General features: G+C 52.3%; 1 protein-coding gene across 2 annotated transcripts; it reads right to left on the minus strand.

Annotated features, from left to right (window-relative positions):
- Positions 1-2,446: 2,446 nt before the first annotated feature.
- On the minus strand, positions 2,447-37,754 carry CSNK2A2 (casein kinase 2 alpha 2). 2 transcript variants are annotated; one of them, XM_063945846.1, is made up of 12 exons: positions 37,486-37,754; positions 22,186-22,297; positions 21,359-21,460; positions 20,485-20,535; positions 10,284-10,340; positions 7,787-7,870; positions 7,237-7,347; positions 7,067-7,168; positions 5,449-5,549; positions 5,224-5,372; positions 3,564-3,653; positions 2,447-3,482 (listed from the first exon to the last, which is right to left on the minus strand). In XM_063945846.1, the coding sequence occupies exons 1-11, from the start codon at positions 37,587-37,589 to the stop codon at positions 3,580-3,582; spliced, it is 1,047 nt and encodes a 348-aa protein (XP_063801916.1). In that variant the 5' UTR covers positions 37,590-37,754; the 3' UTR covers positions 2,447-3,482; positions 3,564-3,579. The 2 variants fall into 2 exon arrangements, with proteins under 2 accessions (XP_063801916.1, XP_063801915.1); XM_063945845.1 differs by having other exon boundaries at positions 10,284-10,343; positions 37,486-37,753.
- Positions 37,755-72,089: the final 34,335 nt, after the last annotated feature.

The following is a 72,089-nucleotide window of genomic DNA, read 5'->3' on the forward strand; positions in this document are numbered from 1 at the left end:
GAGGCAGGGAGAGGGAAATGAGCTTCATATCCATTGACTCCCAGGTAGGGGCCCAGTGAATTTGTATTTATTTAATAGCTGTGGGAGTCACTGTGTGGAAATACTGTGGGTGTGCAATGTGTGGAAATACTGTGGGGGCCAATGTGGGATATTACTGTGGGGGGCAATGTGTGGAATTACTGCAGAGGTCAACGCATTTGTTTAATTACTGGGGGGGCCACTGTGTGTGTGTGTGCTTTCCCCTCAATGTGTGTGTGGGATTTTTTTTTTTGTGGTGGGGGAGGGGGGGGATACTGATGGTGTGCCTTGGCAATTTAAAAAATTTGGTCGGTGTGCCGCGACTTAAAAAAGGTTGAAAATCACTGCCCTAGAGAGTGACATCACCATTACAGGCAATTGCTCCGCCTCCTCACCAACATCGTCCTCATACATGTCGACACACACGTACCGACACACAGCACACACACAGGGAATGCTCTGATAGAGGACAGGACCCACTAGCCCTTTGGAGAGACAGAGGGAGAGTTTGCCAGCACACACCAAAAAACGCTATAATTATATAGGGACAACCTTATATAAGTGTTTTCCCTTATAGCATCTTTTTATATATTTCTAACGCCAAATTAGTGCCCCCCCTCTCTGTTTTAACCCTGTTTCTGTAGTGCAGTGCAGGGGAGAGCCTGGGAGCCTTCCCTCCAGCCTTTCTGTGAGGGAAAATGGCGCTGTGTGCTGAGGAGATAGGCCCCGCCCCTTTTTCGGCGGGCTCGTCTCCCGCTCTTCAACGGATTCTGGCAGGGGTTAAATATCTCCATATAGCCCCCGGAGGCTATATGTGAGGTATTTTTTGCCAAAAAATAGGTTTACATTGCCTCCCAGGGCGCCCCTCTCCCAGCGCCCTGCACCCTCAGTGACTGCCGTGTGAAGTGTGCTGAGAGCAATGGCGCACAGCTGCAGTGCTGTGCGCTACCTTAAGAAGACTGAGGAGTCTTCTGCCGCCGATTCTGGACCTTCTTCTCTTTTCAGCATCTGCAAGGGGGCCGGCGGCGAGGCTCCGGTGACCATCCAGGCTGTACCTGTGATCGTCCCTCTGGAGCTAATGTCCAGTAGCCAAAGAAGCCAATCCATCCTGCACGCAGGTGAGTTCACTTCTTCTCCCCTAAGTCCCTCGTTGCAGTGATCCGGTTGCCAGCAGGACTCACTGTAAAATAAAAAACCTAAGCTAAATTTTTCTAAGCAGCTCTTTAGGAGAGCCACCTAGATTGCACCCTTCTCGGCCGGGCACAAAAATCTAACTGAGGCTTGGAGGAGGGTCATAGGGGGAGGAGCCAGTGCACACCACCTGATCCTAAAGCTTTACTTTTTGTGCCCTGTCTCCTGCGGAGCCGCTATTCCCCATGGTCCTTTCAGGAACCCCAGCATCCACTAGGACGATAGAGAAAGTAAGATGACCCCTGCGCTCAGCACCGTACACACTGACCGGGTAATAGTAAGATGACCCCCGAGTTCAGCACCGTACACACTGACCGGGTAATAGTAAGATGACCCCCGAGTTCAGCACCGTACACACTGACCGGGTAATAGTAAGATGACCCCCGAGTTCAGCACCGTACACACTGACCAGGCACACAGACCGGGTAATAGTAAGATGACCCCTGCGCTCAGCACTGTACACACTGACCGGGTACTAGTAAGATGACCCCTGCGCTCAGCACTGTACACACTGACCGGGTACTAGTAAGATGACCCCTGCGCTCAGCACTGTACACAATGACCGCGTAATAGTAAGATGCCCCCTGCGCTCAGCACTGTACACACAGACCGGGTAATAGTAAGATGCCCCCTGCGCTCAGCACTGTACACACAGACCGGGTAATAGTAAGATGCCCCCTGCGCTCAGCACTGTACACACTGACCAGGCACACAGACCGGGTAATAGTAAGATGCCCCCTGCGCTCTGCACTGTACACACTGACCAGACACACTGACCGGGTAATAGTAAGATGCCCCCTGCGCTCAGCACTGTACACACTGACCAGACACACTGACCGGGTAATAGTAAGATGCCCCCTGCGCTCTGCACCGTACACACTGACCAGGCACACAGAAAACATAGATAAGAAAAGAAGGGGAGCCCAGAGTGCTGAACAGAGGTATTTATAGATTGGATTTGGGTAGGTGGGAGAGCACTCAGCCCAGCGTGTACCCATCATGCCCACATGGACCCTTCACAGCTGTCGGGCGCTGGATGATCAATCCCATCTGGGAGAAGTAGGAGAACACAGAGGTTACAGCTGAGGGTCTGTCATTTGTGCAATATCCCACATATACACTCAGAGGTCACATGACGAGTGATCACCCACAATGCTGCAGAACGCCATATCTGCACGTCACATAGAGAATAACACTGTAATCAGAGGGTTAGCAGTGAGAGCCGCCAGCACAGATGCAATGTGACCCATGTTTGCTTATTTTAATGTAACAAAAAAACACTTTTTCCACCCAGAGAATTGTATTTAGTAACTTGCATTGCACAGGCAGCACATCTGAATGTACGTACTCCAGGACCTGGTCTCCGAGGTAGCTTTAGAACACGTGCTAAGAGCGGGGTGAAACCAGACTGGGCGAGAGAGGGACATCACAAACCATCAACCAACCGTTCAGGGGTTAGGCGATGTCTTGCATCCCTCCAAGCAATGGAACTGGAAGGGGTTAATGTGACGCCAGAAACTCGCCCCTGCAAACCCTAAACCTCCTCTCCGGTGGTCTTGTTCAGCGTGAGGAGGGTACCGGCAAACCCCAGAGTTCCCCCCCCCCCAATAGAAAGCCCCTCCACTTTCAGTGACATAACTGTAGACGCCGAGTCGTATTACTCAGGAAACACAAAAGTAAGACTGGTAACAGCCCAGAACGCTGACTCTTGGCATTATCATAACTTAAAACGTCCCTGGAAATTGGTCATAAAAAACAAACAAAAGAAAAGCAATGGTGACGGGGGGTATTGCTGCTTCAAGAGAGGGGGGTGTACTGTATCCGGCGCATACCCTGTTACATAGCTCTCCGTCATCTCATCCACCCGGGGACCCCTAAACGCCATTCTTATCTACAGCTGGGCTCCGCGCACCTCAGTTACACCGGACAACCCTACACGGAAGCTCTGTCCAAAAGGCAAAGGGTTAAATCAAGGTACACAGAAACTTCCTGTCCTCGGGTATAGCAAGGGGAGGGGGGGGGGGGGGGGGCTGAGGGTTGTGCCCCCAGGTGTCAACCAATGGCTGTTTCGGCCTTGTGGGGGCTGTGTCGGGGACAGCCAGTCCTTCGCAGTGTCTCCGTAAAATAAGGGGTACTGGGTTCTGGAGCCGCTGGGATCAGCAACATAAACTGTCCTTGTACTGTCCACATCCACTGCGGCCGATGCCAGGAGGTGCTCCAGTGCGTACGCCTGGTTCTGCTCACAGACACAAGGTGAAAACAGCAGCGGCGTCCTGCAGAGGGGGAGAAGGGCAGAGTGTCACCTCTATAGCACACACATAGATACACCATCATCATGATGACCAGATACTTACCCACAATCCCCAGTCCTCATCGAGCTGTCGACAGGCTTCCCGGGAGCAGATTGCCGTCTGTCTGAGTCTGCTGCTCCTTTACTACTGGATCTGCGGAAGCACAAAGGGATGTAATCAGGGTACAGCAGTGATCACACTGGCAGCTCCCAGGAGAGCGTGCATACTGTCAGGGACAGATCATTCTCTATGTGACAAAAAACGCATAACCAGCACTTGCCCAGACTGTGATCCCTGCACAGATACAGACAGGAGGAGGCCCATGACACGTCCCCACCCACAGGAGGCTGCCCCTGACCAGACCCCACCTGCCCCCTCCCAGGGGTGGAGGTCCCTGATCAATCCCCACACACATCCTCCATCCTCTCCCAGGGGAGGAGGTCCCCGACCACTCGCCACCCACCCTCTCCCAGGGGAGGAGGTGCCTGACCAATCTCCACCCACCCTCCCCCAGGGGTAGAGGTCCCTGACCAATCCCCGCACACCCTCTCCTAGGGTGGTGGGGAGGGGAGGTCCCTGATCAATCCCTGCACACCCTCTCCCAGGGTAGGAGGTCCCGGAGCAATCCCCGCACACCCTCTCCTAGGGGAGGAGGTCCCTGACCAATCCCGCACACCCTCTCCCAGGAGAGGAGGTCCCTGACCAATCCTCGCAAACCCTCTACCAGGGGAGGAGGTCCCTGATCAATCCCCACACACGCTCTCCCAGGGGAGGAGGTCCCTAACCAATCCCCACACACTCTCTCCCAGGGGAGGAGGTCCCCGACCACTCGCCACCCATCCTCTCCCAGGGGAGAAGGTCCCTGACCACTCGCCACCCATCCTCTCCCAGGGGAGAAGGTCCCTGACCACTCGCCACCCACCCTCTCCCAGGGGAGGAGGTGCCTGACCAACTCCCGCACCACCTCTCCCAGTGGAGGAGGTGCCTGACCAATCTCCACCCACCCTCCCCCAGGGGGAGAGGTCCCTGACCAATACCCGCACACCCTCTCCTAGGGGGGGGGGTCCCAGATTAATCCCTGCACACCCTCTCCCAGGGTAGGAGGTCCCTGAGCAATCCCCGCACACCCTCTCCCAGGGGAGGAGGTCCCTGAGCAATCCCCGCACACCCTCTCCCAGGGGAGGAGGTCCCTGAGCAATCCCCACACACCCTCTCCCAGGGGAGGAGGTCCCTAACCAATCCCCACTCACTCTTTCCCAGGGGAGGAGGTCCCCGACCACTCGCCACCCATCCTCTCCCAGGGGAGAAGGTCCCTGAACACTCGCCACCCACCCTCTCCCAGGGGAGGAGGTGCCTGACCAACTCCCGCACCACCTCTCCCAGGGGAGGAGGTGCCTGACCAATCTCCACCCACCCTCCCCCAGGGGGGAGGGGGGGGGGTGGTCCATGACCAATCCCGGCACACCCTCTCCTAGGGGGGTCCCTGATCAATCCCTGCACACCCTCTCCCAGGGTAGGAGGTCCCTGAGCAATCCCCGCCCACCCTCTCCCAAGTGAGGAGGTCCATGACCAATCTCCACCCACCCTCTCCAAGGGAAGGAGGTCCATGACCACTCACCACCCACCCCCTCTCACAAAGTAGATTGTGGACCATGCTACTGGGGGTGGGCACGTGACAAGAATGTCCATAGGTAAAAGTACACATGGGGTCAGAGGCACTCACAGAAGTATGGATGCTCCATGGCTTCGCGTGCCGTGAGCCTCTGCTGATGGTCATAGCGCAGTAACTTGTCCAGCATGTCCAGAGCCTCCGCGCTCACCAGATGGCGGTTTTCACTGTGCAGGAAATTCTCCCAACGTTTCCGAGAGTGTCTGAGGATCAGAGGGCCCTTAGTGATGTCAATGGTGGTGGAGGGAGGGGGGTAGGTGGTCACATATTACGACTTACTGTCCCAGGATGTCATTGAAATGAGGATCCAGCTCTATGTGATACTTCTTCAAGTACCCAAACAGGTCATCAGTGCCCAAAACCTTGGCGATGCGCACCAGCTGCAGAGACAACAATACCCCAAGTAAGTCCCAGCTGCACAAAGACAATCCACCACCTCACCCCAGCCACACCTGCAGGACACTACACCCCCTCCCCGACGGGCCCCAGCTGCAGGACACTACACCCCCTCCCTGACGGGCCCCAGCTGCATGACACTACCCCTCCCCCCCCCGATGGGCCCCAGCTGCAGCACACTACACCCCCTCCCCGACGGGCCCCAACTGCAGCGCATTACATCCCCTCCCCGATGGGCCCCAGCTGCATGACACTACACCCCCCCCACTTGCCACCACCACCCCGATGGGCCCCAGCTGCAGCACACTACGCCCCCTCCCCGACGGGCCCCAACTGCAGCGCATTACACCGCCTCCCCGATGGGCCCCAGCAGCAGCGCACCGCATCCCCTCCCCGACGGTCCCCAGCTGCAGGACACTACACCCCCCTCCTCGACGGGCCCCAGCTGCAGGACACTACACCCCCCCTCCCCGACGGACCCCAGCTGCAGCACACTACACCCCCTCCCCGATGGGCCCCAGCTGCAGCGCACTACACCCCCTCCCCGATGGGCCCCAGTTGCAGCACACTACACCCCCTTCCTGATGGGCCCCAGCTGCAGCGCACTACACCCCCTCCCCGATGGGCCCCAGCTGCAGCGCACTACACCCCCTCCCCGATGGGCCCCAGTTGCAGCGCACTACACCCCCTTCCCGATGGGCCCCAGCTGCAGCGCACTACACCCCCCTCCCCGATGGGCCCCAGCTGCAGCGCACTACACCCCCTCCCCGATGGGCCCCAGTTGCAGCGCACTACACCCCCTTCCTGATGGGCCCCAGCTGCAGCGCACTACACCCCCTCCCCGATGGGCCACAGCTGCAGGACACTACACCCCCTCCCTGATGGGCCCCAGCTGCAGCGCACTACACCCCCTCCCCGATGGGCCCCAGCTGCAGGACACTACACCCCCTTCCTGATGGGCCCCAGCTGCAGGACACTACACCCCCTCCCTGATGGGCCCCAGCTGCAGGACACTACACCCCCTCCCCGATGGGCCCCAGCTGCAGCGCACTACACCCCCTCCCCGATGGGCCCCAGCTGCAGGACACTACACCCCCTTCCTGATGGGCCCCAGCTGCAGCACACTACACCCCCTCCCCGATGGGCCCCAGCTGCAGGACACTACACCCCCTTCCTGATGGGCCCCAGCTGCAGGACACTACACCCCCTTCCTGATGGGCCCCAGCTGCAAGACACTACACCCCCTCCCTGATGGGCCCCACATGTGGTATAGGTTCGCTGCCCACATTTCATCCAGTCACACATTACACCGTGTCTGCCTGTGTACGCCACAGCTCCGTGTGCCGCAGCTGCAATAGTCATCACTGGCGCCTGGATCTGCCTCCAGCTATGCCGGCTTACACGCCCAATCACGCATTTACCCATATGACGGGAAGGGTGGTCCTGCTGGTGGATAGAGCAATCCGTACACACACGTGCATGTCCTATCTGTGGCACACACCTGATCGTAGTTGTCCTGGCCGTGGAAAAAGGGCTCCTTGCGGAAGATCATACTGGCCAGCATACAGCCGAGGCTCCACATGTCCAGGCTGTAGTCATACATCTGCGGAGGACAGCACAGTGAGGCAGGCCCGCAGAGGGAGGCCGGGCGCTCCTGCCGCTTACACTTACCTGGTAATCAACCAACAATTCAGGACCCTTAAAGTATCGAGAGGCAACACGCACATTGTACTCCTGCGCCGGATGGTAGAACTCCGCCAGACCCCAGTCTATCAAGCGTAGCTGGAACACAGGAATAGGAGAAAGGGAACAGGCTCAGGTCATCATATGGTGTTCTAGCAACTGCATGTGCCCTATATGTCCTCCCGAGCTGCACACATTATGGGGCTTATACGCAGAACCAGGAGAGAGCCACAAACCACCATACAGGACACCACCACCAGGAGGACAAGAGACAGGAACCGGGACAGGAGACAGGAACCGGGACAGGGGACAGGAGACCGGGACAGGAGCCGGGACAGGAGACAGGAACCGGGACAGGAGACAGGAACCGGGACAGGAGACAGGAACCGGGACAGGAGACAGGAACAGGAGACAGGAGACAGGAACAGGAGACAGGAGACAGGAACAGGAGACAGGAACCGGGACAGGAGACAGGAACCGGGACAGGAGACAGGAACCGGGACAGAGACAGGAACCCCCCCCCACCCCCGTCCAGTACCTTCTTCTGCTGATGATCAATCATGACGTTATGGGGCTTCACATCCCGATGCATCACTCCCTGACTGTGACAGTAATCCAGCGCCTGCCGCGGAGACAGAGGAGACGTTATATCAGCGCAGGGTCACACCGGCAATATCACCGTACAGAGCACAGGGTCACACCGGCACCGTCAGCGTACAGTACAGAGCACAGGGTCACACCGGCACCGTCAGCGTACAGTACAGAACACAGGGTCACACCGGCAATATCACTGTTCAGTACAGAGCACAGTGTCACATCGGCGATATCACCGTACAGTACAGAGCACAGGGTCACACCAGCAATGTCAGTGTATAGTACAGAGCACACGGTCACACCGGCAATGTCAGTGTACAGTACAGAGCACAGGGTCACACCGGCACAGTCAGCGTACAGTACAGAGCACAGGGCCGCTCAGGGTCACACCGGCACTGTCAGTGTACAGTACAGAGCACAGGGTCACACCGGCACCGTCAACGTACAGTACAGAGCACAGGGCCGCTCAGGGTCACACCGGCACTGTCACCGTACAGTACAGAGCACAGGGTCACACCGGCAATGTCAGCGTATAGTATAGAGCGCAGGGTCACACCGGCAATGTCAGCGTATAGTACAGAGCGCAGGGTCACACCGGCAATGTCAGCGTACAGTACAGAGCGCAGGGTCACACCGGCAATGTCAGCGTACAGTACAGAGCACAGGGCCGCTCAGGGTCACACCGGCAATGTCAGCGTACAGTACAGAGCACAGGGTCACACCGGCAATGTCAGCGTATAGGACAGAGCACAGGGCCGCTCAGGGTCACACCGGCAATGTCAGCGTACAGTACAGAGCGCAGGGTCACACCGGCAATATCACTGTACAGTACAGAGCACAGGGTCACACCGGCAATGTCAGCGTATAGTACAGAGCACAGGGCCGCTCAGAGTCACACCGGCCGTGTCAGCGTATAGTATAGAGCACAGGGTCACACCGGCACTATCACCGTACAGTACAGAGCGCAGGGTCACACCAGCAATGTCAGCGTACAGTACAGAGCGCAGGGTCACACCGGCAATGTCAGCGTACAGTACAGAGCGCAGGGTCACACCGGCACTGTCAGCGTATAGTACAGAGCGCAGGGTCACACCAGCAATGTCAGCGTACAGTACAGAGCGCAGGGTCACACCGGCACTGTCAGCGTATAGTACAGAGCGCAGGGTCACACCGGCACTGTCAGCGTATAGTACAGAGCGCAGGGTCACACCAGCAATGTCAGCGTACAGTACAGAGCGCAGGGTCACACCGGCAATATCACCGTACAGTACAGAGCACAGGGTCACACCGGCAATATCACTGTACAGTACAGAGCACAGGGTCACACCGGCAATGTCAGCGTATAGTATAGAGCACAGGGGCACACCGGCAATATCACTGTACAGTACAGAGCACTGGGTCACACCGGCACTGTCAGCGTATAGTATAGAGCACAGGGTCACACCGGCACTATCACCGTACAGTACAGAGCGCAGGGTCACACTAGCAATGTCAGCGTATAGTATAGAGCGCAAAGTCACACCGACAATGTCAGCGTACAGTACAGAGCGCAGGGTCACACCAGCAATGTCAGCGTATAGTATAGAGCGCAAAGTCACACCGACAATGTCAGTGTACAGTACAGAGAGCAGGGTCACATCAGCACTGTCAGCGTACAGTACAGAGCGCAGGGTCACACCGGCAATGTCAGCGTACAGTACAGAGCGCAGGGTCACACCAGCAATGTCAGCGTATAGTATAGAGCGCAAAGTCACACCGACAATGTCAGTGTACAGTACAGAGAGCAGGGTCACACCAGCACTGTCAGCGTACAGTACAGAGCACAGGGTCACACCGGCGCTGTCAGCGTATAGTATAGAGTGCAGGGTCACACCGGCACTGTCAGCGTATAGTATAGAGTGCAGGGTCACACCGGCACTGTCAGCGTACAGTACAGAGCACAGGGCCGCTCAGGGTCACACAGGCAATGTCAGTGTACAGTACAGAGCACTGGATCACACCGGCACGGTCAGTGTACAGTACAGAGCACAGGGTCACACCGGCACTGTCAGTGTACAGTACAGAGCGCAGGGTCACACCGGCACTGTCAGTGTACAGTACAGAGCGCAGGGTCACACCAGCAATGTCAGTGTACAGTACAGAGCACAGGGCCGCTCAGGGTCACACCGGCACTGTCAGTGTACAGTACAGAGCGCAGGGTCACACCGGCACGGTCAGTGTACAGTACAGAGCGCAGGGTCACACCGGCAGTGTACAGTACAGAGCGCAGGGTCACACCGGCAGTGTACAGTACAGAGCGCAGGGTCACACCGGCAGTGTACAGTACAGAGCGCAGGGTCACACCAGCAATGTCAGCGTACAGTACAGAGCACAGGGCCGGAAGAGACTACTGACACATGACTAGATTGTGTTCTATATAAAGATCAGGCGGAGGAACTCACCTTCAGCAGCTCATACATGTAAAAACGGATATCGTAGTCCGTCAGGATCTGATACAGCTGCTGCACAAATAGAGACAACACGTTAATTAGAACAACAGCTGTTCAACAAGCCCTAAAGTTCTTCACACATATGTAGATCAAACAAGATCCAGCCATCCAGGGCCAAGTGGCCGGACAAGGCCCACCTTACTCTGGGACTGATCAGGGAAATCGGACCGTGAACTAAAGCCCACCTCCCACTGCCCAACATTTCCGGACACTAGTACCCACCGCTCAACATTTCCACATACACTAGTACCCACTTCCCAGTGACGAGACACAGACACTAGTACCCACATCACAGTGCCCAACATATCCACAGACACTAGTACCCACCTCCCAGTGCCCAACATTTCCACAGACACTACTACCCACCTCCCAGTGACGATAGACACTAGCACCTACCTTGCAGTGCCCGACACGCACACAGAAACTACTACCCACCTCTCAGTGCCTGACATTTCCACATAAACTAGTACCCACCTCCCAACACTAGTACCCACCTGCCAGTGCCCAACATTTCCACAGACACTAGTACCCACGTCCCAGTGCCCAACATTTCCAGACACTACTACCTATTTCCTAGTGCCAAACACTCACACAGAAAATAAGAATTTACTTACCGATAATTCTATTTCTCATAGTCCGTAGTGGATGCTGGGGACTCCGAAAGGACCATGGGGATAGCGGCTCCGCAGGAGACTGGGCACAAAAGTAAAAAGCTTTAGGACTACCTGGTGTGCACTGGCTCCTCCCCCCATGACCCTCCTCCAAGCCTCAGTTAGGATACTGTGCCCGGACGAGCGTACACAATAAGAAAGGATTTTGAATCACGGGTAAGACTCATACCAGCCACACCAATCACACCGTACAACTTGTGATATGAAACCCAGTTAACAGCATGATAACTGAAGGAGCCTCTGAAAAGATGGCTCACAACAACAATAACCCGATTTTTGTAACAATAACTATGTACAAGTAATGCAGACAATCCGCACTTGGGATGGGCGCCCAGCATCCACTACGGACTATGAGAAATAGAATTATCGGTAAGTAAATTCTTATTTTCTCTAACGTCCTAGTGGATGCTGGGGACTCCGAAAGGACCATGGGGATTATACCAAAGCTCCCAAACGGGCGGGAGAGTGCGGATGACTCTGCAGCACCGAATGAGAGAACTCCAGGTCCTCCTCAGCCAGGGTATCAAATTTGTAGAATTTAGCAAACGTGTTTGCCCCTGACCAAGTAGCTGCTCGGCAAAGTTGTAAAGCCGAGACCCCTCGGGCAGCCGCCCAAGATGAGCCCACTTTCCTTGTGGAATGGGCTTTTACAGATTTTGGCTGTGGCAGGCCTGCCACAGAATGTGCAAGCTGAATTGTACTACAAATCCAACGAGCAATCGTCTGCTTAGAATCAGGAGCACCCAGCTTGTTGGGTGCATACAGGATAAACAGCGAGTCAGATTTTCTGACTCCAGCCGTCCTGGAAACATATATTTTCAGGGCCCTGACTACGTCCAGTAACTTGGAATCCTCCAAGTCCCTAGTAGCCGCAGGCACCACAATAGGCTGGTTTAAGTGAAATGCTGAAACCACCTTAGGGAGAAATTGAGGACGAGTCCTCAATTCTGCCCTGTCCGTATGAAAAATTAGGTAAGGGCTTTTATAGGATAAAGCCGCCAATTCTGAAACACGCCTGGCTGAAGCCAGGGCTAACAGCATTACCACTTTCCATGTGAGATATTTTAAGTCCACAGTGGTGAGTGGTTCAAACCAATGTGATTTTAGGAACCCCAAAACAACATTGAGATCCCAAGGTGCCACTGGAGGCACAAAAGGAGGCTGTATATGCAGTACTCCCTTGACAAACGTCTGAACTTCAGGACAGAAGCTAGTTCTTTTTGGAAGAATATTGACAGGGCCGAAATTTGAACCTTAATGGACCCTAATTTTAGGCCCATAGACAGTCCTGTTTGCAGGAAATGCAGGAATCGACCCAGTTGAAATTCCTCTTAGGGGCCTTCCTGGCCTCGCACCACGCAACATATTTTCGCCAAATACGGTGATAATGTTGTACGGTCACATCCTTCCTGGCTTTGATCAGGGTAGGGATGACTTCATCCGGAATGCCTTTTTCCTTCAGGATCCGGCGTTCAACCGCCATGCCGTCAAACGCAGCCGCGGTAAGTCTTGGAACAGACATGGTCCCTGCTGGAGCAGGTCCTTTCTTAGAGGTAGAGGCCACGGGTCTTCCGTGAGCATCTCTTGAATTTCCGGGTACCAAGTCCTTCTTGGCCAATCCGGAGCCACGAGTATAGTCTTTACTCCTCTCCTTCTTATGATTCTCAGTACTTTTGGTATGAGAGGAAGAGGAGGGAACACATACACTGACTGGTACACCCACGGTGTTACCAGAGCGTCCACAGCTATTGCCTGAGGGTCCCTTGACCTGGCGCAATATCTGTCCAGTTTTTTGTTGAGGCGGGACGCCATCATGTCCACCTTTGGTTTTTCCCAACGGTTCACAATCATGTGGAAGACTTCTGGGTGAAGTCCCCACTCCCCCGGGTGAAGATCGTGTCTGCTGAGGAAGTCTGCTTCCCAGTTGTCCACTCCCGGAATGAACACTGCTGACAGTGCTATCACATGATTTTCCGCCCAGCGAAGAATCCTTGCCACTTCCGTCATTGCCCTCCTGCTTCTTGTGCCGCCCTGTCTGTTTACGTGGGCGACTACCGTGATGTTGTCCGACTGGATCAACACCGGCTGACCCTGAAGCAGAGGTCTTGCCTGACTTAGGGCATTGTAAATGGCCCTGAGTTCCAGGATATTTATGTGAAGTGACGTTTCCATGCTTGACCACAAGCCCTGGAAATTTCTTCCCTGTGTGACTGCTCCCCAGCCCCTCAGGCTGGCATCCGTGGTCACCAGGACCCAATCCTGAATGCCGAATCTGCGGCCCTCTAGGAGATGAGCACTCTGTAACCACCACAGGAGAGACACCCTTGTCCTTGGAGACAGGGTTATCCGCTGATGCATTTGAAGATGCGATCCGGACCATTTGTCCAGCAGATCCCACTGAAAAGTTCTTGCGTGGAATCTGCCGAATGGAATCGCTTCGTAAGAAGCCACCATCTTTCCCAGGACCCTTGTGCATTGATGTACTGACACTTGGCCTGGTCTTAGGAGGTTCCTGACTAGGTCGGATAACTCCCTGGCTTTCTCTTCCGGGAGAAACACCTTTTTCTGTACTGTGCCCAGAATCATTCCTAGGAACAGCAGACGTGTCGTCGGAATCAGCTGCGATTTTGGAATATTTAGAATCCATCCGTGCTGTCGTAGTACTACTTGAGATAGTGCTACTCCGACCTCTAACTGTTCTCTGGACCTTGCCCTTATCAGGAGATCGTCCAAGTAAGGGATAATTAAGACGCCTTTTCTTCGAAGAAGAATCATCATTTCGGCCATTACCTTGGTAAAGACCCGGGGTGCCGTGGACAATCCAAACGGCAGCGTCTGAAACTGATAGTGACAGTTCTGTACCACAAACCTGAGGTACCCTTGGTGAGAAGGGCAAATTGGGACATGGAGGTAAGCATCCTTGATGTCCAGAGACACCATATAGTCCCCTTCTTCCAGGTTCGCTATCACTGCTCTGAGTGACTCCATCTTGAACTTGAACCTTTTTATGTAAGTGTTCAAGGATTTCAGATTTAAAATGGGTCTCACCGAGCCGTCCGGCTTCGGTACCACAAACAGGGTGGAATAATACCCCTTTCCCTGTTGTAGGAGGGGTACCTTGATTATCACTTGCTGGGAATACAGCTTGTGAATGGCTTCCAATACCGCCTCCCTGTCGGGGGGAGACGTTGGTAAAGCAGACTTCAGGAACCGGCGAGGGGGAGACGTCTCGAATTCCAATTTGTACCCCTGAGATACTACCTGCAGGATCCAGGGGTCCACTTGCGAGTGAGCCCACTGCGCGCTGAAATTCTTGAGACGGGCCCCCACCGTCTTGCCTGAGTCCGCTTGTAAGGCCCCAGCGTCATGCTGAGGACTTGGCAGAAGCGGGAGAGGGCTTCTGTTCGTGGGAAGAGGCTGTCTGCTGCAGTCTTTTTCCCCTTCCTCTGCCCCGGGGCAGATATGAGTGGCCTTTTGCCCGCTTGCCCTTATGGGGACGAAAGGACTGAGCCTGAAAAGACGGTATCTTTTTCTGCTGTGAGGTGACTTGGGGTAAAAAGGTGGATTTCCCAGCCGTTGCCGTGGCCACCAGGTCCGATAGACCGACCCCAAATAACTCCTCCCCTTTATACAGCAATACTTCCATATGCCGTTTGGAATCCGCATCACCTGACCACTGTCGCGTCCATAACCCTCTTCTGGCAGAAATGGACATCGCACTTACTCTTGATGCCAGAGTGCAAATATCCCTCTGTGCATCACGCATATATAGAAATGCATCCTTTAAATGCTCTATAGTCAATAATATATTGTCCCTGTCCAGGGTATCAATATTTTCAGTCAGGGAATCCGACCAAGCCACCCCAGCACTGCACATCCAGGCTGAGGCGATTGCTGGTCGCAGTATAATACCAGTATGTGTGTATATACTTTTTAGGATATTTTCCAGCTTCCTATCAGCTGGTTCCTTGAGGGCGGCCGTATCAGGAGACGGTAACGCCACTTGTTTTGATAAGCGTGTGAGCGCCTTATCCACTCTAGGGGGTGTTTCCCAACGCGCCCTAACCTCTGGCGGGAAAGGGTATAATGCCAATAATTTTTTAGAAATTAGCAGTTTTTTATCGGGGGAAACCCACGCTTCATCACACACCTCATTTAATTCATCTGATTCAGGAAAAACTACGGGTAGTTTTTTCACACCCCACATAATACCCTTTTTTGTGGTACTTGTAGTATCAGAAATGTTCAAAACCTCCTTCATTGCCGTGATCATGTAACGTGTGGCCCTACTGGAAAATACGTTTGTTTCCTCACCGTCGACACTGGAGTCAGTGTCCGTGTCAGTGTCTGTATCGACCTGAGGTAACGGGCGTTTTATAGCCCCTGACGGTGTTTGAGATGCCTGTACAGGTATTAACTGATTTGCCGGCTGTCTCATGTCGTCAACAGTCTTTTGTAAAGTGCCGACACCATCACGTAATTCTTTCCATAAGACCATCCAGTCAGGTGTCGACTCCCTAGGGGGTGACATCACTAACACAGGCAATTGCTCCGCCTCCACACCATTTTCCTCCTCATACATGTCGACACAGCGTACCGACACACAGCACACACACACAGGGAATGCTCTGATAGAGGACAGGACCCCACTAGCCCTTTGGGGAGACAGAGGGAGAGTTTGCCAGCACACACCAGAGCGCTATATATATACAGGGATAACCTTATATAAGTGTTTTTCCCTAATATAGCTGCTGTATATATTAATATGCCAATTTAGTGCCCCCCCTCTCTTGTTTTACCCTGTTTCTGTAGTGCAGGACTGCAGGGGAGAGTCAGGGAGCCTTCCTCCAACGGAGCTGTGAGGAAAAAATGGCGCCAGTGTGCTGAGGAGATAGGCTCCGCCCCCTTCACGGCGACCTTTCTCCCGCTTTTTAATGGAAAAATTGGCAGGGGTTAAATGCATCCATATAGCCCAGGAGCTATATGTGATGTATTTTTTGCCAAAAAAAGGTTTTTTATTGCGTCTCAGGGCGCCCCCCCCCCAGCGCCCTGCACCCTCAGTGACCGGAGTGTGAAGTGTGCTGAGAGCAATGGCGCACAGCTGCAGTGCTGTGCGCTACCTTATTGAAGACAGGACGTCTTCTGCCACCGATTTTCCGGACCTCTTCACTCTTCTGGCTCTGTAAGGGGGCCGGCGGCGCGGCTCCGGGACCCATCCATGGCTGGGCCTGTGATCGTCCCTCTGGAGCTAATGTCCAGTAGCCTAAGAAGCCCAATCCACTCTGCACGCAGGTGAGTTCGCTTCTTCTCCCCTTAGTCCCTCGGTGCAGTGAGCCTGTTGCCAGCAGGTCTCACTGAAAATAAAAAACCTACTTTAAACTTTTACACTAAGCAGCTCAGGAGAGCCCCTTAGCCTGCACCCGTCTCGTTCGGGCACAAAAATCTAACAGAGGGTCATGGGGGGAGGAGCCAGTGCACACCAGGTAGTCCTAAAGCTTTTTACTTTTGTGCCCAGTCTCCTGCGGAGCCGCTATCCCCATGGTCCTTTCGGAGTCCCCAGCATCCACTAGGACGTTAGAGAAACTATTATCCACCTCCCAGTGCCTGACATTTCCACCCAACACACAGACACTAGTACCCACCTCACAGTGACGAGACAGACACTAGTACCCACATCACAGTGCCCAACATATCCACAGACACTAGTACCCACCTCCCAGTGCCCAACATTTCCACAGACACTACTACCCACCTCCCAGTGACGATAGACACTAGTACCTACCTCGCAATGCCCGACACTCACACAGAAACTACTACCCACCTCTCTCTGCCTGACATTTCCACAGAAACTAGTACCCACCTCCCAACACTAGTACCCACCTGCCAGTGCCCAACATTTCCACAGACACTAGTACCCACGTCCCAGTGCCCAACATTTCCAGACACTACTACCCATTTCCTAGTGCCAAACACTCACACAGAAACTATTATCCACCTCCCAGTGCCTCACATTTCCACCCAACACATAGACACTAGTACCCACCTCACAGTGACGAGACACAGACACTAGTACCCACCTCCCAGTGCCCAACATTTCCACAGACACTAGTACCCACCTCACAGTGCCCAACATTTCCAGACACTACTACCCACCTCCCAGTGACGATAGATACTAGCACCTACCTTGCAGTGCCCGACACTCACACAGAAACTACTACCCACCTCTCAGTGCCTGACATTTCCACAGAAACTAGTACCCACCTCCCAACACACAGACACTAGTACCCACCTGCCAGTGCCCAACATTTCCACAGACACTACCTACTTACTAGTGCCAGACAATCACACAGAAACTATTATCCACCTCCCAGTGCCTGACATTTCCACCCAAAACACTGACACTAGTACCCACCTCCCAATGCCCAACATTTCCACAGACACTAGTACCCACCACCCAGTGCCCAACATTCACAGATAATAGAACACACCTCCCAGTGCCCGACACTCACACAGACACTAGTACCCACCTCCCAGTGCCCAACATTTCCAGACACTAGTACTCACCTCCCAGTGCCAGACATTTCCACAGACACTAGTACCCACCTCCCAGTGCCCAAAATTTCCACAGACACTAGTACCCACCTCCCAGTGACGATAGACACTAGTACCTACCTCCCAGTGCCCGACACTCACAGAAACTACTACCCACCTCCCAGTGACGATAGACACTAGCACCTACCTCTCAGTGCCCGACACTCACACAGAAACTACTACCCACCTCTCAGTGCCTGACATTTCCACAGAAACTAGTACCGACCTGCCAGTGCCCAAAATTTCTAGACACAAGTACCCACGTCCCAGTGCCCAACATTTCCAGACACTACTACCCATTTCCTAGTGCCAAACACTCACACAGAAACTATTATCCACCTCCCAGTGCCTCACATTTCCACCCAACACACAGACACTAGTACCCACCTCACAGTGACGAGACACAGACACTAGTACCCACCTCCCAGTGCCCAACATTTCCACAGACACTAGTACCCACCTCACAGTGCCCAACATTTCCAGACACTACTACCCACCTCCCAGTGACGATAGATACTAGCACCTACCTTGCAGTGCCCGACACTCACACAGAAACTACTACCCACCTCTCAGTGCCTGACATTTCCACATAAACTAGTACCCACCTCCCAACACACAGACACTAGTACCCACCTGCCAGTGCCCAACATTTCCACAGACACTACCTACTTACTAGTGCCAGACAATCGCACAGAAACTATTATCCACCTCCCAGTGCCTGACATTTCCACCCAAAACACTGACACTAGTACCCACCTCCCAATGCCCAACATTTCCACAGACACTAGTACCCACCACCCAGTGCCCAACATTCACAGATAATAGAATACACCTCCCAGTGCCCGACACTCACACAGACACTAGTACCCACCTCCCAGTGCCCAACATTTCCAGACACTAGTACTCACCTCCCAGTGCCAGACATTTCCACAGACACTAGTACCCACCTCCCAGTGCCCAAAATTTCCACAGACACTAGTACCCACCTCCCAGTGACGATAGACACTAGTACCTACCTCCCAGTGCCCGACACTCACACAGAAACTACTACCCACCTCTCAGTGCCTGACATTTCCACAGAATCTAGTACCCACCTGCCAGTGCCCAAAATTTCTACAGACACAAGTACCCACGCCCCAGTGCCCAACATTTCCAGACACTACTACCTACTTCCTAGTGCCAAACTCTCACACAGAAACTATTATCCACCTCCCAGTGCCCAACATTTCCACCCAACACACAGACACTAGTACCCACCTCCCAGTGCCCAACATTTCCAGACACTAGTACCTACTTCCCAGTGCCAGACACTCACACAAACAATTATCCACCTCCCAGTGCCAGACATTTCCACCCAACACAGACACTAGTACCCATCTCCCAGTGCCCGACACACAGACACTAGTACCCACCTCCCAGTGCCCGACACATAGACACTAGTATCCACGCACAGACACTAATACCCACCTCCCAGTGCCCAACATTTGCACAGACAGTACCTACTTCCCAGTGCCAGATACTCACACAGAAACTATTATCCACCTCCCAGTGCCAGACATTTCCACAGACACTAGTACCCACCTCCCAGTGCCCGACACTCACAAACGCCCCACCCCCACCCCGTGGCAGACACACATACACTAGTAGCCACCTCCCAGTGCCCAACATTTCCAAAGACACTAATACCCACCTCGCAGTGCCCGACTGACACTAGTACCCACCTCCCAGTGCCCGACACACAGACACTAGTACCCACACACAGACACTTGGACCCACCTCCCAGCGACCGACACACAGACACTAGTACCCACCTCCTAGTGCCAGACATTTCCACAGACACTAGGACCCACCTCCCAGTGCCCGACACTCACAGACGCCCCACCTCCATCCCGTGGCAGACCCACAGACACTAGTACCCACCTCGCAGTGCTTGACTGACACTAGTACCCACCTCGCAGTGCCCGACACACAGACACTAGTACCCACCACCCAGTGCCCGACAGTCACACAGACACTAGTACCCACCTGCCTGACAGACACTTGTACCCACATCCCAGTGCCCGACACACAGACACTAGTACCCACCTCCAATGCCTGACACACAGACACTAGTACCCACACACAGACACTTGGACCCACCTCCCAGCGACCGACACACAGACACTAGTACCCACCTCCCAGTGCCCGACACACAGACACTAGTACCCACCTCCCAGTGCCCGACAGTCACACAGAAACTAGTACCCACCTGCCTGAAAGACACTTGTACCCATATCCAAGTGCCCGACACAGACTCTAGTACCCACCTTCCAAGGCCCGACACACAGACACTAGTACCCACCTCCCAGTGCCTGACACACAGACACTAGTACCCACCTCCCAGTGCCTGACACACAGACACTAGTACCCACCTCCCAGTGCCAGACATACAGACACTTGTGCCCACCTCCCAGCGCCCGACAGTCACAGACACTAGTACCCACCTGCCTGAGAGACACTTGTACCCACCTCCCAGTGCCCGACACACAGACACTAGTACCCACCTCCCAGTGCCCGACACACAGACACTAGTACCCACCTCCCAGTGCCTGACACACAGACACTAGTACCCACCTCCCAGTGCCCGACACACAGACACTAGTACCCACCTCCCAGTGCCCGACACACAGACACTAGTACCCACCTCCCAGTGCCCGACACACAGACACTAGTACCCACCTCCCAGTGCCTGACACACAGATACTAGTACCCACACACAGACACTTGTACCCACCTCCCAGTGCCTGACAGACACTAGTACCCACATCCCAGCGCACGACAGACACTTGTACCCACATCCCAGTGCCCGACACACAGATACTAGTACCCACCACCCAGACTCTCCGACTCACCTTGAAGTCTGTATTATTGATGTATTCGAACACTAGCGCTGGAGTCTTGGACTGTGGGAATGAAATGAATGTGACATTTACATTAAGCACAGACAAGGTGCAGGTAAATCTTTTCTACACTTCTGGTTGTCACATCTCTTCTTCCTTACCAAGCAGTTTAGTAGCGGAAGGCTGCCCCCACCTCTCACAGACCTATTCTACCATTTCTCCATTATCTTACCTGACACTGTACAGACGGCCGCTCAGTACATACCACAAATGTCCACGTTTCTGCCCACAGCCCAGACACATAGGAGGTGGTTAGGGGATGGAGTACTGACAGCCCTCTCTGATGTACGTTATAGACATAGTTGCATAGTTCCATATACTGCTGGGTGCTCAATCAAATCATCATACCGGAGTGAGAGGATTAACGCCCCTTGACTACCGTCTAAAGAAACCGCTATACGAGGACCACAACAGTTTTAACTTATTCCGTCTGGTCATCAGAAGCAGAACATTCCAGACCTCGACGATAAGCTAAGTCTAAACGTCCCTCTTCATTTCTCTCACCTTCACTACTTGAATCGGTAGCGCCATCTAGTCCACAAAACCACAGATCTATCTATTGCTTATTCCCTTTGGGATAGGGCTACCAGTGGACTTTGTAGGCAGCAACCGTTATACTAGAAGCGCCCCGAGGGACTTCTTCACACCGTTCTTTTGTGCCCCTCATTAGTACTTGCTCTGTCTATATAAGGGGAGCTCTCCACTACCCTGCTAAATCCACCCCATGGTGTATGAGCCAATGGTCTACCCCGAGCACTGGTCACTCATACCAGGAGAGCATAATGTCCGCCAGCCTGACCACTGAGGTCAGACCTACACAACTTACCACAGGGTCCTTAATAGTGTCCAGGAGCCGGATGATGTTTGTGCCGCCACGCAGGTTCTCTAAGATCTTCACCTCCCGCTTTATCTTCTTCTTCTTCACTGGCTACAAAAACATCAGATATTAAGCATTTCATTCTTTTGAGGAGACTCTGGGAGAGGTTGTCGAAAGAGCTTGGGAGGGGGCAGAAGGTGCGGGCGTCTGGGAAGGGGGCAGAAGGTGCGGGCGCCTGGGAAGGGGGCAGAAGGTGCGGGCGCCTGGGAAGGGGGCAGAAGGTGCGGAGCCTGGGAAGAGGGCAGAAGGTGCGGAGCCTGGGAAGGGGGCAGAAGGTGCGGCGCCTGGGAAGCAGGCAGAGCAAGAGCTGAGGAGGGGGCAGAAGATGTGGCGCCAGGGAGGAGGCAGAAGATGTGGCGCCAGGGAGGGGGAAGAAGACGCGTCGGCAGGGAGGGGGCAGAAGAAGCGGCTCCGGGGAGGGGGCAGAGAAGACAGAGCTGGGGAGCGGGCAGAAGGTGCGGCGCCTGGGAAGCGGGCAGAAGACACATCGCCAGGGAGGGGGCAGAAGACGCGGCGCTGGGGAGGGGGCAGAAAGGTGTAGCAGTGGAGAGGGGGCAGAGAAGACAGAGCTGGGGAGGGGGCAGAAGATGTAGCGCCAGGGAGGGGGAAGAAGACGCGTCGGCAGGAAGGGGGCAGAAGAAGCGGCTCCGGATAGGAGAAGACAGAGCTGGGGAGGGGACAGAAGGAGCAGCACCGAGCATGGGAGCAGAAGACGCGTGGCTTTGGCTGCAGAAAACGCGGCACTGGACAGGGGTAGAGGATGGGGAGCTGGTCACCTTAAGGATCTTAACCACGACTCTCTCATTGTTAGTGATGTTTATAGCTTCAAACACCTCGCTGTATTTACCACGTCCCAGCTTCCTCACCAGCTGATAGTCCTCCTGGTTCCTGTGAAGAAGACAGATCAACAGTCAGCCCAAACCATGTCTTCAGGGGTGACTAAAGGATTCCAGGCACCCTATACCGCATCCTGTGATGTCATCAGTGGAAACAAGTATATTAGCCTGGGTAGGGACTGATAGTTTATCTAGTTTGGCACAGTAATTGGCCTACATGAGATGTAACGCGGAGGTGCTCAGTACTCAGTGCAGGCAGAAGCTGGGGGGGGCGCACAGGGTTTCTTACACTCTTGATGACAGGATGACTCGAAACGGAGGCAATTCAGTAGTAACTGGGAAGGGATAGCTCATTCCTCAGCAGTAGCAGGGAAGGGATAGCTCATTCCTCAGCAGTAGCAGGGAAGGGATAGCTCATTCCTCAGTAGTAGCAGGGAAGGGATAGCTCATTCCTCAGTAGTAGCAGGGAAGGGATAGCTCATTCCTCAGCAGTAGCAGGGAAGGCATAGCTCCTTCCTCAGCAGTAGCAGGGAAGGCATAGCTCATTCCTCAGTAGTAGCAGGGAAGGCATAGCTCATTCCTCAGTAGTAGCAGGGAAGGGATAGCTCATTCCTCAGTAGTAGCAGGGAAGGGATAGCTCATTCCTTTGTAGTAGCAGGGAAGGGATAGCTCATTCCTCAGCAGTAGCAGGGAAGGGATAGCTCATTCCTCAGTAGTAGCAGGGAAGGGATAGCTCATTCCTCAGCAGTAGCAGGGAAGGGATAGCTCATTCCTCAGCAGTAGCAGGGAAGGGATAGCTCATTCCTCAGCAGTAGCAGGGAAGGGATAGCTCATTCCTCAGTAGTAGCAGGGAAGGGATAGCTCATTCCTCAGTAGTAGCAGGGAAGGGATAGCTCATTCCTCAGCAGTAGCAGGGAAGGCATAACTCATTCCTCAGTAGTAGCAGGGAAGGGATAGCTCATTCCTCAGCAGTAGCAGGGAAGGCATAGCTCATTCCTCAGTAGTAGCAGGGAAGGCATAGCTCATTCCTCAGTAGTAGCAGGGAAGGGATAGCTCATTCCTCAGTAGTAGCAGGGAAGGGATAGCTCATTCCTTTGTAGTAGCAGGGAAGGGATAGCTCATTCCTCAGCAGTAGCAGGGAAGGCATAACTCATTCCTCAGTAGTAGCAGGGAAGGGATAGCTCATTCCTCAGCAGTAGCAGGGAAGGCATAGCTCATTCCTCAGTAGTAGCAGGGAAGGCATAGCTCATTCCTCAGTAGTAGCAGGGAAGGGATAGCTCATTCCTCAGTAGTAGCAGGGAAGGGATAGCTCATTCCTTTGTAGTAGCAGGGAAGGGATAGCTCATTCCTCAGCAGTAGCAGGGAAGGGATAGCTCATTCCTCAGTAGTAGCAGGGAAGGGATAGCTCATCCCTCAGTAGTAGCAGGGAAGGGATAGCTCATTCCTCAGTAGTAGCAGGGAAGGGATAGCTCATTCCTTTGTAGTAGCAGGGAAGGGATAGCTCATTCCTCAGTAGTAGCAGGGAAGGGATAGCTCATCCCTCAGTAGTAGCAGGGAAGGGATAGCTCATCCCTCAGTAGTAGCAGGGATGGGATAGCTCATCCCTCAGTAGTAGCAGGGAAGGGATAGCTCATTCCTCAGTAGTAGCAGGGAAGGGATAGCTCATCCCTCAGTAGTAGCAGGGAAGGGATAGCTCATCCCTCAGTAGTAGCAGGGAAGGGATAGCTCATCCCTCAGTAGTAGCAGGGAAGGGATAGCTCATGGCTCACTCTGTCTGGGTACTGATACGCTCCCCTTCCCTCCCTATCTGGAAACACATACACTCCTCTCCCCTCTAACTCTCGGTACACATACATTCCCCCCTCCCATCTCTCACTGGGTACACATACCCTTCCCTCCCCCTCCCCTCTCTATATGGGTACACATACATCCCCCTCCACACTCTCTCTGGGTACACATACACCGCCCTACCCTCTCTCTATGGCTACACATACACCCCCCGCCACACTCTCTCTGGGTACACATACACCCCCCTCCACACTCTCTCTGGGTACACATACACCCCCCTCCACAAGCTCGCTCTCTCTGGGTACACGTGCACCCCCCCTCCTCTCTCTGGGTACACGTACACCCCACCCCCCTCCTTTCTCTGGGTACAACTATACCCCCCCCTTCCCTCTCTCTTGGTACACATACACCCCCCTCCCCTCTCTCTGGGTACACATACACCCCCCTCTAAACTCTCTCTCTGGGTACACATAACCCCCTCCTCTCTCTCTCTCTGGGTACACAAACACCCTCTCTCCTCTCTCTCTGGGTACACACACCTCCCTTCTCCTCTCTCTCTTTCTGGGTACACATACACCCCCCTCCACACTCTCTCTGGGTACACATACACCCCCCTCCACACACTCTCTGGGTACACATACACCCCCCTCCACACACTCTCTGAGTACACATACACCCCCCTCCACACACTCTCTGGGTACACATACACCGCCCTCCACACGCTCTCTCTCTCTCTCTGGGTACACGTACACCCTCCCCTCTCCCTTTCTCTCTGGGTACACGTACACCCCCCCACCTCCTCTCTCTGGGTACACGTACACCCCCCCACCTCCTCTCTCTGGGTACACGAACACCGCCCCTCCCCTCTTCTCTCTTGGTACACATACACCCCCACTCCCCTCTTCTCTCTTGGTACACATACACCCCCACTCCCCTCTCCCTGGGTACACATACACCCCCACTCCCCTCTCCCTGGGTACACATACACCCCCACTCCCCTCTCCCTGGGTACACATACACCCCCACTCACCTCTCCCTGGGTACACATACATCCCCACTCCCCTCTCTCTGGGTACACATACACACTCACTCCCCTCTCTCTGGGTACACATACACCCCCCCCCCCCCCTATTTCCTCTCTCTGGGTACACAAACACCCTCTCTTCTCTCTCTCTAGGTGCACACACCTCCCTTCTCCTCTCGCTCTCTTTCTGGGTACACATACACCCCCGCTCCCCTCTCTCTCTTTGGTTACACATAGACCTCCCCCCTCTCTCTCTGGGTACACATTACCCCCCCCCACCTCCCCTGTCCTTCAGGGTATGCACACACACCCCTCCCCTCTCTCTCCCCCCGAGTACGCATACACCCCCCTCCCTCTTCTGGGTACACATACACCCCCCTCCCCTCTCTCTCTCTCCCTGGGTACACATAGACCCCACTCCTCCCTCTTTGGGTACACACACACCCTCCCCTCTTTCTGGGTACACACACACACACACACACACACACACTCCCTACCCTACTTTCTGGTTACACATACACCCCCTCCCCTCTCTCTGGGTACACATACACCCCCTCCCCTCTCTCTGGGTACACATACACCCCCTCCCCTCTCTCTGGGTACACATACTCCACCTCTCCTCTCTCTGGGTACACATACACTCCCTCCCCTCTATCTGGTTACACATACACCCCCTTCCCTCCCTCTCTCTGGGTACACATACACCCCCTTCCCTCCCTCTCTCTGGGTACACATACACCCCCTTCCCTCTTTCTGGTTACACATACAACCCCTCCCCCCCCTCTTTCTGGTTACACATACACCCCCTTCCCTCCCTCCCTCTCTCTGGGTACACATACACCACCCTCCCCTCCCTCTCTCTGGGTACACATACACCACCCTCCCCTCCCTCTCTCTGGGTACACATACACCACCCTCCCCTCCCTCTCTCTGTGTACACATACACCACCCTCCCGTCCCTCTCTCTGGGTACACATACACCACCCTCCCCCCTCTCTTTCTCTCTGGGTGCACATACACCACCCTCCCCTTACTCTCTCTGTGTACATATAAGCCCCCCTCTCCCCAGGTACACCTACACCCCCTCCCCCCTCTCTCTGCGTATACATACACCCCCCTCACCCCTCTCGCTGGGTACACATACACCCCCCTCCCCTCTCTATGGATACACATACACCACCCTCCCCTCTCTATGGGTACACATACAACCGTCTTCCCCTCTCTATGGGTACACATACACCCCACTCCCCTCTCTCTCTAGGTACACCCCCCCCTCCCCTCTCTATGGGTACACCCCTCCCCTCTCTATGGGTACACACACACACCCCTCTCTGGGTACACATACACCCCTGCCCCTCTCTGGGTACACATACACCCCCTTCCCTCTTTCTCTGGGTACAAATACACCCCCCCCCCCCTTCCCTCTCTCTTGGTACACATACACCCCCCTCCCCTCTCTCTGGGTACACATACACCCCCTCCCCTCTCTCTGGGTACACATACTCCCCCTCCCCTCTCTCTGGGTACACCCCCTCCTCTCTCTCTGGGTACACATACACTCCCTCCCCTCTCTCTGGTTACACATACACCCCCCTCCCCTCTCTCTGGTTACACATACACCCCTTCCCTCCCTCTCTCTGGGTACACATACACCCCCTTCCCTCTTTCTGGTTACACATACAACCCCCCCCCCCCCTCTTATTGGTTACACATACACCCCCTTCCCTCCCTCCCTCTCTCTGGGTACACATACACCACCCTCCCCTCCCTCTCTCTGATTACACATACACCACCCTCCCCTCCCTCTCTCTCTGGTTACACATACACCACCCTCCCCTCCCTCTCTCTGGTTACACATACACCACCCTCCCCTCCCTCTCTCTGGTTACACATACACCACCCTCCCCTCCCTCTCAGTACACATACACCACCCTCCCCTCTCTCTCTCTCTGGGTACACATACACCACCCTCCCCTCTCTCTGGGTACACATACACCACCCTCCCCTCCCTCTCTCTGGGTACACATACACCACCCTCCCCTCCCTCTCTCTGGGTACACATACACCACCCTCCCCTCCCTCTCTCTGGGTACACACACCACCCTCCCCTCCCTCTCTCTGGGTACACACACACCACCCTCCCCTCTCTCTCTCTCTGGGTGCACATACACCACCCTCCCCTTACTCTCTCTGTGTACAAATAAGCCCCCCTCTCACCAGGTACACCTACACCTCCTCACCCCTCTCTCTGCGTATACATACACCCCCCTCACCCCTCTATCTGGGTACACATACACCCCCCTGCCCCCTCTCTATGGGTACACATACACCACCCTCCCCTCTCTATGGGTACACATACAACCCCCTTCCCCTCTCTATGGGTACACATACACCCCCCTCCCCTCTCTCTCTCTAGGTACACCCCCCTCCCCTCTCTATGGGTACACCCCTCCCCTCTCTATGGGTACACACACACACACACACACACACACACACACACACACACACACACACCTCTCTGGGTACACATACACCCCTACCCCTCTCTGAGTACACATACACCCCCTTCCCTCTTTCTCTCTAGGTACACATACCCCCCCCCCCCCCCTCCCATATCTCTCTGGGTACACATACACCCCCCCTCCCATCTCTCTCTGGGTACACATACACCCCACCTCCCATCTCTCTCTGGGTACACATACATTCCCCTCCTATCTCTCTATGGGTACACATACACCCCCCCCCCCTCCTCCATCTATGGGTACACATACATCCCCCCCCCTCCTCCATCTATGGGTACACATACAACCCCCCCCCCCCATCTCTCTATAGGTACACATACACCCCCCCCATCTCTCTATGGGTACACATACACACCCCTCCCCTCCCTCTGGGAACACACACACACAACCTCCCCCTGGGAACACACACACACACACACACACACACACACACCTCCATTCGGGAACACCCCCCCCCCCCCCCTCTCTGGGAACACCCCCCCCCTCCCTCTCTGGGAACACCCCCCCCCCCCTCCCTCTGGGAACACACACCCCCTCCCCTCCCTTTCTGGTAACACCCCCCCTCCCCCTCTCTCTGGGAACACCCCCCCCCCCTCCCTCTCTCTCTGGGAACACCCCCTCCCCTCCCTCTCTCTCTGGGAACCCCCCCCTCCCCTCCCTCCCTCTCCGGGAACACACACCCCCTCCTCTCCCTCATTCTCTGGGAGCACACACACCCCCTCCCCTCCCTCCCTGAGAACACACACACCCCCTCCCCTCTGGGTACACATACACACCCTCCCCTCCCTCTCTCTGGTTACACATACACCACCCTCCCCTCCCTCTCAGTACACATACACCACCCTCCCCTCTCTCTCTCTGGGTACACATACACCACCCTCCCCTCCCTCTCTCTGGGTACACATACACCACCCTCCCCTCCCTCTCTCTGGGTACACATACACCACCCTTCCCTCCCTCTCTCTGGGTACACATACACCACCCTCCCCTCCCTCTCTCTGGGTACACATACACCACCCTCCCCTCCCTCTCTCTGGGTACACATACACCACCCTCCCCTCCCTCTCTCTGGGTACACATACACCACCCTCCCCTCCCTCTCTCTGGGTACACACACACCACCCTCCCCTCTCTCTCTCTCTCTCTCTGGGTGCACATACACCACCCTCCCCTTACTCTCTCTGTGTACAAATAAGCCCCCCTCTCACCAGGTACACCTACACCTCCTCACCCCTCTCTCTGCGTATACATACACCCCCCTCACCCCTCTCTCTGGGTACACATACACCCCCCTCCCCTCTCTATGGGTACACATACACCACCCTCCCCTCTCTATGGGTACACATACACCACCCTCCCCTCTCTATGGGTACACATACAACCCCCTTCCCCTCTCTATGGGTACACATACATCCCCCTCCCCTCTCTCTCTAGGTACACCCCCATCCCCTCTCTATGGGTACACCCCTCCCCTCTCTATGGGTACACACACACACACACACACACACACACACACACACACACACACACACACACACACACCTCTCTGGGTACACATACACCCCTACCCCTCTCTGGGTACACATACACCCCCTTCCCTCTTTCTCTCTAGGTACACATACCCCCCCCCCCCTCCCATGTCTCTCTGGGTACACATACACCCCCCCTCCCATCTCTCTCTGGGTACACATACACCCCACCTCCCATCTCTCTCTGGGTACACATACATTCCCCTCCTATCTCTCTATGGGTACACATACACCCCCCCCCCCTCTCCTCCATCTATGGGTACACATACATCCCCCCCCTCCACCATCTATGGGTACACATACAAACCCCCCCCCCCCATCTCTCTATAGGTACACATACACCCCCCCATCTCTCTATGGGTACACACACACCCCTCCCCTCCCTCTGGGAACACACACACACAACCTCCCCCTGGGAACACACACACACACCTCCATTCGGGAACACCCCCCCCCCCTCTCTCTGGGAACACCCCCCCCTCCCTCCCTCTGGGAACACCCCCCCCCTCCCTCCCTTTCTGGTAACACCCCCCCTCCCCCTCTCTCTCTGGGAACACCCCCCCTCCCCTCCCTCTCTCTCTGGGAACACCCCCTCCACTCCCTCTCTCTCTGGGAACACCCCCTCCCCTCCCTCTCTGGGAACACCCCCCCCCCCCTCCCTCTCTGTGAACAACCCCCCACCCCCTCCCCTCCCCTCCCTCTCCGGGAACACACACCCCCTCCTCTCCCTCATTCTCTGGGAGCACACACCCCCCCTCCACTCCCTCCCTGAGAACACACACACCCCCTCCCCTCTGGGTACACATACACCCCCCCTCTCTCTCTGGGTACACATACACCCCCCCCCCCCTCCCTCCCTCTCTCTTTGGGTACACATAGACCCCCCCCCCCTTTATCTCTAGGTACACAAACACTCCCGCCCCTGTCTCTCTGTGTACACGTACACCCCCCCCCCCCTCCTCTCTCTCTGGGTACCACATACACCCCCTTTCCTCTTTCTCTCTAGGTACACATACAGCCCCCCTTCCCCTCTCTCTGGGTACACATACACCCCCCCTTCCCTTGTCTCTGGGTACACATACACCCCCCCTCTCTATGGGTACACATACATCCCCTCTCTCTATTTGGGTACAAATACGCCCCCTCTCTCTCTCTCTGGATACACATACACCACCCTCCCCTCTCTCTCTCTCTCTGGGTACACATACACCACCCTCCCCTCTCTCTCTAGGTACACATACACCACCCTCCCCTCTCTCTCTCTCTGGGTACACATACACCACCCTCCCCTCTCTCTCTCTGGGTACACATACACCACCCTCCCCTCTCTCTGGGTACACATACACCACCCTCCTCTCTCTCTCTCTGGGTACACATACACCCCCCTCCCCTCTCTCTGGGTACACATACACCCCCCTCCCCTCTCTCTGGATACACATACACCACCTTCCCCTCTCTCTCTCTGGGTACACATACACCACCTTCCCCTCTCTCTCTCTCTCTGGGTACACATAAACCTCCCTCTCCCTCTGGGTACACATACACCCCCTCCCCTCTCTGGGTACACATACACCCCCCTCCCCTCTCTCTGGGAACACATACACCCCCCTCCCCTCTCTCTGGGAACACATACACCCCCCTCCCCTCTCTCTGGGTACACATACACCCCCCTCCCTCTCTCTCCGGGAACACACACCCCCTCGACTCCCTCTCTGCTGGAAACACACACACACACACCCCCTCCCTGAGAACACCCCCCCCCCCCCTCCCCTCTGGGTACACATACACCCCCCCTCTCTCTCTCTGGGTACACATACACACCCCCCCCTCTCTCTTTGGGTACACATAGAACCCCCCACTTTATCTCTAGGTACACAAACACCCCCTCCCCTGTCTCTCTGTGTACACAAACACCCCCCCTCCCTCTCTCTGGGTACACATACACCCCCTCCCTCTCTGGGTACACATACACCCCCTCCCTCTCTCTCTAGGTACACATACAGCCCCCCCCTTCCCCTCTCTCTGGGTACACATACACCCCCCCCCCCCTTGTCTCTGGGTACACATACATCCCCCCCCCCCCCCCGCGGGCACATATACCCCCCCCCCTCTCTATGGGTACACATACATCCCCTCTCTCTATTTGGGTACAAATACGCCCCCCCTCTCTCTCTCTCTCTGGATACACATACACCACCCTCCCCTCTCTCTCTCTGGGTACACATACACCACCCTCCCCTCTCTCTCTCTCTGGGTACACATACACCACCCTCCCCTCTCTCTCTTTGGGTACAGATACACCACCCTCCCCTCTCTCTCTGGGTACACATACACCACCCTCCCCTCTCTCTCTGGGTACACATACACACCCCTCCCCCTCTGGGTACACATATACACCCCTCCCCTCTCTCTCTGGGTACACATACACCTCCACCCCCCCTTTGGATACACATACACCCCCTCCCCTCTCTCTCTCTCTAGGTACGCATACACACACACCCTCTCTGGGTACACCCCCCCTTCCCTCTCTCTCTGGGTACACATACACCCCCCCCTTCCCTCTCTCTCTGGGTACACATACACACCCCTCACCTCTCTCTCTGGGTACACATACACACCCCTCCCCTCTCTCTCTCTGGGTACACAAACAACCCCTTCCCCTTTCTTTGAGAACACCCCCCCCCCCTCTCTCTCTCTGGGAACACCCCCCCCTTTCTCTCTCTCTCTGGGAACACCCCCCCCCCCTTCTCTCTCTCTCTGGGAACACCCCCCCCCCCCCTCCTCTCTGGGAACACACACACCCTCCTCCCCTCCCTCTCTGGGAACACTCCTCCCTCTCTGGCAACACATACAACCCCCTCCAATCCCTCTCTCTCTCTCTCTGGGAACACACACACACCCTCCTCCCCTCTCTCTGGGAACACATATCCACCTCCCCTCTCTCTCTCTGGGTACACATAGCCCCCCTCCCCCTCTGAGTACACATACAATCCCCTTCTCTCTCTCTGGGAACACATACGCCCCCTCCCCTCGCTCTCTCTCCGGGTACACATACGCCCTCTCCCCTCGATCTCTCTGTGGGTACACATACGCCCTCTCCCATCTCTCTCTCTCTGGGTACACACACGCCCCCTCGCCTCTCTCTTTGGGTACACACACGTTCCCTCCCCTCTCTCTTTGGGTACACCCCCCCCTCCCCTCTCTCTCTGGGTACACACACGCCCCCTCCCCTCTCTCTCTGGGTACACACACGCCCCCTCTCTCTCTGGGTACACACACGCCCCCTCCCCTCTCTCTCTGGGTACACACACGCCCCCTCCCTCTCTCTTGGTACACACACGCCCCCTCCCCTCCCTCTCTGGGTACACATACACCCCCTCCCATCCCTCTCTCTGGGTACACATACACCCCCTTCCTCTCTCTGGGTACACATACACCCCCTCCCTCTCTCTGGGAACACACACTCCCCCCTCCCCTCTCTCTGGGTACACATACGCCCCCCTCCCCTCGCTCTCTCTCTCTGGGTACACACACGCACCCTCCCCTCGCTCTCTCTCTGGGAACACATACACCCCCTCCCCTCCCTCTCTCGGTACACATACACCCCCTCCCTCTCTCGCTGGGTACACATACACCCCCTCCCTCTCTCGCTGGGTACACATACACCCCCTCCCCTCCCTCTCTCGCTGGGTACACATACACCCCTCCCTCTCACGCTGGGTACACATACACCCCTCCCTCTCACGCTGGGTACACATACACCCCCTCCCTCTCTCGCTGGGTACACATACACCCCCTCCTTCTATCTCTCTCTCTCTGGGTAAACATACACCCCCTCCTATCTCTCTCTGGGTACACATACACCTCCTCTCTCTCTCTCTGGGTACACATACACCCCCTCCTCTCTCTCTCTGGGTACACATACACCCCCTCCTTCTCTCTCTCTCTGGGTACACATACACCCCCTCCTTCTCTCTCTCTCTGGGTACACATACACCCCCTCCTCTCTCTCTTGGTACACATACACCCCCTCCCCTCCCTCTCTCGCTGGGTACACATACACCCCTCCCTTTCTCGCTGGGTACACATACACCCCCTCCTTCTATCTCTCTCTCTGGGTAAACATACACCCCCTCCTTCTATCTCTCTCTGGGTACACATACACCCCCTCCTTCTATCTCTCTCTGGGTACACATACACCCCCTCCTCTCTCTCTCTCTGGGTACACATACACCCCCTCCTCTCTCTGGGTACACATACACCCCCCTCCTCTCTCTCTCTCTGGGTACACATACACCCCCTCCTTGTCTCTCTCTCTGGGTACACATACACCCCCTCCTTCTCTCTCTCTCTGGGTACACATACACCCCCTCCTCTCTCGCTGGGTACACATACACCCCCTCCCCTCCCTCTCTCGCTGGGTACACATACACCCCTCCCTCTCTCGCTGGGTACACATACACCCCCTCCCTCTCTCGCTGGGTACACATACACCCCCTCCCTCTCTCGCTGGGTACACATACACCCCCTCCTTCTATCTCTCTCTCTGGGTAAACATACACCCCCTCCTATCTCTCTCTGGGTACACATACACCCCCTCCTCTCTCTCTCTGGGTACACATACACCCCCTCCTCTCTCTCTCTGGGTACACATACACCCCCTCCTTCTCTCTCTCTCTCTGGGTACACATACACCCCCTCCTTCTCTCTCTCTCTGGGTACACATACACCCCCTCCTTCTCTCTCTCTCTGGGTACACATACACCCCCTCCTCTCTCTCTCTGGGTACACATACACCCCCTCCTCTCTCTCTTGGTACACATACACCCCCTCCTTCTCTCTCTGGGTACACATACAACCCCTCCTTCTCACTCTCTGGGTACACATACACCCCCTCCTTCTCTCTCCCTCTCTCTGGGTACACATACATCCCCTCCCCTCCCTCTCTCTGGGTACACATACACCCCCTCCCTCTCTCTCTCTCTGGGAACACATACACCCCCCACCCCCCTCTCTTTCCCTGGGTACACACACTCCCCCCCTCCCCGGGTACACATACACCCCCTCCCTCTCTCTGGGTACACATACACCCCCTCCTTCTCTCTCTCTCTCTCTCTCTGGGTACACATACACCCCCTCTTTCTCTCTCTCTCTGGGTACACATACACCCCCTCCTTCTCTCTCTCTCTGGGTACACATACACCCCCTCCTTCTCTCTCTCTCTCTGGGTACACATACACCCCCTCCTTCTCTCTCTGGGTACACATACACCCCCTCCCCTCCCTCTCTCTGGGTACACATACACCCCCTCCCCTCCCTCTCTCTGGGTACACATACACCCCCTCCTTCTCTCTCTCTCTCTGGGTACACATACACCCCCTCCTTCTCTCTCCCTCTCTCTGGGTACACATACATCCCCTCCCTCTCTCTGGGTACACATACACCCCCTCCTTCTCTCTCTGGGTACACATACACCCCCTCCTTCTCTCTCTGGGTACACATACACCCCCTCCCTCTCTCTGGGTACACATACACCCCCACCTTCTCTCTCTCTCTGGGTACACATACACCCCCTCCTTCTCTCTCTCTCTGGGTACACATACACCCCCTCCTTCTCTCTCTGGGTACACATACACCCCCTCCTTCTCTCTCTCTCTCTCTGGGTACACATACACCCCCTCCTTCTCTCTCTCTCTGGGTACACATACACCCCCTCCTTCTCTCTCTCTCTGGGTACACATACACCCCCTCCTTCTCTCTCTCTCTGGGTACACATACATCCCCTCCCTCTCTCTGGGTACACATACACCCCCTCCCTCTCTCTCTCGGGGTACACATACACCCCCCACCCCCCTCTCTTTCCCTGGATACACACACTCTCCCCTCCCCGGGTACACTTACACCCCCTCCCCTCCCTCTCTCTGGGTACACATACACCCCCTCCTTCTCTCTCTCTCTGGGTACACATACACCCCCTCCTTCTCTCTCTCTCTCTGGGTACACATACACCCCCTCCTTCTCTCTCTCTCTCTGGGTACACATACACCCCCTCCTTCTCTCTCTGGGTACACATACACCCCCTCCCCTCCCTCTCTCTGGGTACACATACACCCCCTCCCTCTCTCTCTCTGGGTACACATACACCCCCCACCCCCCTCTCTTTCCCTGGGTACACACACTCCCCCCTCCCCGGGTACACATACACCCCCTCCCCTCCCACTCTCGGGGTACACATACACCCCCTCCCCGGGTACACATACACCCCCTCCCCTCCCACTCTCTGGGTACACATACACCCCCTCCCCTCCCACTCTCTTGGTACACATACACCCCCTCCTTCTCTCTCCCTCTCTCTGGGTACACATACATCCCCTCCCCTCCCTCTCTCTGGGTACACATACACCCCCTCCTCCTCTCTCTGGGTACACATACACCCCCTCCTTCTCTCTCTCTCTGGGTACACATACACCCCCTCCCTCTCTCTCTCTGGGTACACATACACTCCCCACCCCCCTCTCTTTCCCTGGGTACACACACTCCCCCCTCCCCGGGTACACATACACCCCCTCCCCTCCCTCTCTCTGGGTACACATACACCCCCTCCTCTCTCTCTCTGGGTACACATACACCCCCTCCTTCTCTCTCCCTCTCTCTGGGTACACATACATCCCCTCCCCTCCCTCTCTCTGGGTACACATACACCCCCTCCCTCTCTCTCTCTCTGGGTACACATACACCCCCCACCCCCCTCTCTTTCCCTGGGTACACACACTCCCCCCTCCCCGGGTACACATACACCCCCTCCCCTCCCTCTCTCTGGGTACACATACACCCCCTCTTTCTCTCTCTCTCTGGGTACACATACACCCCCTCCTTCTCTCTCTCTCTGGGTACACATACACCCCTCCTTCTCTCTCTCTCTGGGTACACATACATCCCCTCCTTCTCTCTCTGGGTACACATACACCCCCTCCTCCTCTCTCTGGGTACACATACACCCCCTCCTCCTCTCTCTCTCTGGGTACACATACACCCCCTCCTTCTCTCTCTCTCTGGGTACACATACACCCCCTCCCCTCTCTAGGTACACATACACCCCCCACCCCCCTCTCTTTCCCTGGGTACAACACTCCCCCCTCCCCTCCCTCTCTCTGGGTACACATACACCCCCTCCTTCTCTCTTTCTCTGGGTACACATACACCCCCCCTCTCTCTCTCTCTGGGTACACATACACCCCCTCCTTCTCTCTCTCTCTCTGGGTACACATACACCCCCTCCTTCTCTCTCTCTCTGGGTACACATACACCCCCTCCTTCTCTCTCTCTCTCTGGGTACACATACACCCCCTCCTTCTCTCTCTCTCTGGGTACACATACACCCCCTCCTTCTCTCTCTCTCTCTGGGTACACATACACCCCCTCCCCTCCCTCTCTCTGGGTACACATACACCCCCTCCCCTCCCTCTGGGTACACATACACCCCCTCCCCTCCCTCTGGGTACACATACACCCCCTCCCTCTCTCTGGGTACACATACACCCCCTCCTCCTCTCTCTGGGTACACATACACCCCCTCCTCCTCTCTCTCTCTGGGTACACACCCCTCCTTCTCTCTCTCTCTGGGTACACATACACCCCCTCCCCTCTCTAGGTACACATACACCCCCCACCCCCCTCTCTTTCCCTGGGTACAACACTCCCCCCTCCCCTCCCTCTCTCTGGGTACACATACACCCCCTCCTTCTCTCTCTTTCTCTGGGTACACATACACCCCCCCCCTCTCTCTGGGTACACATACACCCCCTCCTTCTCTCTCTCTCTGGGTACACATACACCCCCTCCTTCTCTCTCTCTCTGGGTACACATACACCCCCTCCTTCTCTCTCTCTCTGGGTACACATACACCCCCTCCTTCTCTCTCTCTCTCTGGGTACACATACACCCCCTCCCCTCCCTCTCTCTGGGTACACATACACCCCCTCCCCTCCCTCTGGGTACACATACACCCCCTCCCTCTCTCTGGGTACACATACACCCCCTCCCTCCCTCTCTCTGGGTACACATACACCCCCTCCCTCTCTCTCTGGGTACACATACACCCCCTCCCCTCCCACTCTCTGGGTACACATACACCCCCTCCCCTCCCACTCTCTGGGTACACATACACCCCCTCCCCTCCCACTCTCTGGGTACACATACACCCCCTCCCCTCCCACTCTCTGGGTACACATACACCCCCTCCCCTCCCACTCTCTGGGTACACATACACCCCCTCCCTCTCTCTGGGTACACACACTCCCCCCTCCCTCTCTCTGGGTACACAAACACCCCCTCCCCTCTCTCTGGGTACACATACACCCCCCTCTTCCCCGGTTACCCCCAGTTGGGGACGTGCGCCTCGTAGTCCCAGTACTCGCGGCTCCTCAGGGTGTTGACATCGGCGTAGACCCGGGCTCTGCTCCCGGCCTGAGGGCCCGGCATGACTGAGGGAAGGCGGGAGGTCAGGCCCCGCAGCCCCGAACTAGGCAGGCGGCGGAGGGCCGCACGCAGGAGGTGGGGGGCGGCTGCACAGAGCACAGCCAGGCCGGGCCGGGATCACAGGCTTCCGGGACAGAGTGACGGGGAGGGACCGGGGGAGGCAGCGCACAGCGACACCCAGCGGCCGGGAGGAGAAAGCGCAGCACCTGTCATTGTACTACCTCCCAGCAGCGCCCCCAGCGGTGACCGGCTGCAGCATCACACACTACACCCTATACATACCCAGCAGCGCCCCCAGCGGTGACCGGCGGCAGCATCACACACTACACCCTATACACTACATACCCAGCAGCTCCCCCAGCGGTGACCGGCGGCAGCATCACCACCCACTGCCCCCATTCTCACAAACTACACCCTATACACTACATACCCAGCAGCGCCCCCAGCGGTGGCCGGCGGCAGCATCACCACCCACTGCCCCCATTCTCACACACTACACCCTATACACTACATACCCAACAGCACCCCCAGCGGTGACCGGCAGCATTTTCACCACCCAATGCCCCTAGTCTCACACACTACACCCTATACACTACATACCCAACAGCACCCCCAGTTGTGACCGGCAGCATTTTCACCACCCAATGCCCCTAGTCTCACACACTACACCCTATACAGTACATACCCTGCAGCGCCCCCAGCGGTGACTGGCGGCAGCATCACCACCCACTGCCCCCATTCTCACACACTACACCCTATACACTACATACCCAGCAGCGCCCCCAGTGGTGACCGGCGGCAGCATCACCTCCCACTGCCCCCATTCTCACACACTACACCCTATACACTACATACCCAGCAGCACCCCCAGCGGTGACCAGCAGCATTATCACCACCCAATGCCCCTAGTCTCACACACTACAGCCTATATACTACATACCCAGCAGCGCTCCCAGCGGTGGCCGGCGGCAGCATCACCACCCACTGCCCCCATTCTCACACACTACACCCTATACACTTACACTACATACCCAGCAGCACTCCCCAGCGGTGGCCGGCGGCAGCATCACCACCCACTGCCCCCATTCTCACACACTACACCCTATACACTACATACCCAGCAGCGCCCCCAGCAGTGACCGGCAGAAGCATCACCTCCCACTGCCCCCATTCTCACACACTACACCGACCGATTAAAACATTTAAAGATTAATAAATCACCAGGGCCCGATGGTATTCATCCAAGGGTTCTAATGGAGCTTCACTCTGAACTGGCAAAACCACTATCTTTGATCTTTGAGGATTCAGTTATATCAGGTATGGTTCCCAAAGACTGGCGTATAGCGGAAGTAGTGCCTATATTCAAAAAGGGAAGTAAAGCTGAACCAGGTAATTATAGACCAGTTAGTCTTACATCTATAGTGGGGAAAGTATTGGAAGGTATTCTAAGAGATAGTATTCAGAAGTTCCTTGAAACCAATAAGGTCATTAAAAGGAATCAACATGGGTTTATGAAGGACAGATCCTGTCAAACCAACTTACTTGGCTTTTATGAAACAGTAAGCGCAAACCTAGATCAGGGTAAAGACGTGGATGTAATCTTTTTAGACTTTGCCAAAGCGTTCGATACTGTACCACACATGAGACTTATATACAAGCTACAAGAATCAGGGCTAGGAAGCACAATATGCACTTGGGTCAAAAACTGGTTAGATAATAGGAAGCAGCGCGTTGTGGTTAATGGATCTTTTTCAACTTGGACTGAAGTGCTAAGTGGTGTGCCGCAAGGCTCAGTATTAGGACCGCTATTGTTCAATATTTTCATTAACGACCTAACAGAAGGTCTAGAGAGCATGGTGTCAATTTTTGCAGATGATACCAAATTGTGTAAGGCTATAAATACAGAGGAGGATGCCGAGTCTCTTCAGAACGACTTAGTTAAATTAGAAGCATGGGCAGCCAAATGGAGAATGCGCTTCAACACAGACAAGTGTAAGGTAATGCACTGTGGTAACAAGAACAAAAATTACACCTACCTACTAAATGGGGTAAAATTAGGGGATTCTGTACTGGAAAAGGACTTAGGTGTCCTCATAGATAGCAAGCTAAGAAGTAGTATCCAAAGTAGGACTGCAACAAAGAAGGCTAATAAGATATTAGCATGCATAAAACGGGGTATTGATGCTAGGGACGAGAGTATTATACTCCCGTTATATAAATCACTAGTGAGGCCACACCTTGAATACTGTGTACAGTTCTGGGCACCGTACTACAAAAAGGATATCCTGGAGCTTGAAAAGGTACAGAGGAGGGCGACCAAACTAATTAAGGGCATGGAGACGATGGAATACAAGGAAAGACTTGAAAGACTAGGCATGTTTACATTGGAAAAGCGGAGACTAAGAGGGGATATGATCAACATCTACAAATATATAAGGGGACAATACACAGAGCTTGCGCGGGACCTGTTTTTGGTTAGATCAACACAGAGGACTCGTGGACACTCGCTCAGGTTAGAGGAGAGGAGATTCCGCACAATACGGCGTAAAGGCTTTTTCACGGTAAGGACAATACGTGTTTGGAATTCCCTGCCCGAGGGAGTTGTAATGGCGGAATCTGTCAACACCTTTAAGAATGGGTTAGATAAATTCCTATTGGAAAAGGATATCCAGGGGTATGGTGCATAGTCATGCATTATAGTTACTATAAATAGGGATAAAATGCAATGGCTGACAGCAGCATCAGTCAGAAATTTTAGTCAAATCATCATGCATAGGACACCACAAATAGGTTGAACTCGATGGACAATTGTCTTTTTTCAACCTCAGATACTATGTTACTATGTTACACCCTATACACTACATACCCAGCAGCGCTCCCAGCGGTGACCGGCAGAAGCATCACCTCCCACTGCCCCATTATCACACACTTACATGGCACATACTAACTCCAGTCTACACACTGGCCCTCATTCCGAGTTGATCGCTCGCAAGGCGAATTTAGCAGAGTTGCTCACACTAAGCCACCGCCTACTGGGAGTGAATCTTAGCTTCTTAAAATTGCGAACGATGTATTCGCAATATTGCGATTACAAACTACTTAGCAGTTTCAGAGTAGCTTCAGACTTACTCGGCATCTGCGATCAGTTCAGTGCTTGTCGTTCCTGGTTTGACGTCATAAACACACCCAGCGTTCGCCCAGACACTCCTCCGTTTCTCCAGCCACTCCCGCGTTTTTTCCGGAAACGGTAGCGTTTTTATCCACACGCCCATAAAACGCCGTGTTTCCGCCCAGTAACACCCATTTCCTGTCAATCACACTACGATCGCCGGAGCGAAGAAAAAGCCGTGAGTAAAAAAACTATCTTCATAGCAAAATTACTTGGCGCAGTCGCAGTGCGAACATTGCGCATGCGTACTAAGCAGAAAAACGCTGCGATGCGAAGAAATTTACCGAGCGAACAACTCGGAATGAGGGCCACTATACATATACACTACATCACACCCTCCAACTGTACATATTATACACTATATTATACTAAACATATACTCCACATACTATACACTACATACTATATACTATACAGTACATACAATACACTTTATACTATACACTACATACTATACATATACACTACATACTATACATATACACTACATACTACATACTATACACTACATACTATACATATACACTATATTCTATACACTACATACTATACACTATACACTACATACTATACATATACACTACATACTATATACTATACACTACATACTATACATATACACTATATACTATACACTACATACTATCATACTATACATATACACTACATACTATACATATACACTACATACTATATACTATACACTACATACTATACATATACACTATATACTATACACTACATACTATACATATACACTACATACTATACATATACACTACATACTACATACTATACACTACATACTATACATATACACTATATACTATACATATACACTATATTCTATACACTACATACTATACACTATACTATACATATACACTATATTCTATACACTACATACTATAAACTACATTCTATAAATATACACTATATACTATACACTACTATACATATACACTATGGGGGTCATTCCAAGTTGATCGTAGCTGTGCTATATTTACCACAGCTACGATCAAGAACTCAGTCATGCGGGGAGACGCCCAGCACAGGGATAGTCCGCTCCGCATGTCAGTGCCGCCCCCACCCAGCAGAAGTGCAAAGGCATCACACAGCGACGATGCCTTTGCACTGCAAGAGTAGATCCTGAACCAGCACGCTACTCATCGATCCCCGGCCCGCAGTGGCTGCGTGTGACGTCATGCAGCCGCTGTGGGCCACTCCCCTCACGGTCCGGCCACACCTGCGTTGGCTGGACGGCGCCACGAAACTGTGGCCAGACGCCGCCGTTTCGACCCCTCCCGACCATCGACCGCCTCTGCCTGTGGCGCCAGCGCATGAGCAGTTCTGAGCCGATCGCTACGCTGTGAAAAACTGCAGCGTGCGATCGGATCAGAATGACCCCCTATATACTATACACTACATACTATACACTATACTATACGTATACCCTATATTCTATACACTACATACTATACACTATACTATACATATACACTATATTCTACTAGTGATGTGCACCTGAAATTTTTCGGGTTTTGTGTTTTGGTTTTGGGTTCGGTTCCGTGGCCGTGTTTTGGGTTCGGACGCGTTTTGGCAAAACCTCACCGAATTTTTTTTGTCGGATTCGGGTGTGTTTTGGATTCGGGTGTTTTTTTTCAAAAAACCCTAAAAAAACAGCTTAAATCATAGAATTTGGGGGTCGTTTTGATCCCATAGCATTATTAACCTCAATAACCATAATTTCCACTCATTTTCAGTCTATTCTGAACACCTCACACCTCACAATATTATTTTTAGTCCTAAAATTTGCACCGAGGTCGCTGGATGGCTAAGCTAAGCGACCCTAGTGGCCGACACAAACACCTGGCCCATCTAGGAGTGGCACTGCAGTGTCACGCAGGATGGCCCTTCAAAAAAATACTCCCCAAACAGCACATGACGCAAAGAAAAAAAGAGGCGCAATGAGGTAGCTGTGTGACTAAGCTAAGCGACCCTAGTGGCCGACACAAACACCTGACCCATCTAGGAGTGGCACTGCAGTATCACGCAGGGTGGCCCTTCAAAAAAATACTCCCCAAACAGCACATGACGCAAAGAAAAAAGAGGCGCAATGAGGTAGCTGTGTGACTAAGCTAAGCGACCCTAGTGGCCGACACAAACACCTGGCCCATCTAGGAGTGGCACTGCAGTGTCATGCAGGATGGCCCTTCAAAAAAATACTCCCCAAACAGCACATGACGCAAAGAAAAAAAGAGGCGCAATGAGGTAGCTGTGTGACTAAGCTAAGCGACCCTAGTGGCCGACACAAACACCTGGCCCATCTAGGAGTGGCACTGCAGTGTCACGCAGGATGGCCCTTCAAAAAAATACTCCCCAAACAGCGCATGACGCAAAGAAAAATGAAAGAAAAAAGAGGTGCAAGATGGAATTGTCCTTGGGCCCTCCCACCCACCCTTATGTTGTAAAAACAGGACATGCACACTTTAACGAACCCATCATTTCAGCGACAGGGTCTGCCACACGACTGTGACTGAAATGACTGGTTGGTTTGGGTCCCCACCAAAAAAGAAGCAATCAATCTCTCCTTGCACAAACTGGCTCTACGGAGGCAAGATGTCCACCTCATCATCATCGTCCGATTCATCACCCCTTTCACTGTGTACATCCCCCGCCTCACAGATTATTAATTCGTCCCCACTGGAATCCACCATCTCAGGTCCCCGTGTACTTTCTGGAGGCAATTGCTACTGGTGAATGTCTCCATGGAGGAATTGATTATAATTCATTTTAATGAACATCATCTTCTCCACATTTTCTGGAAGTAACCTCGTACGCCGATTGCTGACAAGGTGAGCGGCGGCACTAAACACTCTTTCGGAGTACACACTGGAGGGAGGGCAACTTAGGTAGAATAAAGCCAGTTTGTGCAAGGGCCTCCAAATTGCCTCTTTTTCCTGCCAGTATACGTACGGACTGTCTGACGTGCCTACTTGGATGCGGTCACTCATATAATCCTCCACCATTCTTTCAATGGTGAGAGAATCATATGCAGTGACAGTAGACGACATGTCAGTAATCGTTGGCAGGTCCTTCAGTCCGGACCAGATGTCAGCATCAGCAGTCGCTCCAGACTGCCCTGCATCACCGCCAGCGGGTGGGCTCGGAATTCGTAGCCTTTTCCTCGCACCCCCAGTTGCGGGAGAATGTGAAGGAGGAGATGTTGACGGGTCGCGTTCCGCTTGACTTGACAATTTTCTCACCAGCAGGTCTTTAAACCTCTGCAGACTTGTGTCTGCCGTAAAGAGAGATCCAAGGTAGGTTTTAAATCTAGGATCGAGCACGGTGGCCAAAATGTAGTGCTCTGATTTCAACAGATTGACCACACGTGAATCCTGGTTAAGCGAATGAAGGGCTCCATCCACAAGTCCCACATGCCTAGCGGAATCGCTCTGTTTTAGCTCCTCCTTCAATGCCTCCAGCTTCTTCTGCAAAAGCCTGATGAGGGGAATGACCTGACTCAGGCTGGCAGTGTCTGAACTGACTTCACGTGTGGCAAATTCAAAAGGTTGCAGAACCTTGCACAACGTTGAAATCATTCTCCACTGCGCTTGAGACAGGTGCATTCCACCTCCTTTGCCTATATCGTGGGCAGATGTATAGGCTTGAATGGCCTTTTGCTGCTCCTCCATCCTCTGAAGCATATAGAGGGTTGAATTCCACCTCGTTACCACCTCTTGCTTCAGATGATGGCAGGGCAGGTTCAGGTGTTTTTGGTGGTGCTCCAGTCTTCTGTACGCGGTGCCTGTACGCCGAAAGTGGCCCGCAATTCTTCTGGCCACCGACAGCATCTCTTGCACGCCCCTGTCGTTTTTTAAATAAGTCTGCACCACCAAATTCAAGGTATGTGCAAAACATGGGATGTGCTGGAATTTGCCCACATGTAATGCACGCACAATATTGCTGGCGTTGTCCGATGTCACAAATCCCCAGGAGAGTCCAATTGGGGTAAGCCATTCTGCGATGATGTTCCTCAGTTCCCGTAAGAGGTTCTCAGCTGTGTGCCTCTTATGGAAAGTGGTGATACAAAGCGTAGCCTGCCTAGGAACGAGTTGGCGTTTGCGAGATGCTGCTACTGGTGCCGCCGCTGCTGTTCTTGCAGCGGGAGGCAATACATCTACCCAGTGGGCTGTCACAGTCATGTAGACCTGAGTTTGCCCTGCTCCACTTGTCCACATGTCCGTGGTTAAGTGGACATTGGGTACAACTGCATTTTTTAGGACACTGGTGAGTCTTTTTCTGACGTCCGTGTACATTCTCGGTATCGCCTGCCTAGAGAAGTGGAACCTAGATGGTATTTGGTAACGGGGGCACACTACCTCAAGCAATTGTCTAGTTCCCCGTGAACTAACGGCGGATACTGGACGCACGTCTAACACCAACATAGTTGTCAAGGCCTGAGTTATCCGCTTTGCAACAGGATGACTGCTGTGATATTTCATCTTCCTCGCAAAGGACTGTTGGACAGTCAATTGCTTACTGGAAGTAGTACAAGTGGTCTTCCGACTTCCCCTCTGGGATGAAGATATCCCAGCAGCAACAACAGCAGCGCCAGCAGCAGTAGGCGTTACACTCAAGGATGCATCGGAGGAATCCCAGGCAGGAGAGGACTCGTCAGACTTGCCAGTGACATGGCCTGCAGGACTATTGGCTTTCCTGGGTATGGAGGAAATTGACACTGAGGGAGTTGGTGGTGTGGTTTGCGCGAGCTTGGTTACAAGAGGAAGGGATTTACTGGTCAGTGGACTGCTTCCGCTGTCGCCCAAAGTTTTTGAACTTGTCACTGACTTATTATGAATGCGCTGCAGGTGACGTATAAGGGAGGATGTTCCGAGGTGGTTAACGTCCTTACCCCTACTTATTACAGCTTGACAAAGGCAAAACACGGCTTGACACCAGTTGTCCGCATTTCTGTTGAAATAATTCCACACTGAAGAGCTGATTTTTATTGTATTTTGACCAGGCATGTCAATGGCCATATTCCTCCCACGGACAACAGGTGTCTCCCCGGGTGCCTGACTTAAACAAACCACCTCACCATCAGAATCCTCCTTGTCAATTTCCTGGCCATATTCCTCCCACGGACAACAGGTGTCTCCCCGGGTGCCTGACTTAAACAAACCACCTCACCATCAGAATCCTCCTTGTCAATTTCCTCCCCAGCGCCAGCAACACCCATATCCTCATCCTGGTGTACTTCAACACTGACATCTTCAATTTGACTATCAGGAACTGGACTGCGGGTGCTCCTTCCAGCACTTGCAGGGGGCATGCAAATGGTGGAAGGCGCAAGCTCTTCCCGTCCAGTGTTGGGAAGGTCAGGCATCGCAACCGACACAATTGGACTCTCCTTTGGGATTTGGGATTTCGAAGAACGCACAGTTCTTTGCTGTGCTTTTGCTAGCTTAAGTCTTTTCTTTTTTCTAGTGAGAGGATGAGTGCTTCCATCCTCATGTGAAGCTGAACCACTAGCCATGAACATAGGCCAGGGTCTCAGCCGTTCCTTGCCACTCCGTGTCGTAAATGGCATATTGGCAAGTTTACGCTTCTCCTCAGACGCTTTTAATTTTGATTTTTGGGTCATTTTACTGATCTTTTGTGTTTTGGATTTGACATGCTCTGTACTATGACATTGGGCATCGGCCTTGGCAGACGACGTTGATGGCATTTCATCGTCTCGGCCATGACTAGTGGCAGCAGCTTGAGCACGAGGTGGAAGTGGATCTTGATTTCTCCCTATTTTTTTAACCTCCACATTTTTGTTCTCCATATTTTAATGCGCACAACTAAAAGCCACCACAGGTATACAATGTAGATGGATGGATAGTATAGTATTATATTACTTATGGAGGACGACTGACGACACAGAGGTAGGTACAGCCGTGGCCTACCGTACTGCTATATATATATCTCCTATATAATATAGAGATGAGCGGGTTCGGTTTCTCTGAATCCGAACCCGCCAGAACTTCATGTTTTTTTTCACGGGTCCGAGCGACTCGGATCTTCCCGCCTTGCTCGGTTAACCCGAGCGCGCCCGAACGTCATCATGACGCTGTCGGATTCTCGCGAGGCTCGGATTCTATCGCGAGACTCGGATTCTATATAAGGAGCCGCGCGTCGCCGCCATTTTCACACGTGCATTGAGATTGATAGGGAGAGGACGTGGCTGGCGTCCTCTCCATTTAGATTATAAGAGACTGAGAGAGATTTACTGGAGCTGACTAGGAGGAGTACTGTTACTGTAGAAGTGTAGAGACTGAGTGGAGAGAGTTTACTAGTGAGGACAGTGCAGTTTACTTTATAATCCGTTCTCTGCCTGAAAAAAGCGATACACAGCACACAGTGACTCAGTCACATACCATATCTGTGTGCACTGCTCAGGCTCAGGCCAGTGTGCTGCATCATCTATTATCTATATATAATATTATATATATCTGTCTGACTGCTCAGCTCACACAGCTTATAATTGTGGGGGAGACTGGGGAGCACTACTGCAGTGCCAGTTATAGGTTATAGCAGGAGCCAGGAGTACATAATATATTATATAGTGAGTGACCACCAGACACACAGTGCAGTTTATTTAATATATCCGTTCTCTGCCTGAAAAAAGCGATACACACAGTGACTCAGTCAGTCACATACCATATCTGTGTGCACTGCTCAGGCTCAGGCCAGTGTGCTGCATCATCTATATATATTATATATCTGTCTGACTGCTCAGCTCACACAGCTTATAATTGTGGGGGAGACTGGGGAGCACTACTGCAGTGCCAGTTATAGGTTATAGCAGGAGCCAGGAGTACATAATATTATATTAAAATTAAACAGTGCACACTTTTGCTGCAGGAGTGCCACTGCCAGTGTGACTAGTGACCAGTGACCTGACCACCAGTATATATAATATTAGTAGTATACTATCTCTTTATCAACCAGTCTATATTAGCAGCAGACACAGTACAGTGCGGTAGTTCACGGCTGTGGCTACCTCTGTGTCGGCACTCGGCAGCCCGTCCATAATTGTATATACCACCTAACCGTGGTTTTTTTTTCTTTCTTTATACATACATACTAGTTACGAGTATACTATCTCTTTATCAACCAGTCTATATATTAGCAGCAGACACAGTACAGTGCGGTAGTTCACGGCTGTGGCTACCTCTGTGTCGGCACTCGGCAGCCCGTCCATAATTGTATATACCACCTAACCGTGGTTTTTTTTTCTTTCTTTATACATACATACTAGTTACGAGTATACTATCTCTTTATCAACCAGTCTATATATTAGCAGCAGACACAGTACAGTGCGGTAGTTCACGGCTGTGGCTACCTCTGTGTCGGCACTCGGCAGCCCGTCCATAATTGTATATACCACCTAACCGTGGTTTTTTTTTCTTTCTTTATACATACATACTAGTTACGAGTATACTATCTCTTTATCAACCAGTCTATATATTAGCAGCAGACACAGTACAGTGCGGTAGTTCACGGCTGTGGCTACCTCTGTGTCGGCACTCGGCAGCCCGTCCATAATTGTATATACCACCTAACCGTGTTTTTTTTTTCTTTCTTTATACATACATACTAGTTACGAGTATACTATCTCTTTATCAACCAGTCTATATATTAGCAGCAGACACAGTACAGTGCGGTAGTTCACGGCTGTGGCTACCTCTGTGTCGGCACTCGGCAGCCCGTCCATAATTGTATATACCACCTAACCGTGGTTTTTTTTTCTTTCTTTATACATACATACTAGTTACGAGTATACTATCTCTTTATCAACCAGTCTATATATTAGCAGCAGACACAGTACAGTGCGGTAGTTCACGGCTGTGGCTACCTCTGTGTCGGCACTCGGCAGCCCGTCCATAATTGTATACTAGTATCCAATCCATCCATCTCCATTGTTTACCTGAGGTGCCTTTTAGTTGTGCCTATTAAAATATGGAGAACAAAAATGTTGAGGTTCCAAAATTAGGGAAAGATCAAGATCCACTTCCACCTCGTGCTGAAGCTGCTGCCACTAGTCATGGCCGAGACGATGAAATGCCAGCAACGTCGTCTGCCAAGGCCGATGCCCAATGTCATAGTACAGAGCATGTCAAATCCAAAACACCAAATATCAGTAAAAAAAGGACTCCAAAACCTAAAATAAAATTGTCGGAGGAGAAGCGTAAACTTGCCAATATGCCATTTACCACACGGAGTGGCAAGGAACGGCTGAGGCCCTGGCCTATGTTCATGGCTAGTGGTTCAGCTTCACATGAGGATGGAAGCACTCAGCCTCTCGCTAGAAAAATGAAAAGACTCAAGCTGGCAAAAGCAGCACAGCAAAGAACTGTGCATTCTTCGAAATCCCAAATCCACAAGGAGAGTCCAATTGTGTCGGTTGCGATGCCTGACCTTCCCAACACTGGACGTGAAGAGCATGCGCCTTCCACCATTTGCACGCCCCCTGCAAGTGCTGGAAGGAGCACCCGCAGTCCAGTTCCTGATAGTCAGATTGAAGATGTCAGTGTTGAAGTACACCAGGATGAGGAGGATATGGGTGTTGCTGGCGCTGGGGAGGAAATTGACCAGGAGGATTCTGATGGTGAGGTGGTTTGTTTAAGTCAGGCACCCGGGGAGACACCTGTTGTCCGTGGGAGGAATATGGCCGTTGACATGCCAGGTGAAAATACCAAAAAAATCAGCTCTTCGGTGTGGAGGTATTTCACCAGAAATGCGGACAACAGGTGTCAAGCCGTGTGTTCCCTTTGTCAAGCTGTAATAAGTAGGGGTAAGGACGTTAACCACCTCGGAACATCCTCCCTTATACGTCACCTGCAGCGCATTCATAATAAGTCAGTGACAAGTTCAAAAACTTTGGGTGACAGCGGAAGCAGTCCACTGACCAGTAAATCCCTTCCTCTTGTAACCAAGCTCACGCAAACCACCCCACCAACTCCCTCAGTGTCAATTTCCTCCTTCCCCAGGAATGCCAATAGTCCTGCAGGCCATGTCACTGGCAATTCTGACGAGTCCTCTCCTGCCTGGGATTCCTCCGATGCATCCTTGCGTGTAACGCCTACTGCTGCTGGCGCTGCTGTTGTTGCCGCTGGGAGTCGATGGTCATCCCAGAGGGGAAGTCGTAAGCCCACTTGTACTACTTCCAGTAAGCAATTGACTGTTCAACAGTCCTTTGCGAGGAAGATGAAATATCACAGCAGTCATCCTACTGCAAAGCGGATAACTGAGTCCTTGACAACTATGTTGGTGTTAGACGTGCGTCCGGTATCCGCCGTTAGTTCACAGGGAACTAGACAATTTATTGAGGCAGTGTGCCCCCGTTACCAAATACCATCTAGGTTCCACTTCTCTAGGCAGGTGATACCGAGAATGTACACGGACGTCAGAAAAAGACTCACCAGTGTCCTAAAAAATGCAGTTGTACCCAATGTCCACTTAACCACGGACATGTGGACAAGTGGAGCAGGGCAGGGTCAGGACTATATGACTGTGACAGCCCACTGGGTAGATGTATGGACTCCCGCCGCAAGAACAGCAGCGGCGGCACCAGTAGCAGCATCTCGCAAACGCCAACTCTTTCCTAGGCAGGCTACGCTTTGTATCACCGCTTTCCAGAATACGCACACAGCTGAAAACCTCTTACGGCAACTGAGGAAGATCATCGCGGAATGGCTTACCCCAATTGGACTCTCCTGTGGATTTGTGGCATCGGACAACGCCAGCAATATTGTGTGTGCATTAAATATGGGCAAATTCCAGCACGTCCCATGTTTTGCACATACCTTGAATTTGGTGGTGCAGAATTTTTTAAAAAACGACAGGGGCGTGCAAGAGATGCTGTCGGTGGCCAGAAAAATTGCGGGACACTTTTGGCGTACAGGCACCGCGTACAGAAGACTGGAGCACCACCAAAAACTACTGAACCTGCCCTGCCATCATCTGAAGCAAGAAGTGGTAACGAGGTGGAATTCAACCCTCTATATGCTTCAGAGGTTGGAGGAGCAGCAAAAGGCCATTCAAGCCTATACAATTGAGCACGATATAGGAGGTGGAATGCACCTGTCTCAAGTGCAGTGGAGAATGATTTCAACGTTGTGCAAGGTTCTGATGCCCTTTGAACTTGCCACACGTGAAGTCAGTTCAGACACTGCCAGCCTGAGTCAGGTCATTCCCCTCATCAGGCTTTTGCAGAAGAAGCTGGAGGCATTGAAGAAGGAGCTAAAAGGGAGCGATTCCGCTAGGCATGTGGGACTTGTGGATGCAGCCCTTAATTCGCTTAACAAGGATTCACGGGTGGTCAATCTGTTGAAATCAGAGCACTACATTTTGGCCACCGTGCTCGATCCTAGATTTAAAGCCTACCTTGGATCTCTCTTTCCGGCAGACACAGGTCTGCTGGGGTTGAAAGACCTGCTGGTGACAAAATTGTCAAGTCAAGCGGAACGCGACCTGTCAACATCTCCTCCTTCACATTCTCCCGCAACTGGGGGTGCGAGGAAAAGGCTCAGAATTCCGAGCCCACCCGCTGGCGGTGATGCAGGGCAGTCTGGAGCGACTGCTGATGCTGACATCTGGTCCGGACTGAAGGACCTGACAACGATTACGGACATGTCGTCTACTGTCACTGCATATGATTCTCTCAACATTGATAGAATGGTGGAGGATTATATGAGTGACCGCATCCAAGTAGGCACGTCACACAGTCCGTACTTATACTGGCAGGAAAAAGAGGCAATTTGGAGGCCCTTGCACAAACTGGCTTTATTCTACCTAAGTTGCCCTCCCACAAGTGTGTACTCCGAAAGAGTGTTTAGTGCCGCCGCTCACCTTGTCAGCAATCGGCGTACGAGGTTACATCCAGAAAATGTGGAGAAGATGATGTTCATTAAAATGAATTATAATCAATTCCTCCGCGGAGACATTGACCAGCAGCAATTGCCTCCACAAAGTACACAGGGAGCTGAGATGGTGGATTCCAGTGGGGACGAATTGATAATCTGTGAGGAGGGGGATGTACACGGTGATATATCGGAGGGTGAAGATGAGGTGGACATCTTGCCTCTGTAGAGCCAGTTTGTGCAAGGAGAGATTAATTGCTTCTTTTTTGGGGGGGGTCCAAACCAACCCGTCATATCAGTCACAGTCGTGTGGCAGACCCTGTCACTGAAATGATGGGTTGGTTAAAGTGTGCATGTCCTGTTTTGTTTATACAACATAAGGGTGGGTGGGAGGGCCCAAGGACAATTCCATCTTGCACCTCTTTTTTCTTTTCTTTTTCTTTGCATCATGTGCTGATTGGGGAGGGTTTTTTGGAAGGGACATCCTGCGTGACACTGCAGTGCCACTCCTAGATGGGCCCGGTGTTTGTGTCGGCCACTAGGGTCGCTAATCTTACTCACACAGCTACCTCATTGCGCCTCTTTTTTTCTTTGCGTCATGTGCTGTTTGGGGAGGGTTTTTTGGAAGGGACATCCTGCGTGACACTGCAGTGCCACTCCTAGATGGGCCCGGTGTTTGTGTCGGCCACTAGGGTCGCTAATCTTACTCACACAGCTACCTCATTGCGCCTCTTTTTTTCTTTGCGTCATGTGCTGTTTGGGGAGGGTTTTTTGGAAGGGACATCCTGCGTGACACTGCAGTGCCACTCCTAGATGGGCCCGGTGTTTGTGTCGGCCACTAGGGTCGCTTATCTTACTCACACAGCGACCTCGGTGCAAATTTTAGGACTAAAAATAATATTGTGAGGTGTGAGGTATTCAGAATAGACTGAAAATGAGTGTAAATTATGGTTTTTGAGGTTAATAATACTTTGGGATCAAAATGACCCCCAAATTCTATGATTTAAGCTGTTTTTTAGTGTTTTTTGAAAAAAACACCCGAATCCAAAACACACCCGAATCCGACAAAAAAAATTCGGTGAGGTTTTGCCAAAACGCGTTCGAACCCAAAACACGGCCGCGGAACCGAACCCAAAACCAAAACACAAAACCCGAAAAATTTCAGGCGCTCATCTCTAATATAATAGCCCAGATCTGTGACTTTGTGACTCATTTGCTAACGCTGGGCGGAGTCACAACACTGGGTGGAGTTAGTCAAATGAGTCACAGATCTGGCCAAATCTATAGGAGACTAGGAGCAGAAGCAGATAGTATGGGCATGGCACAGGCAGGGGTGCATACCTCCCAGCTTTCTTCAGGAGCTTTCTTCAGGCAGAAGGAGGGACACACATGCAGCGAAAAGGGGGCGTGGCTTCACGGGAGGGCCCCTGTTTTCATCAGTGAGGGGGCATGCCCAGTGCTGTGTGAGCTCCTGGCATGCCCCCAGGGGCTGATTATGAGTCCGGGGGGCCTAGGGCACTTGAGACAGGGGAGCCCTATCTCATTGCTGTGCCTGCTGTGGGGTTGGGGGCGTGGCCTAATCGCGCCCTGTGAGGCCACGCCCCCTTATGCAAATTCCAGGATTTTTTTATTTGGCCCCTCAGCTAGGGCTAAATCCAGAGGAGGTGGTCGCTCCCCCCTACACACCCGCACAGGCAGAAGAAAGCAGGGAGACTGCTGCCTCCCTGCAACACCACAGACCTGCCAACATGCAGCAGCGTGTGCTGACTATAGCACAATGCTGCCGTTGTTGCTGGCAGGACGTGGGAGCTTCAGAGCTGAGACAGAGCTACTCAAGCCAGGGGCCCCCCTAAAACTGTGGGGCCAACGGTATGTACCCCCTGCCCCCCCCCCCTTAATCCGGCTCTGCTGCTGGAATTCCCCCTTAATCCGTACCCCCTGATGCCCCCTCAACCTCTGTCTCCACTATTCACCGCTGCTCTGCTAAGCAGAACAGCGAGTACAGGAGCTTTCCAAATGCCCCCCCACCGCGGGACACCGCGACCCACGGGTGGGACAGCGGGACAGACCCCAAAAAATGGGACTGTCCCGCGAAAATCGGGACAGTTGGAAGGTATGGGAGTGTGTGAGGGGTTATGCCGTACAGACAGATGGACACCGGCTCACTGTGTGCTTGACCCCCCACATCGGCATACTCAGCAGGGTCTCGCTGGCGCGGAGGAGCGTCACTTTCTGGAACACTCCACGCTTCTTAGCTGCAGTTTTGTGGGGCACCTGCCGCTGTGCAGGTTCCGTACCGCCTCTGTTATCTCCAGCCCCGGCAACCCCACCGCTAGCTGCAGCGCTGCGCCCAGCTCCTTCACACACTTTAGCCGGCGGGTAGCGCTGCAGAAGTCCGAGCTGCTTGCAGGCTCCGACCCCCTCCTCCCTCCAGCCGCAGCGTCTCCTGGGAGCTAACCAGTCACTCCCAGTCTCCCCTTACCACAGTGCCCGGCAGCCGCGCGAGGTCCGCGGTGTGTGACTGAGGAGTGGGGGGGAGGGATGCGGGTGGGCAGAAGTAGCAGGACTCCAGCCTGAGAGAGTCAGCCATGCCAAGTCTCCACCAGTAGCAGATCCCAACAGGTTGGAGTGGAACAGCAGCAGCCAGCAGCAGACTCCGGTAAGATACATCTGTCTGTCACTACTGTTTTGTCCCTAATACCAATCTCTCCCGTGCCCTGTGTTCTGTCATGTCCCTGTCACCCCTGGCCTTGCCCTGTCACCCTTATCCTGGCCCTGTCACCCTTATCCTGGCCCTTTCACCCTTATCCTGGCCCTGTCACCCCTATGCTGGCCCTGTTACCCCTATCCTGGCCCTGTCACCCCTGTGCTTGCCCTGTCAACCCTATACTGGCCCTGTCACCCCTGTCCTGGTCCTGCTGCCCCTACCCTGGCCCTGTCACCCCTATCCTGTCCCTGTCATTTCTGTCCTGGCCCCGTCGCCCCTGTCCTGGCCCCGTCACCCCTGTCCTGGCCCCGTCACCCCTGTTCTGACCCTGTCACCCCTGTCCTGGCCCTGTTACTGCATACACTCCAACTACCTTTTTGGCAGGTACAGTACCCGCAGCGCCTCCAGACCCCTCCCCAATGCACCACACCTCCGCACCTTTCCCTCCACCACATGCGGCATTCCAGCCCTCCCCCACACGCTGTGCCTCCAGACCCCCTACACTACCCGCGGCTCCCACTCCTCCGCCCCTTCACCACCCACAGCACCTCCAGACCCCCTCCACCATCCACCCCCCATATATGTCTCCCCCCACACCTGCCCCCCTCCACCCGCAGCATCTGCAGACACCCTCCTCCATCCGCGGTCCCCCCCTCCCCCACCTATGGCACCCCCGCACCTGCCCCTCCACCACCTGCAGCACCTCCGGACCTCCTTCCCCATCCGCCGCACCACCCGTACCTGCCCCTCCCCTACCCATGGCGCCTGCGGACCCCTACCCCACCCCCGGCACCCCCGCCCCTTCCCATCCCACAGCACCTCCGGAACCCTTCACCCATCCGCAACATCCCCACACCTGCCCCTCTCCCACCCGTGGCACCCCTGCCCCTCCCCCACCTGCAGTGTCTCCGGACCCCTCCCCCATCTGCAGCCCCCACTCCTCTGCCCCTCCCTCACCCACAGCACCTCCAGACCCTTCCCCGTCCGGGGCCCCCCCCCCCGCTTCCGCCCCCCCCCTCCACCCGCAGCATCTACAGACACTCTCCCCCATCCGCAGTCCCCCCCCGCACCCGCTACATTCTGTACATCGTGCCCTGCAGGTGCTGTACACGCCGTCGCAAGGGGCTGCGCCTCCTTCACCATCGCACGCTCTTTCATTGTGCAATATTTAACCACTAACAAAGGAATGCAGGTAATACCCCATATAATACAAATATTGAACCCCAGAAAGGCATGCAAGGGTTAAGGGGGCGTAGCCCCTTGCGACGGTGTGAAGAACGCCCGTAGGGCGCGATGAAGCACCTAGTAGTGTATATGTATAGTATAGTGTATAGTATGTAGTATGTATATGTAGTAGTATAGTGTATAGTATGTAGTATGTATATGTAGTAGTATAGTGTATAGTATGTAGTACCACCGCAGCGCTTGTCACACCTCCTGCCGAGGCACACAATAGGCCCTTCCTAAATTTCAGCTCCAGGCCCATATGGACCTTAATCTGGCACTGACTATACATATACACTACACACACACACACACACACACACACACACACACACACACTACTTACTAAACACTATATACGTATGCACTACATACTATACACTACATACTATACACTACATTCTATACACTATATACATATACACTACATACTATACACTATATACATATACACTACATACTATACACACACACTACATACTATACACTACATACTATACACACACACTACATACTATACACTACATACTATACACTACATTCTATACACTATATACATATACACTACATACTATACACACACACTACATACTATACACTACATACTATACACACACACTACATACTATACACTACATACTATACACTACATTCTATACACTATATACATATACACTACATACTATACACTATATACATATACACTACATACTATACACACACACTACATACTATACACTATAAATTCTTGGAGATATATATATATGTATGTGTGTGGACTGTGTGTGTATATATATATATATATATATATATATATATGTGTGTAGATATAGATATATATGGATATATGTGTAACGGACGCAGCCCAGCTGGCTCATGAGGAGTACTTTTTGCCAGCCTGTTTCTGGATTCAGTGCGTTAGTGTAAAGAGACAGGACAGAACTTGGTTATCACCTATATAGCATGCTGCCTGGATTCCCAATAGAACTGGACATCACATATTATTGTGAAACATTATCCCTCTGTTATATGTGTTTGTGTTTAACAGGGAATAATATGTCTAGCCTGATGTTTTGTACAGAATGCATATGAAGATGTATGTATATGAATGTACTGGTTATTGTATTATAGTTTGTAAAATAATGTGTGTGTGTTCCCCCTTCCCCCCATGTGACTGTTTTGATAACCTGTTTGTTTGCTGTTGGAGATACAGCCAGTCTCAGATGTCAGTCCATACACCCCCCTCATTCTTCCCCAGACAATGGATTCCAGGCCACACAATCAGATTAATTAAGGTTCATTTAATTAACATCTATTGTGTGCTAGAGGACATGCCTGGGCATGTTAAAGTAGGTCTATCTGAAAGTGTTCTGTAGTCAGCCCCTTTAATGTAACCCACCCAATACAGTGCCAGAAGGTGTCGCCTTATGGTAGGACATAGAAAGGTTTGAGGATAACAGAGGCTATTGAAACAGAGAGTGCACGGAAGTTCCTGACCTGAGAGGAGTGATGTGTTTGGCTTCTGAAAGCTACTGGTGAGATAGTGCTGCCAGTGTGCTGAGGCCTAGAAGCATCGTTGGGATCTGCTGGTTTCAAGAGGCTACTGGACGTGCACTGAGGGTGAGATCTACACAGAAGGACAGAGAGAGTGGATGTACCTCTGTAGTGGAGACACTGACTAGGCATTGCAGTGCCATCAGTGGCAAAGGGCACTGTGTGAGCTGGTATCCCAGACCAGGGGACTCAGAACTACTACTGGCATGTGACATCAGGAGACTGTAATTCTAAACTACTGTGGGGACTTAGTAAGTAAGATACCATCCTGGCATGTAATAGTTACTGTTTTGTGTACTGTGTGTGTATTTTTACAATAAAAGGCATTTGCCACTTTACTAAACTGTTTACCTGAGTGATCAGAGAATCCGTATCTTCACAATATGTATATCTTGAGGATGGAAATAGATAATCATATCATGTGTGGGATCATATTGGGGGTCATTCCTAGTTGTTCGCTCGTTATTTTTTTTTTTCGCAACGGTGCGATTAGTCGCTACTGCGCATGCGCAATGTCCGCAGTGCGACTGCGCCAAGTAAATTTGCTATGCAGTTAGGAATTTTACTCACGGCATTACGAGGTTTTTTCTTCGTTCTGGTGATCGTAATGTGATTGACAGGAAGTGGGTGTTTCTGGGCGGAAACTGGCCGTTTTATGGGTGTGTGCGAAAAAAACGCTACCGTTTCTGGGAAAAACGCGGGAGTGGCTGGAGAAACGGAGGAGTGTCTGGGCGAACGCTGGGTGTGTTTGTGACGTCAAACCAGGAACGACAAGCACTGAACTGATCGCACTGGCAGAGTAAGTCTCGAGCTACTCAGAAACTGCACAGAGAAGTATTTTCGCAATATTGCGAATCTTTCGTTCGCAATTTTGATAAGCTAAGATTCACTCCCAGTAGGCGGCGGCTTAGCGTGTGCAAAGCTGCTAAAAGCAGCTTGCGAGTGAACAACTCGGAATGACCACCATTGTTCAGAGTCACGTAAACATTAATTTGGTCGGAATAAGAATCTCCTATATATTAGCCCAAATCTGACTCTGTGCCTGGCCGTAACGCTGGGCGGAGTCACAGCAGTGGGCGGAGTCACAGAGCCCGCCCACCACATGTGCAGCAAGTCTCTGCTCCTGCTGCCTGTCCATCTCACACCCCTTCCCCCTCCTCAGCGTCTCCGACTCCCCGGCCGCAGCGCCGGGGGAACAACAGCTGCCGCCACAGGGATAGACAATATGAGGGACGGGTGGCGCAGGAGAAGGCTTTCATAGCCCTCCCTGCGCCGTGTACACACACCCGCCGCCTCCTCCACGCACATCCAGCTGTCCGCTCTCCTGCTGTGACAGGAGCCAAGTGCTGCAGTGACATCATCTCCTGCAGCACTCTCCTCCTGTCACAGAGAAGAGCCGCCACACACACTCTCCGGGGGCTGCCAGCATCAACAGGCAAGCTGGAAACACCCCTGGAGCGAGAGAAAACATACTCACGAGGCCACGACCCTTTCACAGCAGGCCACGCCCCCTTTTCGGCCGCGGGGGGTGCGAGATGTGTGTAACAGTAACACTGACCCGGTGACGCCTCTGGACACTACTGTTTACCAGCCTGCAGCAGCCGCCCACAGCCCCAACGGTGAGTCCCTCCAGCCATCCTACCCACTGATTCTATGTGTGGGCGCCACTTTACACAAGTCTCCTCTTCTGGTGCCCTCCCCCTCCACTACTTCCCTCTCTCTTCATCAGCTTCCTCACTGGGGACCCTCCCTGCCGACCCGCGTCTCTATATCCCCTCCCTACCGCCCCGCCTCTCTGTATCACCTCCCTACCGCCCGCGTCTCTCTATCCCCTCCCTACCGCCCCGCGTCTCTCTATCCCCTCCCTACCGCCCCGCGTCTCTGTATCGCCTCCCTACCGCCCCGTGTCTCTCTATCCCCTCCCTACCGCCCCGCGTCTCTCTATCCACTCCCTACCGCCCCGCGTCTCTGTATCGCCTCCCTACCGCCCTGCGTCTCTGTATCCCCTCCCTACCGCCCCGCATCTCCGTATCCCCTCCCTACCACCCCGCGTCTCTATATCCCCTCCCTACTGCCCGCGTCTCTATATCCCCTCCCTAACGCCCCGTATCTCTCTATCCCCTCCATACCGCCCCGCGTCTCTCTATCCCCTCCCTACCGCCCCGCGTCTCTGTATCGCCTCCCTACCGCCCCGCGTCTCTGTATAGGCGATACAGAGACCCGGGTGGTAGGGAGGCGATACAGAGACGCGGGGCGGTAGGGAGGGGATAGAGAGACGCGGGGCGGTATGGAGGGGATAGAGAGACGCGGCGCCCCGCGTCTCTGTATCCCCTCCCTACCGCCCCGCCTCTCTCTATCCCCTCCCTACCGCCCCACGTCTCTCTTTCCCCTCCCTACCGCCCCGCGTCTCTGTATCCCCTCCTTACCGCCCGACCTCTCTCTATCCCATCCCTACCACCCCACGTCTCTCTTTCCCCTCCCTACCGCCCCGCGTCTCTCTTTCCCCTCAATACCGCCCAGCGTCTCTCTATCCCCTCCCTGCTGCCCTGCGTCTCTCTTTCCCCTCCTTGCCGTCCCACGTCTCTGTATCCCCTCCCTACCGCCCCGCGTCTCTGTATCACCTCCCTGCCACCCCACCTCCCTCTATCCCCTCCCTACCACCCCGCGTCTCTCTTTCCCCTCCCTACAGCCCCGCGTTTCTTTCCCCTCCCTACAGCCCCGCGTCTCTCTATCCCCTCCCTGCCGCCCCACGTCTCTCCCCTCCTTGCCGTCCCGTGTCTCTGTATCCCCTCCCTACCGCCCCGCGTCTCTGTATCCCCTCCCTACTGCCCCACGTCTCTCTTTCCCCTCCCTGCCTCCCCGCGTCTCTCTATCCCCTCCCTACCGCCCCGAGTCTCTCTTTCCCCTCCCTACCGCCCCGCCTCTCTCTTTCCCCTCCCTACAGCCCCAAGTCTCTCTGTCCGCTCCCTACCGCCCCGCGTCTCTGTATCCCCTCCCTACCGCCACACCTCTCTCTATCCCCTCACTACCGCCAGGCCTCTCTCTATCCCCTCCCTACCGCCACGCCCTCTCTAGCCCCTCCCTACTGCTCTGCATCTCTGTATCCCCTCCCTACCGCCCCGTGTCTCTGTATCCCCTCCCTATCGCCCTGCGTCTCTGTATCCCCTCCCTTCCCCCCTGTGTCCCATACAGGGTCCATACCACCGGCTCCTTGATACCTCCCTGACAAACCCTCACCAGGAGGACAGGAGCCATAACCCCCTGTGGTGCTCCCCGTAGTTACCGGTATATCGGTGATGCTCCGCTCTGCCTATCCCTCACACAGCAAGCGCAGGGCGCAAGCCCAGCACCGAGCACATGACCGCGCTGCCCATGCCCATTTGCCCTGGGAGCAGCACCAGCCTGCGCACCCTCTTCCTACTGCACCTGAGGGGGCTGCGCATATAGCGCATGCACAAGGGACTGGTGCACCTGCGGCCGCTTGGAGACCTTGCTTGCGCAACATGTCCGCGTTGCTACACCTGAAGGATCAGACGGTGTAGAGAGAGGACACAGCTGCCACTGTTCCTCATTGTACCAGCACTCCCCTCTGTGTCTAATAACACCATATACCTCTTCATGCGGGTATGTCTATACCACATACATCCTTATCCGTGTCCTATATATTGTTACACATACAATCACATAGTTATAGGTCCCACACCACCCCTCCACCCGCAGCATCTACATACTCCCTGCCTCATCCGCGGTCCCCCCCGCACCCGCTACATTCTGTACATCGTGCCCTGCAGGCGCTGTTCACGCCGTCGCAAGGGGCTATGCCCCCTTCACCATCGGAAGCCCTTTCGTCCTGCAATATTTAACCAGTAACAAACCTAGGAATGCAGGTAATACTCATACAAATATTGAACCCCAGCAAGGCGTGCAGGGGTTAAGGGGGCGTAGTCCCTTTCGACGGTGTGAAGAGCGCCCGTAGGGCGCGATGAAGCGCCTAGTATTATCATATATTACAACATTAAGTTATTAATAATACCACATTTATGTATGATTAATGTGATGGGTTTAACTGGTCATGGGGCGGGAACTCAGATGCAAACAACAGAAATCACATCTCAAGTCTTAGCCATCGCCCACCTCTTGAGTTGACCAATGATCTCCGGTGCACAGGATATGTCCCACCACCGAACCAATGGAAGAAGAGCACATAGTGTCTATTGTATTATGTTTTGATCCACTGTATAAAAAGCCAGCTGCATGCCAGGTCACTATCACAGACTCTGAAGGTCATCTACCTTGATGACTGAGGACCAGACTGGGAAGCGCAGGCGAAACTAAAACGTATGTACCATTGACTGTAGCCATTTTTCTATTGTATTGTATTGTATTGTATTGTTTATATTGTAACCCCCTGCAAGTAAAGAACCGTTGGTGGGTTAGACCCCAACATAGTTTTGAATTTACAATTGGTGTTGTGTCCCATTTCCTTGCTAAGGTTTAAAGTGTATTTACAGCCACTCGGGCTGCTGCATTGTGCTAACAGTGTATAAGCCTGTGTACGCAAACTGTGTAGTCACTACGCCCTTTCGGGGTATGTACGCAGAGTGCGTACACTGTACGATCTTGTGTACGTAAGGTTTGTGAACAAAATAAGGGTGAAAGATTAATTACAGCAGCAGCAGCAGCAGCAGCAGCGGCTCAATATTAAAGTGTATTAAGTGTGTTTAAAGTATAGCTTTTAGTCCTGTATGTAAATCAACGTTTGCAATTGGGGGCTCGTATCCGGTTTTCACATGCTCACAGCCTAACAGATCATAGCAGACTTAATCTATCAGCAAAGGGTGGAAAGTTATCTTACGTAACCTTTTCCTGGTCAGTGGATGTTCTGAAAACCCTATTTGTGTGCTGTTAGATTGCGTCTGCTCTGTCTGGTCTGCAGAGGTGCTGAGAGAACCCGTAAACAGGAAAAAAGCTATTTCAAAATCTGTGAATTTTTTTGGGCGCCAAAAGCATACACAAAGGGCACCGATACTTTGCATACTCTCTCACATTGTTGCCGCAAGATTTAGATTGCTAGATTTGTTTAGATCTGTGTGAAATCGGATACATTTGTTGCTATATAGTTAAATTTGAAATAAAAGTATTTAAGGAAGTAAATATAAAGCACAACACGCAGGTCTGGCCCTGTCGTACAGGGTTACACAGAACAGGCGGGGATTGTGTTTGTGAGTGATTATAGTTAGCATTGCTCACATTTATAGAGGTTGTGGGACTTGTTTTTATTGCGGACGCACGGTTTTGTACACGTGGCTCGGACAAAGTACAGGACCGCGCACGCAGTGTAAAAGACATGCACGGTCGCGTGTTTATGCAAAGTGCGTAAGAGTGCGGACGCTAAGTACAAATTACACAATAGTTTCGTTCAGTTAAAAGGTGGGACAGTAGCCATGCTACAATAGCACATAACTATCCGGTTTCAAAAGCAGATTAGTAGAAAACTTTTGTTTAAACTGTATTGCCTCTGGGGTAAAGCTGCCGATCAGAACGAGTGAAAAATTTTCTGTACAGAAAAACAAAGCGTATTTGAGTGAGTGAAAGTAGGAGTGAACGTATTGAACCCTGGGAATTCGGGATCCCGTCATTTGGTACACCAAGTGAGTGGAGGCTTGGCGGCGTGAGGCGGTTGACTCACGTTAGTATAGATTGGAATACGCAAGTCGTAAGGAGACTTGCACAGGAGCATGTTAGGGAATTGTGTTGTGACCCATATAGTTTTTTTTATACGCTCCGGCTGAGGTTTCGCAGCTTGTGATTCGATTCCAGTAGTCGTAGGGCGGATAGGTAACAAGTACCTATACGCTGTGCGATTGGACCGCATGTTTGTGGGTGCGATACATAGCGCAACTTGATACCCCTTTTACGAGTTTTTGCGTAAAGTCACGGTATTATTATCGCTGTATAGAGCATACGCAAGCGTGATTTTTGTACAAGTGCATAAAGGCAGTTTTCGCTGGTCTCTCTCGGGAAAATCTCCACGACAGATATTTACTGGAAAAGGTAAGTCACTACTATAAACTTCCAGTAAATATAGGTCAAAGTAGGGGCCCTAAGTTGGGTACATCGCCTTCGCTATCGACAGTGTATGGTAGTACCGGCCACCGTGGGCAGGAGTGGGTGAAAGCGCTCAGAGAACTTTCACTGTCGGCTTATATTGAGTATTTTGGTGTTTGTGGGAAAAGGCCCACAATTATGGGAGCCAGTTGCTCAACTAAGGGACGTATGATAGCCAGGGTTCAGGCAGAAGAGTTGCAGCCCAAGAGGTCCGCAAGGTTTATAATGTGTGAGGGATATGGTCCACACATTGAAGTTTATTGTGATGAATGGGTACGTATGACTGACAACGATAGGGTATCATTCCCTAGGATGGGCAGCTTTGAACCAGAGGTACTGCAGAATGTAGGCAGTAAAATATGTCTGATTAAATCCAGAAAACAAAGGATTAGACATAACGAGTGTTTAAACCTGTGGCAACAAGAGGGGGAGGTGCAAAGGAAACAAACTCGCAAAGCAAGTTCCAAACCTAGCAGGAATGAGGGCACGGACACACCATTATCGACACAGGTCGAGAGGGAAGAGATGGCTACAGTCAATGGTATATCCGTAAATGATAGTAGAATGCAAGAGAAATGTATTAACCCTAATTTTTTGCAAGTTGTATCCTGTTTTGAAGTCTCTCCAAGGTTATAGCTTACAGGAAGATGAAGGACCCAGCCAAATCGCAGCTCTCATTCAGGCAGTCACCTTGCAGGAAACTCAGGTGGGGCCTATCCAACCAGAAAGAGCAGTAACAGTATTCCCCACTGAAAGAACAGGTTAGGTCACAGCTACCGGTAAGTATGAGACGGGTCATTGCACAGAGACAACAACACCTTACAGCAAACAGATTAGGAACGGAATGGTAGGATCACATCCTGTCTTGGAAATAGTAACTCCCAATGGGGGAACCGATAGTCAGGGAGTAATCCTCAACAGTAATAATGCAATGTATTGCCCATGGTCCAGAGCTGAGCTGAGCTGCGGTCAATCATTTCAGAATTCCCCGATCCCCGGAAGCATTTAGCCAGATGTCAGAAGTTTATCAGAGATCTGGGTAATGCTCATGAACCAGTTAACAAAGATTGGCGGATACTTTTGAAAGCGTGCCTACCCCCTAATATTGACACCACAAAATTCATAACAGATTGTAAATTAGACGCAGAGGTACCTCTCACTGATGAATACAATCAGGAGAATGTACGGCAAATCAATCTGCAATTAGGAGTATATTTCCCTACTGTTGTCAAATGGAATAAAATCTTCTCCATAAAACAGAGAGAAAATGAAATGGCATCTGAATATTTCCAACGGGCTCTGGAAATAATGGGTAGATACATTGGGGTATTAGATACAGGGAACAATGCGGATTACAGGGAGGTGGCTGTCTCTGTGCTAATGGACGGGCTCAATAAGACAGTAAGGGACAGGGTACAAACATATTTGCCAAGTTGGAGAGGGGTTACAGTAGCTTGTCTTAGAGAGTGCGCAATTGAACACCACAAGAATATTGTTAGGCACAGAGAACAACAGGAGGGGAAACTGATGACAATAAGTTTACAGGCTCTGACAGGAAAGTCCCATCAGACCAAACCCCAGACCCCTGCTGTTTGGAAAAGACCGAGAATATGTTGCATTTGTAAAAATAAAGGGCATTTTGCCAGAGATTGTAGGAGTAGTAGAACACATAGTCAATATAGACCCCTAGACAGAGAAAACAAGCCACATTATTAAACACATAGACGGGATCAAGGGACATATAGTAAGGAATCACGAGCCATATAGAAAACACAGATTCGGTTAATGGGAAGAACAGAATAAATGCAACTTTACCCTTTTGACAGAACTTGCTGGGGTTAAGATGGGACCTCTAAACTTTTGCTTCTTCCTCTAGCAGAAATGGCCCCTGATTAACTTAACAGGAGCTTTGTTAGACATGAAATACATATAATGTGCTCCCACCCAGGAAGTGCAAAGTATGTTAGTCACCCACGAAGACTAATGTTGCATTTCACTGTTCTAAATGCATGTCCATCACAGGTAGAGGAAATTATCTCACAGATACCGGGTTCCCTATGAACTTAGGATGGACAGGACACTGGATTGATGGCTGGGATAGTCCCAGTAGAGATATGACACAGAATTTTTTTAGGGGTATAGACAGTAGAGAATCACTTCCCCATAGTGCCCAATCCAGTTGTCAAATTTTATAAAATCCTCTTTGCCTCTACAAACTTATCTGTTACTAACCTCTATGTGATTTTTCTTCAAAGTTTCCTCCTCATCTCTTACGTTCACCGACAGGAGGGTACAACACATGGACCTGATTACAGTTCAAACGCCACATGCCTACTCTGTACTTCAGAGTTCTGCCCAAATCCAGTATATCTCACTAGCATAAGGACACCAGTATTAATGCAGTGTGCCTGGTCATGCACAAAGGGTGGAGAATAAGAATACTGGTGAAGGGAGACTGTGTACAGACACCGATATGCATGATGGTGTGACAGCCTGTTGGTGAATGCCAAACCTGACATTTTCTTTTTCTTATTTACTATTTTTCCCCTCTCTTCTCTCATCCAGAGACGGTTTACTTCACACAACTGATAACACACGATAGTAAATTAAAATGCAAAATTTGTGTTCCCTACAGGAAAAGGCAGTCTGGAGGTCAAAGGGGTATGGCCAGGAGTCCTCAGGACTTTGGACAGGTGGACACGGTAAGCTGGTAGCCCCCAGAGCATATCTTCCAAGTCTAGCTGAGGCGGCACACGGTCTGACTCATCTGGGCAAAGAGGGTATGTGCAAGCTGGTAAGAGCCTACTGGTGTGCGCCAGGATTCTCTTCTCATGCAGGTAAGAGAGCAATGACATGTTTTACTTGCTTGAGGAAGAATATTGGTAAGACAATACCAACAGAGCCATCCCATATCCCTCCGACAGACGGACCTTTTCAGGTAATACAAATCGACTTCATACAGTTACCACCCTGAAGGAATTTGAAATATGTGTTAGTATGTATTAATGTATTTTCCAACTGGGTAGAAGCGTTCCCTTCTGCCACAAATACTGCTACGTTCACTGCAAAGAAAATTGTGCAGGAATTTGTTTGTAGATATGGTATCCCTAGAATGATTGAAAGTGATAGGGGTACCCATTTTACAGGTGAAGTCTTTCAGGTCATGTGCAAACTGATGGAAATTAATAGCAAGCTGCATACTCCGTACTGGCCACAGGCGAGTGCAAAGGTAGAGAGAGTGAACAGCACTATTAAGAACAAGCTGAGCAAAGTGATGGCTGAAACTGGATTTCTGTGGCCAGAAGCTTTACCACTAGTGTTGTACAGCATCAGAACCACTCCCAGGTCTCCACTTAACTTATCACCCTTTGAAATTCTTTTTGGTCGACAACCTCATGTAATGATAGACCCCCAGGATGATTTGAAATGCAATAATGAAGTGACTGTGAAATATTTGGTTGGGATAAGCCAGCAGCTGAGAAATCAACAAAGAAATCTAAAGCTGGTGATTCCTGACCTACCGAACAGTAATTGTCATGACATTGAGCCTGGGGATTATGTGATGATTTGAAATTTCTTACGCTCAGGTTGCCTCATAGACAGGTGGGAAGGACCATACCAAGTCTTACTAACCAGCACGACAGCATTAAAGGTTGCTGAGAGAGAGACTTGGGTCCACTCGTCCCACTGTAAGAAGGTCGCTGACCCGGAGAGAACTCGTGACAAAGTAGTTTGGAAACTGTGTGTTCAAAGATCAAGGCAAAGAGAACCTCGTATCGTGTTTGTTCCAGGAAAGTTGAGAGGCAGGACTGTTGAAAGGTACCTGAGCACGGACAGCAACAAGATCTAGGATGGTTGTCGCGCCATTTTCTTTTTTCACCCCCCCCCCCCCCCACCTGCATTTTCCTTTCTTTTCTCCTTCTTATTTTCCTTCTTTCCCATAACGAAATGGATCTATCACAAGAGACTGCGTTTCAGGTTCTACTAGTAATTCTGTTTTTGACCAGGACAATTTGTTTTGGTGAGGGTCCCAGAGAGGTCGAGCAGGGATCTGGAATGGGTTCTGATGGCGAGTACGAATTTGTAGGATCTCATGAGCAGCACATCACTCGAGTAAAGGCTGGTATCAGTAAGCGCTCTGGTAGTCATGGAGCTCGGAGGCACTGTGAAGGGTTATTGTCTGATGAATATTGTATTTGTAGGAATTGTGAGAATATAGTCGAGGATGGGTGCATCCAGAGATGTCAGTCCAACCTTAATATCGACATGGACCGCCATCCGTTTAGTGATTACCACTCACTAGTGGGTAAGGTCTTAAACCAGACAGAATGCTGGGTGTGCTCACAGGTACCCCCATGTCAGAGTAAGTCAGGATTAGTACCATACCCTTTAGCAATAGATGAGGTACTCGAATTATGGGGTGGGAGACCGGTGGACAAGAAATTCAATATCTCTAGGCCCCCTAGCTTGAAGCTCCATCAGTATCATGTAGACGGGTCCTTATTGTGTTTTAATATTTCCAATTACCGAAAACCAGGAAATTGGGAAGTGACGTGGAATAACCAGACAATGACCTTTTCACACAGAGCTGATAGGATACCCATAGACTCTGAACTTGTACGCCAAATAGCCAACAGTGGGAGGTATTTTCGGTATAGGTATACCCGTGGAAGCAAGACCATGTGGGTTGGAAAAGTATCGTCAGGGTATTGTGCCCATATCATCCAGCCCGATACTTGTACTGAGCAAATGGGAGAACTAGGGATTGGTTTCTTTACTTGGAAAGTTTGCAGTATGGTTATGTCACATTTTGTCCCCTATGTTCTCCCAGATGATGACTATTTCATATGTGGGAGGAAAGCGTACAAGTGGCTTGCCCCGAGCTCTGAGGGATTGTGTTATATTGGGAGAGTACTACTGGAGGTCATGACCATAACCCACGATAAAATGAAAGACGTTCACCGCAGTGCTCAGACTCCTTATACTCATACTCACTATGAACACATCATCAAGAGACACCTCATAGATAGGACAGAGCATGCAGCCTCTGATTTGATCCACGAATCCACCGGGATTCAGTTCCTTCTCGCATTAGACATCACCCGTACTGCCAGAGTAACTATAAATTATAGGTATATCCATGCGCTAGCGAACTTGATAGATAATATCACTGAGATGTATGATGACACCTTCAGGTATACGGGAAGGAAGTTACAAGCCTACAAGACGGAACTGATCCTGCACAGGATGGTCCTTAATTATGTTACAGCCGTGACAGGTGGGTACTGTGTTACTCTGGCAACTCAATATGGTGTGAAGTGCTGTACATATATTACGAACAGCACTGATGACCCAACGGAGATCATCGATCAGAAGATGGACGAGATTTTGCAGTTGAAGTGGGAGTTCAGGAGGAAGCACAACCTTACCTTAGCGACTGTGAGTAATGAACTGACCAGCTGGGTCTCATGGTTGAACCCACGCAAATGGTTCTCAGGTTTAGGAGAGTGGGCTCAAAATGTCATTATGAGTGTGGGGAAGTTTCTCCTTTGTATCCTGGGAGTCATCATAATTATTGGTTTGATATTTAGGTGTGTTCAAATTCTAACGCGGCGCAAGCGCAGCACAAATTTGATGAGTCTAAGAAGTGAGGGCGCTGTTATAGCAGCAGATTTAATTTATGATCTCTCCCTAGAGACAGTGTTATGATAAGGATTGCAAATTAATTTCATGGCCTGTTTCATTCACCCGTTTTTCTTTGTTTCTCACTCTGCCCAGATACATCCAACCGGAAAAGACGTCAGCCCTACCCAAAAATGTTTATGTGAATGTATCTTTATATATGTGTCTTATCTTCATCTCTGCAACCTCCAGTTAATGGCACACATAGTCGACAGGTGATATCCACATATACTAGCACTCACGTATGTTCCCCCTCCATGTATCATCAACTAAATGTGCACCCCATTTGTTGAAACAAGAAGCCGAAAAGAGCTTGGTAGTGTTTGTTGGCCCATTTACAGACCCTTAATATGGGATGAGAAGGATTTAATGTATACTTCGCAATACCTCGAAGCTTATTTAGAACATATACGGCACGATGATACATGCCCCTCAGACATTGGTTCATACATACATGCTTTTTACTATCCCACTAGGCTATACATTTCCCACCTACAACTCTCCCCGATCATCCAAGCTTTTGTTTATATTGTATAGGTAATATTTTTTTTCCCCTGTTTATTGATTAGTTAGTGGCAGTTATTGATGACTGCCAAAGGGTGGACTGTCGAAGTCGGAAAATATTACAGTACACACATCACGTACAAACACCACATAGATGGCCTCCGTGTGCGTACTTATTCGGCCGTGCGTGCACATATTCGCAATTTGCGTATGGTCGCTCCCGCGGTCCTGCGTATTAGCACGTGGTATGAGTAATTACAGTGGAATTTGTACTCGCATGGAAAAACCACAAAGACATATCATATATCTAATCCATATATTGCATAAATCACCCACTGTCTGCTTTCTCTTCTAATAGCATGAAGATAGGTCACACATAAATTATACTCCCAGAGACTCAAATACAATGGCCTTATTTACACAAAGCTTTGAAATCCTATGAAGAAGGCAAATACCTTTGTTTACCCCTATTGTTCCCAGTATCTGTCGAAGACAATAAATACTGGATTGTCATTGTCTTATCTGAGGACAGGACAAACAAGAAAGACAATATCCAGGAACCTAGGTTGGCTGAAGAGAAACTTAGGGGGTCATTCCGAGTTGTTCGCTCGTTATATTTTTCTCGCAATGGAGCGATTAGTCGCTAATGCGCATGCGTAATGTCCGCAGTGCGACTGCGCCAAGTAAATTTGCTATGCAGTTAGGTATTTTACTCACGGCATTACGAGGTTTTATCTTCGTTCTGGTAATCGTAATGTGATTGACACGAAGTGGGTGTTTCTGGGCGGAAACTGGCCGTTTTATGTGTGTATGCGAAAAAGCGCTGCCGTTTCTGGGAAAAACGCGGGAGTGGCTGGAGAAACGGGGGAGTGTCTGGGCGAACGCTGGGAGTGTTTGTGACGTCAAACCAGGAACGAAACTGACTGAACTGATCGCAGTTGCCGAGTAAGTGTGGAGCTACTCAGAAACTGCTAAGAAGTGTCTATTCGCAATTTTGCTAATCTTTCATTCGCAATTTTACTATGCTAAGATTCACTCCCAGTAGGCGGCGGCTTAGCGTGTGCAAAACTGCTAAAAGCGGGGCGTGGCCTAGCGTCAGAGCTGATTGGCAGCACACTCAGGGAGCTCCCTCGATTCACCCCTTAAAGTGTGGGAACCCCTCTTTCAGGACGCCTCTACATTATCCCTGCCATTGCCCACGGCAGCAGCAAGCCCACGGCAATCGTCCCGAGTCGCGGGACGGCTTGTGAGAGCTCTCCCGATCCGCGGCCTACTCCTGAACCGGAAGCCGGGGACTAGATTTCTCACTCCTGCCCGGCGACGAGCTCCGTGGCCGGATCGCGGACGCGACGGCGGAAACGGGAGCCCGGGGAGCCGTGTGGTAGCGGTTGTTAGCTGCCCCTGCACCCCTCCTTGGTCCTCTCCCTCATGCCCCTCGTCTCCACAGGATATTGCCCCTGTTCCCCCACTGTTTCCCTGGCCCAGGAGGCAAGAGAGGGCGACCATTTTTGGACTGCAGCTCTTCTTACTGATCTCCAGGCACACTGCTGCTGTGCTGCTGCATATGCTGTGTTTCTGCATTCAACACATTAATTGGCTGCCTGCTAGCTCCCCCACTGTTATTGGACTTTAAAGGCAAACAGAGCTGTCTTACCCCAGCCACCCGGAGGATTGAGCTGAAAACTGCCTCCCCGGCACCTCACACTAACCTCCACTGCTGTAGGCTGTTCTTAGAAGACCTGAGACGGAGGGAGACGGGAGCTGCACTGTCACTGTTGCGGATCGTCGACGGTGCGGTGAGGAACTCTCCCCTCCTAACTCCCTGTGACCTATACACCTTCTCCCGCTGCCTGCGGACCCGCGGGACCATTGGTTCCCTAGCTATGTGCCTGCCTGCCTGATGTTGCACTAAGGCCACGTGGGGGCTTTTGCACGGTGACGACCCACAAGCTGCATACTGCCGAGGATATGTGAAAGTGTAATTCTATATTGCTTTATTTGAAGACCGATCTCATGGTGAGAGGGATTAAGAAAAATAAGGCCAAGACCAAGCCGGACGCGACCCCATCCCCTGCGATCCGACATTCGTCGGACCTACGTCAGTTCTTATCTACTCCAACCTCAATCCCCGCTACTTCCTCAACTGTTCCGACCTCCCCGATTCTGCACGGCCCGGTAGACGACATGACATCTCCCGGGACTCCGTTGCCTCCACAGGCCCCCTCTCTGTCTGCGGAGATAAGCGAGATATTATCTCATGTGAGGTCACTCCCCACGAAGCAAGACTTCTCAGCCTTGGAGACTCGCTTACTTTCCACCATCACTCAGGAAGTGACAGCGCTCCGACAAGATATGTCCCAAATTGCGACTCGTGTTGATGTCCTGGAACGCCATGAATCATCTACTGTGGATTCTCTGACTAAATTTCGGGAGGTGCTATCTCACCAACGGGACGATATTTCTTTTCTAAAATCACGCATTGAGGATATGGATAATCGCGGCCGGCGAAATAATATCAGAGTCAGAGGCTTACCTGAGAGTGTCCAACAGGCTGACCTGACAACCGCCTTATCTACGATATTTGGAGAACTTATCGACCTGGATCCGAACAAGGACATTATATTTGACAGAGCTCACCGAGC

The sequence above is a fragment of the Pseudophryne corroboree genome, chromosome 11, assembly GCF_028390025.1.
Source record: "Pseudophryne corroboree isolate aPseCor3 chromosome 11, aPseCor3.hap2, whole genome shotgun sequence".
Classification (NCBI taxonomy): Eukaryota; Metazoa; Chordata; class Amphibia; order Anura; family Myobatrachidae; genus Pseudophryne; species Pseudophryne corroboree.

Bases quoted from the DNA above. Each gene is read 5' to 3' on its own strand.
- CSNK2A2 (XM_063945845.1), bottom strand. From the start codon at position 37,589: ATGCCGGGCCCTCAGGCCGGGAGCAGAGCCCGGGTCTACGCCGATGTC. The intron at 10,344-20,484 runs GTGAGTCGGAGA...CTATTTGTGCAG, and splicing joins TCAATAATACAGACTTCAAG to CAGCTGTATCAGATCCTGAC. The intron at 7,871-10,283 runs GTGAGTTCCTCC...TCTCCGCGGCAG, and splicing joins ACATGTATGAGCTGCTGAAG to GCGCTGGATTACTGTCACAG.